General features: G+C 38.7%; 1 protein-coding gene across 1 annotated transcript; it reads right to left on the bottom strand.

The window, feature by feature from the left end:
• Window positions 1-38,181: 38,181 nt before the first annotated feature.
• On the bottom strand, window positions 38,182-51,641 carry IGSF1 (immunoglobulin superfamily member 1; the record flags this gene model as incomplete). Its single annotated transcript, XM_081125747.1, is given in 23 exon segments — window positions 38,182-38,474; window positions 38,478-38,577; window positions 38,732-38,855; window positions 39,240-39,518; window positions 39,636-39,923; window positions 40,116-40,403; window positions 40,595-40,882; window positions 41,681-41,968; window positions 42,616-42,894; window positions 43,191-43,481; window positions 43,855-43,887; window positions 43,983-44,053; window positions 45,923-46,043; window positions 46,376-46,570; window positions 46,573-46,647; window positions 47,536-47,587; window positions 47,591-47,790; window positions 47,793-47,828; window positions 48,046-48,330; window positions 50,208-50,495; window positions 50,707-50,758; window positions 50,762-50,988; window positions 51,572-51,641. Coding segments are annotated over 23 exon segments (3,963 nt in total). The 3' UTR covers window positions 38,182-38,441.
• Between the last annotated feature and the right edge of the window lie 20,448 nt (window positions 51,642-72,089).

Below are 72,089 nucleotides of genomic sequence, written 5' to 3'. Positions count from 1 at the left end.
GTTATTCTCTGACTGGCCTATATCCAAAGAAACCCAAAACACTACTTTGAAAGAATATATGCACCCCTATGTTCATAGCAGTGTTATTTACAATAGCCAGTATCTGGAAGTAGCCCAAGTGCTCATCAGTAGATGAGTGGATAAGAAAAGCTGTGGAACATTTACACGATGGAGTACTACTCAGCCATAAAAAAGAAGGGTTTTAGCCTAATTGTACCAAGTATTTACTGATTAAAAGCCATGACAAGTTATTTTTTAAGTAGATGGGGAATAAATAAACAAATAGATATGTAATAATTTATTTGTGGACTTAAATTCCTTATATGTCCTTGCTTGGATTTAATATTGTAGAACTATTCACCTTGACTCAAGCTATGCTAACCTTTGTTCTTCAGGTTTGTTGCTATTGGACATGACAGTGCCTGGGGAAGTGTGTGTCCTGCTAGCAGTTGGCAGAGTCATTGCTATAAAGGGAAGAAAGTATCTCATTTTGTTAGATGCTTTTATTACTGATGGCATCACAATAATACTTTCCTCAGGTTTCTTGCCTTGGGAACACCTAATGGGAAGATGCCTTTGATACTTCAGTAACTAAAACTCCTTTAATGGAATCCATGATGGATCTGCCTTGTTTTGTTCTATAGTGAAAAATGTTATAAGGAGGTTGCAGTATATATTTTGTTGGTAACAATGCCTTAAGCTATTAAGGCCATTTGTTATTTTCTGAAAGCAAGAGTGATAATGCTCTAATAAAATTCACCCCGCTGAGGATAGCTCTAAGTTCTTCTTTACAAAATGTTCCATAGCTCTTGTGGGTCTGCCTCCCTTCTTATATCTTTATAAGATGGCAAGGGGGAAGAGAACTTTTAGGGCTTGGGACTTAAACTCTGTCTGAATCACAAATGAGTCATGAGTAAGAAATAGCTTAATGCAAACTGTGCCCCCTCTTTATAGTCCCCTTTGCTGGCCCTTGCTTCCCTATTTGCTTCTCCCTGTCTCCAGAGTCCAGACTACCTGGACCACTGTTTCTGGCATCTCCCTCAAGACCTTTTCCTTTACTCTATTGCTACTCCCTATCCAAGATTCAGGCATTAAAGTTCCCCTTAACCGAATTTCTCTCCAAATTGAAAATGCAAATGTGCCTGCTTTATTGTCTGTATATTAAGCTTCTACAAGAGGCTTTGTGCTAGGTACAATGCTCTGTATGGGGCAGTACAGGATGGTGGGGTGGCAGAGCAGAATGGCCTCTGAATGCCCATGGGTCAGCAGCTGGAGTGCTCTGCATTATTTAGGCCTGTGATTGGGATGAGAAGAGTAGAAGGGGTGGATGGGGACAGAAGCAGAGAGAAGTACTGTGGGCTCCATCATGAAAACAGAGTGAGTTGAACTGGAGAGTTTAAAGCCATCGCAGGAAGAGGAAGCTGTGATTTACATCTCACCACAAGTCTCTGAGCACAAAACTATTCACAATTCTACTGTTATAATGATTTCAGTTACCAGTAATGGGAGAAAAGTGTAAAAGAAGGTGGCAAGTAAGAAAGGTTGTGGGTTCCCCATCTCCTTTCCAGACCATTTCCAAGAAGCCAAAAATGGCTTCCTCAGGTACAATGCAGTTTGATGTTACACACAGGGACCTGAGGCCTGTTGCACATTAGTGGAACTCTCTGAAAACTTTGTGTCCAAATAGTTTCACGTATAATACTAATTCAAGATATTTATTTCTCTGGTTTCTATGTTTAAAAAGCCACTGAACATTGGACAATATAAAAGTTTCAACTTTGACATCTGTGAATGAAACTCACTCTAGAGGGCTGAAATTTTATAATCACTATCTGACTGGACTTAAAAACAGAGGTTTTTGTTATATTCCCTATACTGTGATCTCCATCTCTGTGAAACATTGGGGGGACCACTCTGTAAAGCACATGATTTTCTAACCACTGTGCTGTACACCTGAAATTAACACAGCATAATTTTGAAATTAAACTGTAACTGAAAACACACACACAAAAACACAGAGGTTTTTGAAGGGGCAGGCAGGGGTGGTGGCAATATGCAATACATGCATCAACAACTGGCTTATTTTAATGGAATATAAAAGCTATTTCCAGCTGAAATTCTCAGAAACACTATAGGAAATTAGTATAACTGATTGATGTGATCTCATCTAATAGAAATGGGAGTTGAAGCTTTATTCCTCTAGAACAGGTGATTAGAGGCAAATGAGGGTCAGGTTCCCATGGCAACCATTTGGCTATCTCAGACCTGAAGGAGGTCTCTGAGGGGAAAGCTTTGAGAAGGAATATGAGTTTTCAAAGGGAAGAGATAGTAGGCCTTGGTTTTTAGGGACATGCTGAAGTCCTTAGGGAATTAAGGTGATGTGGAGGTACCTCTAGTTTTGTTCTTTGAGTGCTGCAGAAAGATCTTAGATACTATTTCAGTCTCTTGGTGTCTGAGGATCACTCTTACATGTGGTTACTCCTCTCAGTCCAACCTCTTTTGAGGTCATAACTGAAAAGAAGCAAGTTATCTCTGGCCATTCCTGCAAGCCTACACAGGGTCATGGTGGGTGTGGGTATCAGGTAAATCCATCATGCCCAGACCCTTCCTTTGTCCACACAGATCTGCCCTCTCCTCCTTGAACTCATAACCAACCATTCTATCCCAGGAATGGGACTGGGAAAATCTTTGGGGTGGATGAGGGAGGTGTGGCAGGATATCATACTTCCTTTTGTGAAGAGGTGTGACTGAAAGCTTCCTGCTGACACCCTTTTATTAGATTAAGGTTCTATTTTATGGCAGTAACCAGGGCATAGGGGTATAAGCCAAAGCCAAGGGACACTTCTTTTAATTCATACTGTTGGGACGTAACCAGCTTCCCTTGATCTCTCCTAAACTACTCTCAACCTGTCTCTGCTGCTTTCCTCCTTCCTCCTCTCATAAGTAATGTATCACAAGGTCTTCTGTTTTTTCCTCAGCTATTTTCACTTCTACATGGTTCCAACCCCTGCTCCTACCCATCCCTCTTTTCTTCCCACACATACTCCCAAGGCCTTTGCTGACATCTTTTTGCCTGCCCCTGGAATCTCAGAAGCCCTAAGGGATTCCTAATCTAGGACAACAATATCACTGAAAGACAAGGACAGGGGATAGGATGTAACATTTTCTAAATCCCCACTATGTGCCTTCGTGTACACTGACTCACTGTATCTGCAAAATAGCCCAGCAGAGTAGATTTTAGTAATCATTCCCATTCTGCAGATGATGAAACTGAGGCTCAAGATTCAAGTGACTTCCAGAAGGGATTAGAGCTTGTAAATGCAAAATCAGGATTCGTATTCCATCCCGGTATCTCACTCCAAATCTGGTTCTTTTTCTACTTTCTTAGGAGAATGTGGGGGCTTAAGGTCTACATGTTTCCAAGAGAAGATATTATTGTTGGCTCCTGAAGGCTACTGGAACATGGGAGGGGGATATCTGGAGACTCATTCTGTTTGACTGTTACAATTCTAGGGGCCTTGTAGCAGTGCTTAACCTTGAGGCCTGTAATCTGTTTTCACTAAGGGTGATGGCAAATATTTAATTCTCTTTCTCCCACAGGAGAATATCCTGTTTTCAACATAGGCCTTGGAGGATGTGAGTCAGGAGTTCTTTTCACTCTGGCTTCTTGATTTCCATTTACTCATTTATTCCTTCATTTGTGCATTCATTCATTCATTCATTCATTTATTCATTCATTTGTTCAACTTCATTGAGTATGTCTTAGGTGCCAGACACTGTACAAAGAATTGAGAATCAATGATGAAGTGATAGTCTGTGCTTTTTTGTAGTTTATGGTTCAGAGGATTCAGAGACTTCAGTAGATAATAGCAGTATGATATAAGAATAGTGATACAACTAGGGAGCAATTTTTAGTGTGAAATCTTTGACGAGAGTAGGAGGATGAGGCCAGTTGTAAGGGTTTATCTTTGTAGGAATCAACCTTTTTTGGCTCCCAGGTACCCCCTCCCCTTACCTTCACCTGGTTCCTATTAATAAATGTTCAAAGTCACTATTTCATTTTAAAAGTACGGTTATTTTTGTGGGGTGGGATGATTCAAATGATGTTTTTCATTTGAATCATCAATTGGTGTCTTTTAAAAAACATAATGGCTAAATGCTCTTTCCCATTGAAATTCTGGGAAATATACTAGGAAATTAACCCACACCTGACTAATGCTATCCCCTCTAACAGAAGTATTTCCATACAAATATATTCAATCAGCCTAGAGAGCTTAGGCTGCGTTGGTACATAAAGAAGTAAGTGGGATGCAATTTTTATTAACCCGCTTTGTAAGTAAATGTCCCTGTATTAGAACATTATCCTTTAGTGCCGTCCTCTATTCAACTCTCTTCCTGTGTCTTTCTCCCTAGGGGTGAGTGCCCATGTGCACAGCAGTGACCTTCTCTCTAATCTTCCTCTTTGAAAGCTTGTTGTTTTCTCTTGTTTTTCATGGAGCAGACCTGATATAGAAATTCACATTGTGGTGCACAAGAATGAAAACAACTTAATGTTGTACCTTTCATAAGGTATTTGCATTTTTTTTCTCTCAGAGCACACTATTTTATTTTAAACTTTTTTTCTTTATTGTTGAAAGTAGTATAGATGTCCCCTCTTTCCCTCTCCATTAATCTCCTCCACCTGGCATGCCCCCTCCCCCCCAGGCCTTCTCCACACTATTGTCTGTGTCCATAGGTCATGTATATATGCATCTAAGGTTCTTTGATTAATCTCTCCCTCTCCCACTCCCCACCCCTACCTTCCCTCTGAAATTCATCCTATTGCTCCATAGTTCTATATCTCTGTATCCTATCTTGTTCATCAGTTTATTTTGTTCATTAGATTCCACAAATGAATGAGATCCTGTGCTACTTATCTTTCTCTAACTGGCTTACTTCACTTAGCACAATCCTCTTCAGGTCCATATTTGCATTTTAATGAAGATTGGTCACTTGATTTAGAGACATAAGTCTGTCTTTTAAATTTTTCATGCCTTTGTCAGGTATGTGATTGTCTGGCCACCATGCTGTACATCCTGAAACTAATACAAAATGATATTGAATATAAACTGCAATTGAAAAATAAAATATAAAGTTCTTAAAAATTGTTCATACCCATAATTTATTTTTTATAAACTCATTCACAAGTCCCCATATCCAAGGTTCTTAAGACTTAAAATTCTAATCAGAAAATTTCAGGCACTAGTAAACTTGACCCATGGGGAAATATTTTGGAGTAGAGGTGGCTCTTTATCTTCATTATCAAGTCCCAACTTTGGCACAGGAGTTTGGAGTGACATCTGTAATTTCTCCCACTTCTGGAAGTACTTTTGGCTCAGTCCATCTCTTATGTCTTTTCAGTCAGCCATTGAATACTTCTAGTCCATGAAAGTGGAGCTGAGTTCTGAAGGTGGGACTCCATTGTCTTTGGGGTCTGAAAATGGGTAAGATATTGTTATGGTGCTGTTGGACAACTGACCTGGTTCTAGATGGTTGTTAGGACAAGAATCAGCCTCTCCTCATGCACGAGTTCTATGGGAAGTTAAGTTCACATGTCAGCTCACATGTGCATGTGACCACATGTGTTCTTATACATACTTCAGGATAAAATGGCTGTGGAGGATTGCTGAAAAATGGTAATGATAATAATGGCTTTCCATGCTTTAGACACTGCGTGAAAGGAGTTATATATACTCAGAACTTCCAAATGTGGTGGGTAGTATTATTGCCATTTACAAGATAAAGAAACTGAAATTTAAATATGTTAAATAATTTTTAAGATCATACAGTAAATATTAAAGACAGGGTTTAAACTTTAGTCTTGATCCAGAACCTGTGCTTTTAACCACTGTACTTTACTGCCTTTCCATGGGAGTGGTAGATGGATTTGGTTGAGCATTCCAAAGTGGAGGGAGATAGAAGTTTGAATAATATCCTAGGGGTAAAAATGGACAAAATGTGCTCCAAGGATCTTAAGTACCCCAGTCCAGTGTGATTAGAGGCAAAAATTCTTGTAGGGTAGTAGAGGAAAAAAATCCTGCAGTGGTTGTCTTGAGCAATGTTGTAGAGCATCCAGAATGTTGATGCAAAGAATGTATCATTTATTCTTCATACTACTTCAATTATTAAAGACCAAGTTGCAGGAGCTAAAGAAGTTTTCCAAAAGTATAAATGAAAATATTTTCAAAATTGTGCAGAGGACTTTGGGTATAAATCAAACACCAAAGCCCGAACAGAAACATATTTAATAAAAGTAATCATTCAGCACCATGAGGCATTAGATGAGGCCTATTGTAAATTGTTTTCCCTCTGCACGTCACAGAGAAAACATCCAGTATTGTGATTACCAAGGTAATTTGTCCTAAGGTTAATAAGTGGTAAGAGAAAATGATGTTTTGTTGTGTTCCATTCTACAGGGGCCAAAAGGTTCTGTTTGACATTTACAAAGAAGGTACTGGTCTAATAATCCCCAAATGACAATCCTGGTAACATCACAAAATGACTTATATTGTTGGATGGAACAAGCAGAACTCCAGATAATAATGGAGATGACTACCTATGTGTCACTTCCTGGATTCAGAAACCAGGGTCCTGGATTCCAGTTCCAGTTCTGCCACTAATAACCATGTGGTCTTGAGACAGCCACTCAGTTTCTGTTGAGCTCAGTTTTCTCACTTATAAAATGTGGAAGTGGCAGTAAAGTCCCTGACTATCCTCCTTGCCACTTTTGTATGTTTATTTTTTAAATGTATTTTTAAAATTTCACAGGTAGTATGTGGGTCTTTTCTCATTGTAGAAATGTTAAACAATATCAAAGTCCCCCTTCAACACTGTACTTACTTCATATCTCTTCCAAGATAGAAATTATATTTGTAATTTAATCTTTTAGAACTATATATATATAGTTTTGTGGGAGTTACTGGAAAATAAATGGTACTGAACTGCATGTGTTGTTCTGCAAGTTGATTGTTTTTGTTCAACATATCTTGGGGATATTTTCATATCAGTACATATAAAACTATCTTATTTTTTATAACTGCCTTGTAGTGTGTGCATGTCATCATTTGTTTAGCTATTTTTCCACTGATAAATATATAGGTTGTTTATGAATGATTAGTTACAATTATGCAATGGACAAACTTAGACATCTCCTTGTACACATATGAAAGTATTTCCTTAACATATGTTCTGTGATGTAGAATTGCTAGGCCTAAAAATTTCACACTCATTAGAATACTGACAAATCGCTCTCTAAACTAATTTATACACATAGTAGCAGTTCCATTGCAATTTTATCAACACTTTTTCATTTGCCATTCTTATGGGTGAAAATGGCATCTTTAGTTACTTGTAAGTTTGAACTGTTTTTCCTATGCTAATTGTTCATTTGCATTTATATTTTATATTTTTGGTAAGTTGCTCACTCATATCACTTCCCCATTTATTCTAATGGATTGTTTATATTTTTGGTATTGATATGGAAGATAACTGTTTATATTAATATAAATCCATATGTCTATAACTGTAAAATCATACCTGAGTTGTAATTATGTAATTATAGCTTAGAATCTCACATTTTATCTCTGCTTATGGTGAATATTTTTGTATAGAAGTTAAAAATTCTTGATCCTGTTAAATTTATCAATTTTGTCCTTTATTAAAAAGATCATACACCATGATCAAGTGGGATTGATTCCTGGAATGCAAAGTTGGTACAATATCCACAAATCAATTACCATGAAACACCACATAAAAAATAAGAATAAAAATCACAGATCATATCAATAGATTCAGAAAAAGCATTCATCAAAATGCAGCACCATTGCTCAGCCAACGTGACTCAGCAGTTGAGCATCCACCTATGATCCAGAAGATCACGATTCAATTCCCAGTCAAGGCATATGTTGGGTTTTGGGCTCAACTCTAGTAGGGGGCAGGTGATCAATGACTCCCTCATCATTGATGTTTCTATCTCTATCTCTCTCTCTCCCTCTCCCTTCCTTTCTCTGAAATCAATAAAGACATATTTTTTAAAATGCAGCACCATTTAGTATAAAACTCTCAGTAAAGAAATATGTCTCAATATCATAAAGGCCATATATGACAAACATACAGCTAACATCATACTCAATGGGGAAAATCTAAAAGCATTTCTCATAAGATAAGGAACAAGACAGGGATGTCCATCTTTACAACTCTTATTCAACATAGTACTGGAAATCTTAGCCACAACAATCAGACAAGAAGAAATAAAAGGCATTCACCTGTAATATTTTAAACAAAACTAAAATTTAAAAATTAAAAATAATAATAATAAAAGGCATTCAGATTGGAAAGAAAGAAGTAAAACTGTCATCATTTGCAGATGGCATGATACCGTATATAGAGGACCCTAAAGATTCCACCTGAAAACTACTAGAATTGATAAATAAACCCAGTAAAGTAGCAGGATACAAAATAAATATTCAGAAATCATTTGAATTTGTATACACCAATAATGGACTATCAGAAAAGGAAACAAAGAAAACAACTCCATTTACAATTGCATAAAAAAAATGCTGCCCTACCTGGTTTGGCTCAGTAGTTAGAGCATCAGCCCATGGACTGAAGAGTCCTGGGTTAGATTCCAGCCAAGAGCATGTACCTCAGTTGCAGGCTCAATCCCTGGTCCCACAGTATATGCAAAAGCCAATCGATTGATGTGTCTCTCTAACATTGCTGTTTCTCTCTCTCTCTCCCCTCCACTCTTCCACTCTCTCTGAAAAGCAATGGAAAAAATATCCTTGGGCAAGGATTAAAAAAATACCTAGCCCAGCTGGGCATGGCTCAGTGGTTGAGGGTTGACCTTGGGTCCAGGAGATCAGGGTTTGATTCCCAGTCAGGGCACATGCCTGGGTTGAGGGCTGCAGCCAATCAATGACTCTCTCATCACTGATGTTTCTATCTCTGTCTCTTCCTCTCCCTTCCTCTCTCTGAAGTCAATATATATTTTAAAAAAATAAATTAAAAAAAATAAAACCCTAGGAATAAATTTAACCAAGGAGGTAAAAGATCTGTACTCAGAAAATTATAAGACGCTGATGAAAGAAACTGAAGAAGATACAAATAAAGCATACACTGTACTCATGGATAGGAAGAACTAACATTTATAAAATGTTCATGCTACCCACAGCAATCTATAGATTCAACACAATTCTTATCAAAATGCCAATGGCATATTTCACAGAACTAGAAAAAATAATCCAAAAATTTATATGGAACCACAAGAAGCCCCGAATAGTCACATCAATCTTGAGACAGAAAAACAAAGTTGGAGGTATCATGCTACCTGATATGAAACTATACTATAAGGTCACAGTAATAAAAACAGTGTGGTACTTGCATAAAGAAACTCAAAAAACTAATTCAAAATAATATATGCACCCTTATGTTCATTGCAGTATTATTTACAATAGCCAAGATTTGGAAGCTGCCCAAGCGTCCATCAGTAGATGCATGGATAAAAACATAATAGAGTACTACTCAACCATAAAAAAGAAAGAAATCTTACCCTTTGCAACAGCATGAATGGACCTGGAGAGCATTATGCTAAGTGAAATAAGCCAGTCAGAGGAAGACAAATACCATATGATTTCACTCATATATGGAATCTAATGAACAAAGCAAAGTGACAAGGAAAATAGAGACTCATAGATAGAGAGCAGGCTGACAGCTGTCAGAGGTGGGGTGGAGCAATTGAACAAAAAAGGAAAGAAAGGAAAAAACTCATTAACATGGACAACAGTGTGGTGATCGACTGGGTAGGAGTTTGGGGGAGATGGAGGAGACTAAAAGGAAGGTAAATGGTGATGGAAGGACACTTGACTTGGGGTGGTGAACACACAATGCAGTGTACAGATGAAGTGTGGTAGAACTGTGCACTTAAAACCTGTATAATTTTGTTAATCAGACATATATATCAATGGAACAGAATAGAGAGCCCAGAAATAGACCCACACCTCTTTGGTCAATTAATATTTTTGACAAAAGAGGCAGGAACATACAATGGGGTAGAGATGGTCTGTTCAATAAATGTTGCTAGGAAAACTGGACAGATACATGCAAAAAATGAAGCTATTCCACCTTCTTACACTATATACAAGAATATACTCTATACTGTACACCTAAAACTAACACAAAATAATAATGAATATAATCTGTAATTGAAAAAGTTCAAATTTAAAAAAAAATAATAAATTCAAAATGTATTAAAGATTTATTTATTTATTTTAAATTTATCTTTATTGTTGAAAGTATTACAGATGTCCCCCTTTTCCCCCTCTCAATTGGATTAAAGATTTAGATGTAATATTTGAAATCATATATCTCTTAGAAGAAAACCATAGGTAGTAAAATCTTAGACATTTCTTTTAGCAATATTTTTTCTGATATATCTCTTCAGGCAAGAGAAACAAAAAAATATAAACAAATGGGACTACATCAATCTATAAAGTTTTTGCATAGTGAAGCAAACCATCAACAAAACAAAAATACAACCTATTGATGGAGAGAAGATAATTGCCAATGACATATGGGATAAAGAATTAATAATCTGAAATTTATAAAGAACTCATACAACTCAACACCAAGTAAACAAACAATTCAATTCAAAAAATGGGAGAAGAACTGAATATATACTTTTAAAAAATGGACAAATGGCTAATAGACATATGCAAAGATGCTCAATGTCGCTAATCATCAGAGAAATGCAAATTAAAACTTCCATGAGATATCACCTCAATCTGTCAGAATGCTTATCATCAATAAATAAACAAACAACAAGTGTTGGCAAGGATGTGGAGAAAAAGGAACCCTCATGCACTGTTGGGAATGCAGACTGGTGCAGACACTATGGAAAACAGAATGGAGGGTCTCAAAAGATTAAAAATGGAACTCCCTTATGACCCAGCAATTCTACTTCTGGGTATTTATCTGAAGAAATCCAAAACAATAATTTGAAAGAAAAACTGCATTCCTATGTTCATTGCAGCATTATTTACAATAACCAAGATATGGAAGCAACTCAAATATCCATAGAAGAGTGGATAAAAAAGTGGTGCTACAGACCCTGGCTGGGTAGCTCAGTTGGTTAAAGCATCCTCCCAATATCCCAAGGTTGCAGGTTTGATCCCTGGTCAGGGCACATTTAAGAATCAACCAAGGAATACATAAATAAGTGGAACAACAAATCTCTCTCTCTCCCTCTCACCTGCTCTCTCTTTTTCACCTGCTCTCTCTCTCTGAAAATCAATCAATAATTTTTTTTAAAGTGGTGGCTCATATATGCAATGGAATATTAGTAGGCCTTACAAAAGAATGAAATCTTACTGTTTGCAAAAATATAGATGAACCTAGAGGGTATTTTTCTCAGTGAAATAAGTTAGTCAGAGGGAGACAAATAGCATATGATTTCACTTACATGTGGAATCTAAAGAACAAAATTAATGAACAAACAAAATTGAAACAGACACTTAGACACAGGGACCTGGCTGGTGATTGCCAGAAGGGAGTGGGGCTTGAGGACTAGGGGAAAGAGGTGAAGGGATTAAGAATTACAAATTGGTAGGTAAGGAAGTCACGGGAATGTAAAGTACAGCATAGGGAATATAGTCAATAATATTGTAATAACTATGCATGGTGCCAGGTGAGTACTGGGTATATCAGAGGGAACAGTTTGTAAAGTATATGATTGTCTAAACACTATGCTCTAAACCAGAAACCAATACAAAATAATACTAAAAAAAGATTTTATTTTGGTGTTAATATTTAATTTTTTTATGTTAAAGTTCTCTTGATGTTGAATTTATTTGGAATTATTTAGATGTTCATTGTACTATTCTTTAAATTTTTCTGTATTGAAAATATAAACTTGAAAAAAATTAAAGAAGTATCATGTCTCCCTGAAGAAATGCTGATTCCAGAGCCAGGAGAAGGAAAGTACAACATGTGCTTTTTGTACCTTAAAAGGAGGTGCTAAAAGAAGACAAAACATATCAAAAGGATGTATTTTGGATTTTACTGTCCAAATCTTCAATTTTTTCATCCTCAAAATAAATAATGAATCATTGAATATAATAAGAAATCATGGGTCTGTATTGATATAAATAAGTCATCACTTTGATGAGAAGGAAGATGTTTACATAGTTTTAAAATACCTCTTCCACATTGTCCTTTCTTTACAAAATATGTATTAATAAGGGAAAAAAGTAAGTTCCCACTAGAAAAGTCTGGCAGATACCATCTTAGTCAAGTGGTCAATATTAACATCATCATTGGTCTGATAAAAATTATATACCAGCTAAGAGGATTCTGAGAAGATTGCAGCATTATTTCTGTGACATTCCTGCCAAAGACTATTAACCAGACCCTAATGATGGAGAAAAAATAGACAAAGTGAAATTGACACAAAATAACTGTCCTTTAATTTTCAAGTGCGTCAATGTCATATAAGTTGAAGAAAAGCTGAGGAATTTTTCAAGAGCGAAGGAGATTAAAGAGACATATAATACTTCCAGAATTTTAAAGATAAAGTTCAATGTCTTTGAGATGATTCACAACACCCTGCAAGATCTGGTCCTCTCACATGAAAAGCTTTCTTTCTATCTTAACACTATATTTAATGGGCTGATTCACAATTTTGAATTTGTTGTACTATATACATAAAGTACTAAAAAGAGTGTATGGTTCTTAGTAAGGGCTCTAAGTTTGTTATTTTTGTTGTTATATATAGAAATGGTTTTTACAAATATTATTTAACATCATATTTTCAATTTTTATTTACATAATTTATTTAACATAATTTTCAATAATCCTACTCTTCAACTGAAAAAATATATGCTTACTTTCTTCAAGACAGTTATATGTATAAACAGTCCCCAGAAATTCTTTCTTGATAGAAGTGAAGGAGTCATTCATTTATACATGTTTAAGAGTTTTTAGTTTTACAACAGATTGTGTATGTACCTGTGTCAAACTGCTTTCACTACTGAACAATGCTTTAACTTTTAGAACATGGATGCCAGTGGTTAAATGACCTATAATAAATTATCTCTGTGAAATCAAGACATCATCTTTTAAAATATTTCAGCTATATTTTCTTCTGATATTTTATTTTATTTTTTTTTAAATATATCTTTATTGATTTTAGAGAGAGGAAAGGAGAAGGAGAGAAAGAGATAGAAACATCAATGATGAGAGAGTCATTGATCAAGCTGGCAACCCGGGCATGTGCCCTGACCGGGAATTGAGCCCTGATCGCCTGGATCCCAGGTTGACTCTCAATCGCTGAGCCACGCTCGGCCGGGCTCTTCTGATATTTTAATAGTTTTGCTTTTATATATAGTTCTTTAATATGACTGTAATTTATTTTTGTTTACATTGTGAGGTAGAGATTTCTCTCTGTATTTGTCTCTGTCTCTGTCTTTGTCTCTTTACTTTTGTGTGTGTTTCTACATATATGTTTTCCCAATCACCAAGTGTCCTAATAACATTTATTAAATAGTTCATTCTCTCCCTACTGATTTGAGATGCTTCCTTATAATGTATATACTGAGTTTCCATTTATTTACATGGATCTGATTTAGCACCATATATTATGTTACATTGATCTCTTTGATTATTCTTTTATCAATACTACACTGTCTGAATAACTGAAGATTTTAAAACATATTTTGATATTTGATAGAATCTTCTTTTTCATTTGTTTTCTTTTTCAAAATTTTCTCAGATATTTCTGTATGATTTCTTTTCTGGGTGAATTTTAGAATCAGCTTCAAATTCTGTAGACATTCCTACCTGGATTTTTATTGTAATTGCATTTAATTTATAGACTAATCTGAATAGAAATGACACTTATACAACAGTGATTCAACTCATTAAGGAATATTAGAAATCCGTTTATTCAGTTCTTTTAGACCTTCAGTAAAGTGTTAGAATTTTCTTTATATAGGTATTGAATATGTCTTATTAGAGTTATTCAAGTTTGAATATGTGTTCTTGCATTTCTTCCTAAGTACTTCATTATTTTTCCCTATTGTGAATGAGATATTTTTCCTATTACACTTTCTAATTGGTTGCTTTATTTACTTTTTTAATTCAACACGTATTTGTTGAGTGCCTGAAATGTGCCAGACACTCTATTTAGCCCTAGGGATTAAAAAATAACAAAACAGGCAGGCTGGTATGGCTCAGTTGGTTGAGTGTTGCCCTAGGCACCAGGAGGTCTCTGGTTCCATTTCAGGTCTGGGCACATGCTTGGGTTTCAGGCTCAATCTCCAGTAGGGGGCATGCAGGAGGCAGCCCACTGATGTTCCTCTCTTATCAATGTTTCTATCTTTCTCTCCCTTTCCCTCTTTGAAACAGTAAAAAAAAGTTTTTTAAACCTAGACATTTAGTTTTTGAGTTCTAGAAAGTTTTCATTGATTTATTTGAACTTTTCAAGCTAAAAATATTTTTGTCTCTTCCTAATATCTGTGTTTCTTATTTATTTTTATTGTATCAGTGCATTGACTTTGATCTTTAGTAGAAAGTTGAATAAAAGTAATAATAGTTGGCAACCTCATTTGTTCCTGATTTTTATGGGATTTCTTCTATTTCATTATCAGATGTGATGTTTGCTCTATGCTTGTGGTAGACCCTTTCCACAAGTTATGGATGTTTCATTCTCTTTAAACTTTACCTAAATTTTTCATTAAGAATATGAGTGGGGGAGGAAACAAGATCGCGGCATAGTTAGCAGCTGTACCCATGGCCTCCCAAACCACATCAAAATCACAACTAAAATACAGAACCACCATCACTCAGAACCTCCTGAAATCTGGCAGAACAGAAGCCCTACAGCCAGGGAACTGAAGAAGCATCGAGACCAGGAGGGGGCGCGGAGACGCGGGTGGATTGGGGCTGAATCCCGGAGACGCAGCCTCGGGCCCACACCTGGTGCCGCGGTTTAAACCCTTGAGGGACATCTCAGCGGCGGAGGTTTCCCGGAGGAGTGAGGGGTCCCAGCCTCACAGCAGGCCCCCAACCCAGGGCTCCAGGGCCAGGAAGAGAAGTCCCCACACTTCCAGCTGTGAAACCAGCGGGGACTGTCTCTGAGGGTCACAGAAGCTGCGGGAGCCCCAGCAGCTCCTCTTAAAGGGCCCACACACGGATTCAACTCAGACGCGCTCCCTCTGAGCCCAGCGCCGGGCTGCAGCTTGAAAGGAACCTGGGACATTGGGGAGGAACTAACCTGCCTGAAATCTGGGCGAGAGGTGGAGGGGCAGCTTTCTCCTAGGCAGCAGGGCTGGCAGAGGCCATGGTTCCTTTGGCGAGTTCTCCCAGCACAGCCGGCAGGCAGGCACCATATTTGAATGGCCAGCACCTGACTCACACCTTTGGCCCTGCCCTGGTGATTCTCAGAGGCCCCGCCCCTCCCCACCTGCAGCTCATCCAGGCCATTTCCAGTGGCTTTTCTATGCAAGTATCCTCTCCAGCCTTATGCTTAGGACTTTCTGAAAATCTCTCAAACAAGCAGCAGTGGGCCCTATACAAATTGATAAGGGGTCCCAGGCCTGACATTAGTGGCAGCCTGCATTGGTTCATAGCTTGGCCTCTCCTGGACAACGCAAAGCCCAGCACAAGCAGCAGCCAACTATGGTTTGCTGTGTAGCTCATGCTGGGTGGCCCTGGGCAAGGCATTGGCAGAGGCTGACTTTGCACCTCCCCGGAGGCCCCAGAGATAGTGCACCTGGTGGTCAGACTCAACCACGCTGGATTACAACCCTACCACATCCACAAGTGACACTCAAGGGGAGCACTTGATGAACACCAAAGCTCCACTGAAGTAAATCCTGATCCATAGGGGTGTCTCCAGCACAGCAGCTCTCTGGCTGTAGTTGCAGCTGGTCCTCACAGCTTATTGGCCTGGGGGTCAATTCCTCTCAGTGATGCCAACAGCAACCAAGGCTCAACTACAACAGGACAGTGCACACAGCCCACACAGGGGTGCACCTAGAAGGCCCAGCTCAGGTGACTGGGGAGGCTGAGCCACTGGACCCTACAGGACACCTACTACACAAAGCCACTCTACCAATTCCAGGAGACATAGCAGCTCTACCTAATACATAGAAACAAACACCGGGAAGCAGCCAAAATATGGAGGCAAAGAAACATGTCACAAAGGAAAGAACAGAAGAAATCTCTAGAAGAGGAACTAAATGAAATAGATCCAAGCAAGCTAATAGATACAGAGTTCAGAATTTTGTTTATAAGGATGTTTAAGCAGACTATTAGGGAAATAACTGAGAAAATCAATAACGTAATAAAGTACAAATTTGAAATGAAGGCTACAGGAATTGAAATGAAGAATAATTTACATGGAATCAACAGTACAGTAGAGGAAACTGAGAATCAAATCAGCAATTTGGAACATGAAGAAACAAAAAACACCCAACCAGAAGAGTAAAAAGAAAAAGAATCCAGAAATATGAAAATAGTATAAGGAGCCTCTGGGACAACTTCAAGAGGCCCAACATTTGTATTATTGGGGTGCCAGAAGGGGAAGAAAGAGCCCGAGAAGTTGAAAACCTATTTGAAAAAATAATTTCAGAAAACTTCCCCTACCTGGGGAAAGAAATAGACTTACAAGTCCAGGAAGCACAGAGGGTCCCAAACAAGAGGAACCCAAAGAGGCTCACAGCAAGACACATCATAATTAAAATGCCAAAGGTTAAAGATAAAGAGAGAATCTTAAAAGCAGCAAGAGAAAAGCAGTTAGTTACCTAGAAGGGAGCACCCATACGACTGTCAGCTGATTTCTCAACAGAAACTTTGCAGGCCAGAAGGGAGTGGCAAGAAATATTCAAAGTGATGAAAAACATGGAACTACAACCAAGATTGCTTTACCCAGCAAAGCTATCATTTAGAATTGAAGGTCAAATAAAGAGCTTCACAGATAAGAAAAAGCTAAAGGAGTTTATCACCACCAGACCAGCACTACAGGAAATGTTGAAGGGTCTTCTTTAAGAAGCTAATGAACAAAAGAATCGAACTAAATAGATCCAGAGACATTGACGCAGGCAACAGACGATCATATTTCAGAGGAAAGATGGAAGGGGGGTGGAGGGTGGCAAGAGGTTAACCAAAGAAGTTATATGCATATATGCATAACCCATGGACACAGTCAATAATGGGGTGAAGGCCTGGGGAGGGGGTGGGAGTGAGGTGGAGGGGGTCAATTGGGGGGGAAAATGGGACACCTATAATACTTTCAACAATAAAGATAAATTAAAAAAACATGAGTGTTACAGCCAAGTAATATTCCATTGTTTAAATGTACCACAGCTTTTTTATCCACTCATTTATGATGGACACTTAGGTTCTCAAACAAGAATCACCATTTAAAATGCATGTACTACTCAACTGTAAAAAAGAAGAAAATCTTACCTTTTGTGACAGCAACCTGGAGTGTATTATGTATTCTAAGTGAAATAAGCCAGTGAGAAGAAAACAAATACCATATGTTTTCACTTATATGTGGAGTCTAATGAGCAAAATAAACAAACTAAGTAGACTCATAGATACAGAAAACAGACTGACAGGTGTCAGAGGGGAGGGTGGTTTGGGGGGCTGGGTGCAAAAGGTGAAGGGATTATGCAGTACGAATTGGTAGTTGCAGAATTGCCACAGAGATGCAGTTTGTAACATGGGAAATATACTCAATAATTTTGAGATAACTGGGTATGAGGAGAGGTGGGTGCTTGGAGCAGTAGAGGGACTACTCTGTAGAGGGCATTGTTTTCCAGCCACTTTGCAGTATATCTGAAACTGGTGCAGAATGGTATTGAATGTAAACTGCGGCTGAAAAATAAAATAAAATATTTAAAAAGAATATGGCTTTTAAATAGGTCTATGTGAAGTGGTAAGGTATGTTCCCAAAAATTCAGCTGAATCTTAAGTTTCATGGGATCACTCCAACATATGAATTTTTGTTCATTTAGTGATTACATTCACACTGAAACAGCCTGGTTTTAAGAAGTAATTTTAAAAATATATTTTTATTTTTCAACTACAGTTGATATTCAATATTATATTATTTTCAGATGTATGGCATAGTGTTTAGACATTTATATAATTTACAAGGTGACCTCCCCCACCTCTGTTGAAGTTTTGGTTCAGGGTAACTGTCATCAGTTTGGCTCAAATAAACTTATAAAAGTTCTTACTGGTTTGGACGTTTCTTACATTGACATCTGCAATCACTTTTAAAATGTGCTGATTCGAGATACAGTGCAGAATGTATGAAATTATTTGACAACTTTGTAGGCTGATTGTCTTTACAGAATGTTGACTGAAGAGGCCTGTATTGAGAGCTTTGGAACTGCCATATGTCCCAGTGATCCCACTTCCAGGGATATATCCTAAGAATCCCAAAACATCAATCAGAATGAATATATGCACCCCTATGTTCATAGCAGCACTATTTACAATAGCCAAGGTCTGGAAATAGCCCAAGTGCCCATCAACAGATGAGTGGATAAAAAAGCTGTGGGACATTTACCACATGGAATACTATGCAGCTGTAAAAAAGGATCTCTTACCCTTTGAGACAACATGGAGGGACCTGGAGAGTATTATGTTAAATGAAATAAGCCAGGCAGAGAAAAACAAGTATCAGATGACCTCACTTATATGTGGAATCTAAAGAACTTAATAAACTGATGAACAAAATATATTCAGTCACATGGAAGCATGGATCAGACTGATGAATCTCAGAGGGAAGGCAGAGGGTGGGTGGGTTGGGAGAGATTAACCAAAGAACTTATAATCATATATTCATAACCCATGGACACAGACAATAGTGAGGTGAAAGCCTGGGGATGGTAGTGGAAAGGGGCAATGAGGACAAAAAGGGGACATCTGTAATACTTTCAACAATAAAGATAATTGTTTTGAAAAGAAAGGGGTCGTTTTAAAATTCAAACTTTTAAACATCCAAAGTTTAAAAATTCAACTTGTTCCACAGATGTGATTTTCAATTCATGATCATACATGGTTTCAGTGCATTAAGTATGTTAAGGCAAGAACTTTTAATGGGGTTAGGTCATATTGAGAGTGGTACTGGTCAGGCAGTTTGGTGCAGATAGGGAAAAGGTGTTTTGAAGTGTCAGAGTGTCTTCATTAAAGACAAAAGGAAAGGTTATCTGCAGCTGCAAATTTCAGATTCACTATAAAATACATGCCTGATTTGTTCTTATCTAATAAAACTGAGAGTGCTTGGTACCTTAAACATAAAACAACTTAATAAATTTGATCTATAGTGTTCCAAATGCTTAGGTACTGTAAGGCTTCAATGATGCATTTTTCATTGAATGACTAATTAAATATAATTGTCTATACTAGAACGTCTAAGTTCTTATTCTAATTTCTTTAAATAAGAAATAAAGAACTTATTTAATGACTCATTAATGTTGGAGAAACAGGGGGTATAATTTTATTGTGGTTCCTATGAGTGGGTGAAGATGGATGGTTTGAATCCCTAATGGCCTTGAACCAACAGGGCTCTTCCAAGACCCATTAATTCCTCCCAGATACCTTTGCCCCATTTTGAAAGGCTAGACAACCCCCGCACTAACTTCGTCTAACTTTTACAATGGGTGTTTAAGTCTCTGCCTTTATGTAAGGGCCAGACTGAGCCAGAAAAAAAGAGACCTAGGTCAGAGTCTGACCTTGTATTTCTGTCAGGCTTGCAGAGTTATCCTAGCAAGGGAAAGGATAGACCAGGAGCAGGGCCAGGGTAGCAAGTGTTACATGTGAGTGTGTGTAGCGGGGCAGGAGGGAGGGGGTTAAGGAGCAAGCACCTGCTTGAGTTGGTGTGAAAAGAACTCTATGACAGAGGCCTCTTATCCCAAAATATATGCCTCATCTGCATGTTCCTTTTATCTGAGATTCTAACATTAGTTAGTCATTCAGTCCTTTAAGAAGTCTTCTTTTAACATGCAAATAACTCCCGAAAGGTATAAATTATTCATATCTCACCAGTCCTTTCAAACTCTGGAATTAGACAGGCCCATATCCAAATTGTCATTTGTCTTAGCTGTTTTCTTAGGTATTAACTTAGTCACAGTTTGCTCATCTGTTAAATGGGGATAATAATCTCTACCTCAAAGGTTGATATATTAAATGAGAAGAGCAAATGTGGAAGTAGGAAAATGCCTGACATGCAAGAGCTGTGTCCTCATTTCATTTGTATGACTCAACTTAGCGGGAAGGTGCAAAGGTAGGGCATAGGAATGTACTTCAAAGTATCTAGAGGAGTGAGGCTCAACCAGGCGGAGCAAGATACAGAAAGGCCAACCCTGACTAAAAATTATATATCCAGTTCAGGGATCTCTGTGAACCTGGGACCTGAAGATAATAAGCAGCAGCAACAGTATAAGCCTGCTGTTAAGTAGCACAATGGTTCAGAAGAGGGCTTCTTGGCTCCACCTTGGTTCTCAGCCAGTGGAGGAGAATTCTGCTTATCAGTTGTATGATATTGGTTAAGTCACTAATTTCATTGAGCCTCAATTTCCTCCTCTGTAAAATTGAGAATATAATAGCCCCTATTAAGTATTATAGTTAGGCTTAAATAAGCTATTATTCATACAGTGGTTGGCAAAAAACAAATGCTCAGTAAATGTAACTTGTCATTAATATAATCAGTATCTTCATTATTATGATTATTATTTTAAATATCTATTGCACATATTTATTTTACAGGATCTACAAAAATATTTATGTTTTTCTTTATAAATGTTATTTAAATTTAATTTCTGGAGTATTCTGGTTCATCACTTAACATTATTACTGTGATTAACTTAACATAATCACTTGTGATTATTACCTAACATTTTTCATCATCATCATTATTATTATTATTATTATTATTATTATTCACCAGGGCTACTAAATTACTTGGAAGTTCCAAAGCACTCGGTCCTGGGATCAGATTTCAGATGAATTTGGAGAAAACTGAAGATTCTTTCTAGTGATATCCTATTTTTAGGGTCTTTTTAGGTCTGGTTAACTCTTACCCCAAGGGTCCAGTGCCCTGTTTCCCTTTCTATTCTTTGCCCTTTCATGAACTGTGTTCTCAGAGTTTCTGTAAGGAAGACTTCAACACTAATTCATGCTAAAATATAAATGGGTATTAGCTCAAATGCTGCACCTTCCTTTGAATTTACACTTTTAATAAGGGCTTAATTTCAGAGTCCATTAGCTATTTAATTCCCTTCAAACTCCAGGGATGGATTAGCAATAAACAAGTAGCTCATGTACAGACTTTATGGTCAATTTTTCATACAAACTAGGAAATGAAAAACAGCTTGTGATGAAATAATCTTAGACTGACATGACCAGGGCACGTGAGGAATGACCCAGGCCCAAAGAGAGAGATTCTAATAAACCAGGAAAATGACTTTCTTAACCCCCATTGCTCATTGACGTCAACCCCAAAAGCATAGGCCCAGGTGCTGAGCAAGCTTGCAAGTCATACCAATTTAAGATCCTTGATATTTGTTTTTCTTTTCAGCCAAATAAAATGGGGAAGAGGGAATTTGACAATATGCATTTAGAAACCCCAAATCAGAACAATACAGAGGTTCATCTTGACCTTTTGCTTTTGCCATTTCCTTTCTCAAAGCACTTTTAATTAGGTGGATGTTAAATTTGCAGTCAACAGAGGATAAAAAGTCACTTCAGGCACCAGAATCAACTACTAGACTCTTTAAAGGAAAATATAATATTCATGTGCTCTTTCAAGATAAAATTCTCAAAATCACTCCAGAGTAATTAGCCTTTAACTGACTGATGTAACCTTTAATCCAAGAGACCCCTACAGATATGTCCAAGAGTCTAGAGCAGCAATTTTCAACCAGTGTGCCACGGCACACTGGCGTGCTGCAAGAGTTTAAAACATGCAGTACCTGACTACCTAGTCAGGGGCACTGACCTCTTTTGTCTTAGATTGTCAAAAAATGACAACAGTCAACGCAACAATAACAGTCCAGTGTGAATAAATCAAAATTATACCTATTGTTTTTCTCAGATCAGCAAAAAATATAATATATATTTTGGTGTGCTGCAGAATTTTAGTAATTAGTTTATTCATGCCATGAGATAAAAAAGTTTGAAAATTGCTGATCTAGAGAGTTTAGATTGATGAAGTTCATGGAGAGGTAGGTGGGATGATGCACTTTGTAATTAAGCAGCTTGGTACATTAAAGTGCCATTGTTAGAACATAAGTTTTAAGTGCTCCCCCATTCCTCAGAGTTCCCTTCCCTACCTTCTGATGGCCTTTACTTATTTCTGGCCTTTCTCTCAAATAAACTGCGATTGAAAAAAAAAAATTAAACCTTGTTTTCATAATTTTTTGTTTTCATTGAATCAGGCAACAAAAATTCACACTGTGTTGTAAACGAATAAAGAACTCCAGCTCAACAAGACATTTGCATTTTAATAAAAGACATAAAGTCCTAAGGATAGAATTTCAGGCACTAATAATTATGGAGTAGTGGGCTTCTTGGCCAGATGGAGCTTTATTATGTTTTCTTTTACCATGTTTCTGTAATATTTAATTAGGCACTAGTCACATCTATGTGGCTCTTTTAACCATTTAGTTTGGATAAAAGGTTATAGACACCAAGCAGTAGCTGATGAGAAGAGGCTCCCACTAGGTTAGTGGTAGCTAGCAAAATGCGGCACATTTAGGCTACTAACTCTCTTCAAGCAGGCTTTGTTCACCAACAGAGGAAATTGAAACAGTATCTGGCAATTATCCAACATGTATCCAGCAAATGCTATCATCTGCTAGGCACAGTGTTAGATACTGGGTTACAATTAATAAGGTAGGGTTCTTTTCTTGGAAGAGCTCAGATTCTAATGAGAGAGACAAATAAGCATTAAAAAACACAAAGTGGGCAGCTGGCTAGCTATTTGAATAAATCATTGGGATCCCTACTTGACCCCTTACACCAAAATAAATTCCAGATTGTTCAAAAAGTTATATATTTAAAAAAGGAAAAAAACACAAGGTACTAGATGAAAATGTGGGTGATTGCTTTTATAATCTTGCAGTGAAGGAGGCCTTTCTAACTAAGCATGCTACAAAACAATATACTGTAAAAGAAAAGATTGATATATTTAATTACATCAATATTATCATTTTTATATGGCAATAGCAAGTAAACAAGTCAAAAGGCAAATGACAAACTAAGAAAAAATATTACACACATAAAGAATTTTTAAAATCCTATTTATTTTACTTTATTTTTATTAGAAATTTTTAATGTTGACACTTGCAGATGTCCCCAATTTTAACCCCTTTTGCCCACTTCCACTTACCCCTGCCTCCCTCTCCCTTGTCTTTCACCACAACATTGACTGTGTCCATGGGGTGTGCATATATGTTCTTTAGCAAACCCCTTCACCTTCCAGTCACCCCTAACCCCCTACCCTCTGAAATTTGTTAGTCTGTTCCATAAATCCATGCTTCTGGTTCCATTTTGTTCATCAGTTTATCTTGTTCATTAAATTCCATGTATGAGTGAGATCATATGGTACTTGTCTTTCTCTGACTGGCTTATTTTGCTTAGCATAGTACTCTCCAGGTCCATCCATCATGTTGTCACAAAGGGTAAGAGGTTTTTTGTTTGTTTGTTTGTTTGTTTTTGTTTGTTTGTTTTTTACAGCTGCATAGTATTCCATGGTATAAATGTCCCACAGCTTTTTTTTATCCACTCATCTACTGATGGGCACTTAGGCTGTTTCCAGACCTTGGTTATTGTAAATAATGCTGCTATGAACACAGGAGTGCATATATTCTTTCTGATTGGTGCTGCAGAATTCTTAAGATATGTTTCCCGGAGTGGGATCACTGGGTCAAAAAATCAGTTCCATTTTTAATTTTTTGAGGAAATTCCATACTATTTTCCACAGTGGCTGCACCAGTCTGCATTCCCACCAACAGTGCACTAAGGTTCCTTTTTCTCCACACCCTCATCAGCACTTGTTTGTTGATTTATTGATGGTAGACATTCTGACAGGTGTGAGGTGACACTTTATTGTAGTTTTAAAATGTTTATTGAATTTATTAGGGTGACATTGGTTAATAAAATTATATAGGTTTCAGGTATACAATTCCATAATACATCATCTGTATATTTTACTGTGTGTTTATCACCCCAAGTCAAGTCTCCTTCCATCACCATGTATCCCCTATACCCTCTTCCACCTCCCCCACCTCCTTTCCCTCTTGTAATCACCATACTATTGTCTGTGTCTATGAGTTTTTTCTTTGCTTAATCCCTTCATCTTTTTAACTCAGCCCTCCAAACGCCCTTCCCCTCTGACAATTGTCAGTCTGTTCTCTGTATCTATGAGCCTGTTTCTGTTTTGTTTTTTAGCTTATTTTAAAATATACATACTACATGCTTTTACAATTCATGAAGGGAAAAGACCCCATAAAAATGGATAAAATTTTTAACATAAAAATAAACATAAATGTATGATGAATCAAATGTTCTACTCAAATTTGCTAATGATTATTTATAGACAAATGAAAACAATGAGATTTAACTTCTTCTACCACCCTTAAAGCATGATAAAGTTTTATAAAACCCAATGCTTTTGAGGGTATAAAGACACAGTAACTCTCATTCACAATCAATTGGAGTATAACTTGGAGGTACACTTTTGGAGGGCGATTTGCATATTTGTTGATTGTAAAAGGCCATATACCTTAAACCAACAATTCTACTTCTAAGACTTTATCTTAATGGCATATTCATATAAAGAAATATATACTTGCAATGACAAGAAACCAAAACAACAGAAAAAAGAGACAGTCTCATCAATAGGTAAGGGAATCATGATACATTTATCTTTTGAATACTATATAACACATTAGAACAAATATATATTCTGATATATATTTCCAAGATATATAGAGTGAAAAAAGCAAGGTGTTGAGTAGTATGATCTTGTGTGTGTGAAAACAAAGCATGTACAGATATTGTTGTATATGCATCAAACATTTCTTGAAAAATACATAAGAAACTGTTAACAGAGATTACCTCTGGAGATTAAGACTGTGATGGAAGGGATATAGAATTATTATGTTTTTCACTTCATAATCTTCTGTCTTATTTGTACATTTTTATCATGTACATTTATTATCACTACTATTGTTCCTTATTTAACAAATACTGTTCTATATGCCAACAATTATTATAATATATATAATATGCATATACCATAAGTAAAATTATATAGACAGATAGAAACCCAAATAAAAATGCAAGTTGTTCTAACAGCACAAGGGACAGTCACCTAAACCAGACTATAGACATAATGTGTGTGGTGATGGGTGGGTTAGGGGAGAGGCTTATTGGAAGGACATGACATCTGTACTGATTTTGTTTGACAATTAAGAATTATGTAAAAAAGAGAGATGTAGGTGCTATTCCAGTTAGAGGGAACATTAATATATTAGAAGTTGTTGATTTGAGTTAGAATGTGATTGGAGGTGCTAGCATGGAGAGTGGAGGCAATTGAAGCTGGAGACAGAAATAGAGACTAGATATTATGAAGAGCTTTGCCTGTCATGTTAACTGCATTAGACTAAAGTCTCAGAGACTTGTTGTCTTGGAAATAATGAACTAAAAGATTCACACTGTGGTGTAAATGAATCAAAACAGGTATTTGTGTTTTAATAAAGAACAAAATGTTCCAGAGGTCCAATTTCAAGCATTAATAATTAAGGAGGAGGAATCTCCAGATGCTCCTGAATTCACACATTTATGAGATTACACACCTGGTTATCTGGGTACCAGACTGTTCTACTCAATGTGGGACCTGCCACCCTACTAGAGGTGGGGGTGGATTCTATTTTCCAGAAACCCCTTTGTCCAGGACTGGTAATAAGAGGCTAGGGGAGAAAGGATGGCTCCCATGGTAACTAGTCAGTTGTGCTCAGAACACTGTGGACATTAGTTGCTGAGAAGAATTCAAAGGCAAACGTGTCTTAACCAGCTAGGTCAGCTAGTTGTCCTCCATTTTACAAGATATAGGGGAAAATGCACAGGATTTAGAGTAAGATCTGGATTTTCATGCTAGTTTTTCCTCTTGCTAGCCCTGTGACTATGGACAAGTTATTTAATCTTTCTGAGATGCAAAAGGGTTGTATAAAACAGGCTGATGAATTTCAGAGGGAAGGGGGGGGTTGGAAAAGATTAACCATAGGACTTATATGCATATATGCATAACCCATGGACACAGACAATAGTGAGGTGAAAGCTTGGGTGGGGGTGAGAGAGGGGTTGAGAGGGTCAATGGGGAATAAAAAGGGGGACATCTGTAATACTTTCAACAATAAAGGTAAATTAAAAAAATAAAAATCAATTGAAAAAATATCCTTGGGTGAAGATTAACAAACAAACAAACAAACAAACAAACAAACATAAATAAATAAATAAATAAATAAATAAATAAAACTAGTACATATAAAGTACTTAGCACTGACATGTAGGGAATATTGATAAGTGTTAGCTTTTATAATTATAATTATTCTCTCTCCTACATAAGCACACTAAGAATTACCATGATCTTTGTCACATTAATTATAATTATCATTATCCATTCTTACCCATGAATTTTTCTAGAATTTTTGTGTTCTTCACAAAGCCACCAAATATTATTATTATTGTTGTTTTTATTTTTATCATTCCTTCTTCCCTATGAGTCTATCACTGATTATTGTTCTTGTTATCATTGTTATTATGGCTGTCACTGATGCTATTATTTGCTCTTCTCCATGAGACCTCCTAGGATTACTTACACTCCTCACCCTGTCTCTACTTTATGTCTTCTCCAGGCCCCACCACTGGAGGGAGCAGCAGAGCTGACACACCACTCCTTGTGCATCTTTCCAGACATGTCCAGCTTGCTTTTAGCAATAGAGAAGGCTCAAGAAGGTGGGAGTGAAAGGATTTCCTTTCTCTGCTTCCCATGCTACCCAACCCTTCCCTGCTTGCCAGAGTCATATAGGGTCTCCTATAATTTTGGGGTCTGATTTCTCTCTGTCTTTCCTCTTTGGTAGAATGATTGGAATAAGTAAGCTGAACCAGTACGTTTTCCCAGAAAGCAGAAAAGGATCTAGAAGTAAAAAGAAGGTGAAAGAGCCTCTTTGATGTGGATGGAATCTATGAACACAGTTCCAGAAATTCACAGACCCAGGAGGTATGAGCACAAACTAATGAGAGCAACTTCTTTTTACTGAGCTCTTACACTGTGCTAGGCACATTATGTCCTTACCGCACTCATGTGAATTGGGTACTCTTATCATTCTGCTACCGATGAGGGAACTGAGGCTGGGAGAAATTAAGGGAATTGTCCAAAGTAACAGAGCTGATAAACAGCAGTGCTAGCATGTAATCCCAGGCTTGTCTGACTCCTGGGCCAGGAACTATCATCTCGCCATCAGACTGAAGTTTAAAGAAAAAGTAAAATAAATATTTGAAGTTGAGCAAGCCTGGGGCAGAGACAGCGCAAGGTTATTTCTATTCACTTTTAAGAGATTTGTTATAATTTTCTCTAGTATTTTTCTTTTAAAGTATTCAGATTTTGAAGCCTTCAAATTTTTGTTTGCACTTAGTATACCTTTTAAACTTCACAAGCTGTTTTATCTATAGTTTCCAAGAGAAAAGTCTGTAGAAAATACTTAAAGCTATTATTTATTGATCATTTACCTACTGCATGCTAGGCATTTGATGTACATACATCATAGCTTGTCCTCATAACAACCTTCAGAATTGGGTACTATTATTATTCACTTCCATTTGACATAAAGAGAGACTGAGGCTCAGGGAGTTTCAATGGGCATGCAAGGACATGCAGTTGGTAGTGACAAAATGGGGGGTTCAAATACTGGGCTTGCTTGCTCCAGAGCTCATGCTCTTCATCATATAATAAAATGAACTGTTTGTGCACCGTACCAGTTCGCCTCCACCTAGAAAGGGTTTGTGGCTTGCTTTTGGACAAACAAAGAGAAATAAAAGTGTCATTGTGGATTAACCTTGGGAAGATGAGTGGATGCCGTCTAACAGAGAGCACAGAACAATGCTGAGGGTTCATGGAAGAATAAGTGAATGGTGAACTGTTGCCAGACTAAGAAGTCTCCCCAAAACTTTGTATTAACAAGTCACTCAGTCTGGAGGTGTTTCCTTTAGAAGGGTGACCCCTGTACCACTGATGGCACACCGATTGGCATCTGGAACTAAGATGAGCTACAAGGAGTGATTTTTTTTCTTTGTCTAGAAGGCTTAGAATGAAATGTTGGAAGAAGTGTATGAGGTTTGAAGAAGCTGAGGAGTAGAGACAAGCTCAGTTCTGAAAGAGAGGAAAGTAAATAAAATCTCATCTCTTCTTTGTCTTCTAGAGGTTCTCTAGGAAAAGATGAATCACTAAAAAGTCTTCAGACAGAGTTCTTGCTGAAAAGCACTCAAGAACCACAGACCTCCCTAGCCAGCCTTCCCTTTTAAGATTCTCTAATATATGCCCAGTGCATAAAGAGAAGGGATTTGTTTAAAGTTGATTCTTTTTAATGTTGCAAAATTTACATAAATATAATAATGGTGATACTATTAGCAGTCCTCAAAGTAGCCCTTTTCCATGTTGCCCCAATGATTGTCAGGTCTGGCACCAGCAAGAATTTTTGCCTAGGGAGGATTCTTTCCTAGAACTTTTTTGAGACCTGCCACCATCTAGTCTGTTCTTTGTTCCACTTTGAGCCTGGCCTCATTTGGCTGTTCTCCCTCTGGTATGCCCATAGCTGGAGTGCCAACCAAGCCATTGCCCTTCACACACCCCACCCACAGACCGATATGATTTTTCCCTTTGCTTGGCTGCCAGGGAGAGGATTTATATCAGGATTGCTCAACTAAGAAATGCCCAGCTCCCAAATGCTTTTTATGAGGCCAACATCATCCTAATCCCAAAACCATATAAAGATAGTACAAAGAAAGAAAATTACAAGCCAATATCCCCGGTGAATATACATGCTAAAATCCTCAACAAAATGCTAACAAACCAGATCCAGCAATACATTAAAAAGATCATACACCATGACCAAGTGGGATTTATTCCAGGGATGCAAGGCTGGTATAACATCCGGAAATCAATAAATGTGATACATCACATAAACAAAATGATCATATTAATAGATGCAGAAAAAGCATTCAACAAAATCCAAACCCATTTCTGGTAAAAACTCCCAGCAAAGTGGGAATATAGGGATCATACTTCAATATAATAAAGGCCATATATGACAAACCTACAACCAACATCATACTCAATGATCAAAAACTAAAACCATTTCCATTAAAAACAGGAACAAGACAGAGATGTCCACTTTCACCACTCTTATTCAACAAAGTAATGGAAGTCCTTACCACAGCCATCAGACAGAAAGAAAACAAAAGGTATCTAAATTAGAAAGGAGGAAGTAAAACTGTCATTATTTGCAGATGACATGATATTGTACATAGAAAACCCTAAAGACTCCATCAAAGTTCTACTAATTTGATAAATGAATTCGGTAAGGTAGCTGGGTACAAAATTAACATTTGGAAATTGGTGGCATTCTTATACACTAACAATGAACTTTCGGAAAGAAAAACTAAAAAAAAATACCATTTACCATTGCAACTAAAAAAATAAAATGCCTTGGAATAAACTTAACCAAGGATGTAAAAGACTTGTACTTGGAAAACTATAGGACATTGAAAAAAGAAATAGAGGGCGATATAAACAAGTGGAAGAATATACCACGTTCATGGATTGGAAAAGTTAATATCATTAAAATGTCCATACTACCCAAAGCAATTTATAGATTCAATGCAATTCTTATTAAAATGCCAACAGCATATTTCACAGATCTAGAACAAACATTTCAAAAATTTATATGGAACGAAAAAAGACCCTGAATAGCTGCAGCCATCTTGAGAAAAAAGAACAGAGTGGGAGGGATCACTTTACCGGATATCAAACTGTACTACAAAGCCATTGTAATCAAAGCAGCTTGGTATTGGTACAACAACAGGCATATAGACCAATGAAACAGAACAGAGACCCCAGAAATAGACCCAAGACATTATGGTCAGTTAATATTTGACAAGGGAGGCAAGAGCATACAGTGGAGAAAAGACAGTCTCTTCAATAAATGGTGCAGGGAAAATTGGACAGGTATATGCAAAAAAATGAAACTAGACCACCAATTTTCACCATACACAAAAATAAACTCAAAATGGATAAAAGATTTAAATGTAAGTTTTGAAACTATAAAAATCCTGGAAGAAAACATAGGCAGTAAAATCCCAGACATCTCTCCTAGTGGACTTTTCACTGTTACATCTCCTAGGGCAAGAGAAACAAAGGAAAAAAATGAACAAATGGGGCTACATCAAACTAAAAAGCTTCTGCACAGCAAAAGGAAACAGCCTCAAAATACAAAGGAACCCCACGGTCTGGGAAAACATATTTGCCAAGGATGTATCTGATAAGGGGCTAATTTCCAAAGTGTACAAAGAACTCATACTACTCAGCAATAGGAGGACAAACAACCCAATTAAGAAATGGACAAAGGACCTGAATAGACACTTCTCTAAAGAGGACATACAGATGGCCAAGAGACAGAAGAAAATCCTCAACTTTGCTAATCATCAGAGAGATGCAAATTAAAAACACAATGAGGTATCATTTCACACCTGTCAGAATGGCTGCCATCAACAAATCAAAAATGACATGTGCTGCCGGAGACATGGAGAAAGGGGAATCTTCGTACACTGCTGGTGGGAATGCAGACTGGTGCAACCACTTTGGAAAACAGTATGGAGGTTCCTCAAAAAATTCAAAATGGAGCTGCCTTTTGACCCAGTGATCCCACTTCTAGAAATATAGCCTAAGAATCTTGAAACACTAATCAGAAAGAACATATGCACCCCTATGTTCATAGCAGCTCAATTTACAATAGCTAAGATTCTGAAACAGCCCAAGTACCCATCAACAGATGAGTGGATAAAAAAGCTGTGGGACATTTACACCATGGAATACTATGCATCTGTAAAGAAGAAGGATCTCGTACCCTTTGGGACAGTATGGAAGGACCTGGAGAATATTATGCTAAGCGAAATAAAACAGGCAGAGAAAGACAAACATCACATGATCTCACTTACATGTGGAATCTAAAGAACTTAATGAACTGATGAACAGAATAGATTCAATGGCATGGAAGCATGGATCAGGCTGACAAATCTCAGAGGAAAGGAGGAGGGGGAGAGATTAACCAAAGAATTTATATGCATATACGCACAATCCAAGGACACGGACAATGGTGTGGTAAGGGACTGGGGAGGGTGGTGGGGCTGGGTGGAGTGGGTCATTGGGGAGAAAAAGGGACATCTGTAATATTTTGAACAAAAAAAAAAAAAGAAAGAAAGAAAGAAAGAAAGAAAGAAAGAAAGAAAGAAAGAAAGAAAGAAAGAAAGAAAGAAATACCCAGCTCTGTAAAATTCCAATCCTTGCTCTCTGTCCAGTTTTATTCTTTTGTAGTGTTGATCCTTAACCTTTATATTGGAGAATCTTCATGGAAAGTCTGTCTTTGAATGATTTGTCTTTAAGTCTTAGGTTTAATATTCTGCATATCAAATTCTTTTAGTTGCTTGACCTACCTCACCTCTTCTGTCATTGACCCACTATCAATAAAGACAGGGTTTACTTATTCAATAAAGAAAAGAATAAAGCATATTCTTTTTTTTATATGTGTGTACTCTGATCAAAAGAGAGATGTTTACTATAAGTGGAGTCCTCTATGGATGTCTGAGCCAAACCACAACCTGACCATTTCTATAGTACTTTCTAAATTATTGTACAAGTGGTAGTGTTTTATAAAATAACCCACTAAGGAAAAGTAAGTTTTAATTGCTACAAAACTATTTCTAACCTAACCTTCCTCCCACACATACCACCTTTCTGGTTCCTTAATTATGGTAGTAGGCAGCATTAGGAAAGCAAAAGTAACCATAAAATCACCAACATTGAACTATACTATCTTAGAATACTCTTAATTAACAACATCTTAGTAAAAAAGAGGGCCTTTATGCATGGGTCTATAATAGGCAGGTGGGAACCTGCATTTCAGCAGTCACATAAGTCAGGAGATAAATTTTGAGTTCTTCTGATGACTATTAGCCAAATGATTAAAGATAAATAATTTTAAAAGAGTGCTCTCAACTTTGGATATTCACTAGAATAATATGAGAAGCTTTAGAAATACTCATTTCCAGGTCCCAACCACAGAGATTCTTATTTATTTAATGTGGGAACATTCAGGTCATGGGGATATTTAAAAGTTCTTCAGGTGATTCTAGTGTGTGGCCAGGGCCTAGAATGATTAATCTAGAGTCTTGCTATACCCACATCATCTGGGAATTTGTAAGAAATGCTTAAATTCAGGCCGTGCCCTAAATCTATTCAATCAGGATCTGAATTTTAACAGGATCCACTAGTGATTCATATGTACATTAAAGTTTGAAAAGCAATTCTTTAGAAGAAGTGTAAGCTCTTGTAAAGCATCTCCTGAAAAGAACACTTTTGCATCATCAACCAATCTGCCCATTGACATACTGGGTTTTCTAAAATATGGTATATAAACCCGACAAGCTTCATTGCAGAAGGTTTCTACATAAGTCTAACAAAGATGAATTCTCCCACTTCAGAAAAAGGAGAAAAAGTGGTAGGCAAGTTAAGATTTAGCATTGTTTCTTTCTGGTCTGCATTATAAGCTTGGATAACTCCATTGCTAGTCTTCAAAGACTTATGGATAAGGAGAGAGATGCCCAAAGACTAAATAAAACAATGATCCACCCCTCCCCCGAAAGCAAGGAGAATTTACAAATGCTAATCTGTTGAGTTTGACATTGATCCTCCCCAAACTTCTAAGATGGATTATTAAGAAGATGATTTATCAGCTCCTGGGAAGGTACTTATTAATGATTAGGAACCAGCATGGGTTCATTAAGAGCAAGCCATGCCAGACTAAGCATATTTCCTTTTGGATGGAGCTTACAAGAGGAAACTGAAAAAATAACTTACTTGAGCTTCAGTTAGTATTTTAACAAACACTTCTGTGATGTCTTTTCACACTGGATGAAGAAACAAGATAAGCTGATAGTATGGACAATGGAATGTTTAACTCATTAAATGATCAAGTTTCTTCTGCAGGCCTCTACTGACCTGCCACCACTAGCCATGTGGTTTCCTTTTCAGGGATTTCCCCAGAATGGGAATCATTTCATCATATTAGCTCCCTTTTTAAGGAGGGAGTTGAAAAATTTGGTCTACAACAGAATAGAATGGCATGGAGTTCTGGAAAGGAAGGGGAGAGATCAAGACTAAGTTTGGGGACATGAACAAGTCTTCCTTCTTAAAGAAATACTTCCTTCTTAAACTGACCTAGAGATCAGTTTCCACTGATAAAGAAGGGAAATGGAAAAGAAGAGAGAGGTCGAACTGGATTTCAACAGGAGAGCCACATATTTAGCATTGGGCAGTGGACAGCAAGTTAGACCTCTGAGGCACCTCTTTACCTAGAGAGTGCAAGGTCAGGCTCTCAGAATAGCCTGAGACAGCATAGCTTAGTGGTTATAGACACGAATTCTGGAACCAGACTGCCTGGGTCCAAATCTTGTCTCTAAAGCTTGCTGGCTGTTTCACTTAGGCAGGTTGCTTAATCTCTATGGGACTCTGTTTCCTTCTTTGTGAGAAATGTGAATGATGATAGTATCTACCTCATAGATTTATTGTAAAGATTTAAGATGCTTAAAATGTAAAACTAGAATAGAGCCTAAAAATTACTAAGTGAATAAGAGTGTCAGTACCATAAAATAAAAAATAGGGTGCAAAGGTGGTCAATTTAGTAAATATTTATTGCACATCTTCCATTTCCAGAAACTGTGTTATTCAACGTTTAATATGGTAGAATTTAGCTTTTGAATCAAGCAATATTGGATGCTAATTTCAGCTCTGCCTTTGGCTCTGAGCTGTGTGGCCTAAGGCATGTTACCTAACCTCTCTGAACCTCTGTTTCTTCATGTGTAAAATGGTAATAATAATAGCATGGGACCACACAGGATTGTTGTTTGGAATAAATGAAGCAGTTCCTATATGTGTGGCATGTAGAATGGGTCTCACTAAGTGCTAATATATTACTTATGTAACCTGGAGCTTATATGATGAAATAAATGTCAAATCAAGTCTTAAATCAATTGCAAAATAACACATCACATGCACAAATGAAAAACAAGAAAGGATTGAACTGGCAAGAGCTTGGGTGCAAAAGAGCTATGGGTTTTGGTTGACCACAAGTTTCCTAGCAGCCAACAATGTGATTTGGCTACCCAAGGACTAAAGTAATTTTAGATGGCATTAATAGAAATGGTGAGTTGAGATCCCAGAAAATGATTATTTTACTCTCTGTTGGTCAGATCACTTCTGACATACAGGCCTGCATTTTGCTTACATATTTCTGGATGTACAATGACAAACTCATTGACAAACTGTCCAGAAGTGGTGACTTGGGTTGAGGCATTGAAAAACCCTTCCTTGAGGACAAGATTAAAATACCCGCGGAGTAGGAGGGACACTAAGGCAATATTTAAAACAGTTCTTTCTACTAATGAAAATGTTTACCGAACACACCCTACATCTAATCTGTCAGTAAATCCTGTTGGTTTTTTCCTCAGATTATATCAATAATCTAACCATTTCTTATCATCTCTCTGTTACTGTGATTACCTAACTCACCCTCTTTTGCCTGATTATTTCAATAGCCTCTTAACAGATCTCTGCTTCCATTCTTGCTGCTTAGTCTATTACACAGAAGATGGGATGGACCTACTTAAGTGTTAGTCTAATCATGTCACTCCAGTGGCTTCCTACTTCATTCAGAGCATAAGTCAAAATCCTTACAAAAACTTATGAAAGTCTTGGTTGACCTGGCTCCCATTATCTCTCTGACCATATCCCCTTCTACTCTTGCCTTTGCTTAGCCTGTTCCAGTCACTGTAGTCTAGTCACAGTTCCTCAAAACAGCCAGGCATTCTCCTGTTTCAGGGCTGTTGCATTTGCTTTTCTCTCTTACTAGAACCCCGCTTTGCCTCCATATCTGTATGGCTTACTCCTCACGTCCTTCATCATCATAAGTCAAATGTTACCTTCTCAGTGAGGTATTCTCCGGTCACCCTTTTTAAATTGCAACAGTCTCCCTACAAAACTCACACTGTTGTATCTCTTTTCTTTGCTTTATTTTTCACCACATCATTTATCATTGTTTAATATTCTATATAATTATTCTATATAATAACAGGTATATAAAATATATAAAAGAACTGTACTGATTGAATCTGGCAGGAGTTGGGTAGGAATGAACTCTGCCTTTTCTGAAACCCGGATAATTAAGAGTTAATTATATAAAGGTAGATTTGCAAATGAATTTTGGCCCAACGCTGGAAGAACCATTGAATGAGGTATTCTGAACTCAGAGAGAAGAACTCATGTTTTCCAAACATTGTAAAACTATTTTGTGTAAGAAGTAGGTTTCATCTGGGTTGCAGCTTGAATCAGAACTAGAGCCAGTGGGTATGAAAGGAATACAAAGAGACAACTATGAGATCAATCAAACCATTTGAAAGTCTCATGAAGTGGTGTACTCTTTATCCCTGGAGGTGTACAGAAAGAGGTTAACCACCTCCCTGTCAGCTCTGCTGTAAATGAGATTCTGTAATGGGTTGTGGATTGGACCACACCACCTAGACAATCTATAACTCTGAGAAGTTGTGGCCAAAGGTATGTGAGCTTAAGGAACAGGGGGAATTAATTTTTTTTAGAACTGGGGAGAGGATCTTTGGCCTTTGTTCCTGGAGTCCCAGAAACAAATTTTCCTCTCAAAGGTCCATTCCACCCTAATTGATATTCCATTTTCCAGAAATTACCTAATGCTGGGCTGATGATTACAGACCAGCCAAAGGTGAAGGGACTGATTCCCATGGCAACCAGGTTGAAAAAAACATACCGTGTGGAGCACTGTCAGCAACAAGCTAAGTTTGTATTATAAATAGATATTTAATTCATTGAGAGTTTGTAATGACTTTCACATTATAAATAGATATTTAATTCATTGAGATGGTTCTTACAGTGAGTAGGAAAGTTAAATCCAAAACCACTCTTTGTCTTTAAATACTTCACAGTTAATTGACAACTATTTTTCCCCTTCTAAAACAAGTAGAACTTGGTTTTTTAAGTGAAAGAATGGTATATGTGTTTTAAGAAAACCAACTAACAGTCCAGTGTCACAATATTTTTCACTAATTGTTTTTCTCTGAAAGGTTTATTTAAAAAATTCTGGTTGTATGAGTATCTCTGTTTGAATGTTTTTGACATAGGACACCCCATGTTTAATGTCTGAATTTCACAAGAATCTTTTTCTGTCATTTTCACCTCATATTCTCCCTGCTTTTCTAACCCAGAGGTTCCTCTAAATTCCAGTCCGTGGCCCTCTGCTCTTTGCTTCCCTTTTCTCTTTTCCCCAATGAACAGCTAAAACAATCAAGTGATCACTTTCTAACTTGTACAGCCCCAAAGTGTACACTTTGGAATACCCAATGATTGGGAAACAGAATCAGATCTGATCGAAGGACTTTTATCCTAAAACTAAGGACCAAGGACAAGCCTCCTTCTAGTGTTTAAAATGTACAGTTTGATTGAGGGTTAGGGCTTGAGAGTTTGAAGGCAGAGAGTGGGTTCAACAGAAAGCAACAAGCAGGTTTTGCTAAATTCAAGTGTAAAAGTATTTTTGAAATGCAAATTTTAAGAACACACTGAAAAATTAGTATAAGCCACTAACAGAATCTCATCAAATGGAAATCATAGTGAGACTTTGTACTTCTACATTCCAAAGAGCTTAATATAAATTAGTCTATAGTACTCAGAGTGTTTCATTCTGAAAGGATCTTTCTGTAAGAAAGATGCATTTCTTTCCATTAAGTTGCTGGGTAAATAAGCTTCCTAATGTAAGAATATAGGCTTTCTAAAATTTGTAACCAGGGATAAATAACTCACTGTGTACATTGCTTTATTAAACAGTGTTAGCTTAGAATTAACCAGTATTGGGAGATGAGGAATTTTAGGGTCAGATTTGAAGAGGTCAGGACCTCCTCTAGGACCCATAGTTTAATTCTTCTGAAGTTTTGAACAGCTTCAAGGAACCAGGTAAGTTCCTTTTCCCAGTCCAAACTCCTAATGTGTACTGAATTCCCATCCATGAGGCAAGTGACATACTGATCCAGGGAGGAAGATCAAGGGCTTAAAATGTCAGCCAGCCTCTATTTGAAGTCCTGGGAAGGGACGCTGGTAGATCTTCTGCTCCAAACCAACCACCTCAACTGCTTACTCACCTCATGATATCTCACCACCAGAGGCCCATTCCTATGGTAAAACAAGGCTCTCTTTAGGGAGGGGCAAGTATTCAGCTTTATCAATTGTACACATTTAAGAATAAGTTAATGTACACCCTGTGATTGTGAGGTAAGGCCTACAAAGCACACTTTGCCAATTTCAATGTTCTGCAGAGGGATGATCCTGATGTTTGCGTACTACGGACCTAGAAGTAACATGGTGAAGAGGATTTACCTTCAGTGTTTGCCCTCCTCAGGCTCAACATGGAGAGAACTTTTGCCATCCACTTATTCATTCATCTATTAATTCAATAATGAAATGGAATTACAATAGGACATTCCTTTCAGACATCATGTCTCAAACCAAGTTGGTAAGTACTATTTTGGAGCCTTCCCTCCTCCCCACCCCATCCTCAAGCTCCTTTCTCTATACTAGCAGCCCCATGCTCTCTTATTCTGCCTTGGAGGTAAGTTTCAATACACCATTTCTGCTAAGTTGTAAGTGAACAACAGACCAATGAAAAATCACTGTCATAGTTTTTGCAGTTAAATACTAAATAGTCTCTTTATTCAGAAGAATACATGTTTAATAGAATTACATGCACTAGTAAATTAGTACAGTGAGGAGTTACAGGGATGGGGAATCTCTACAGGAAACATCTCACCCTATATCTACAGTTGAGAGTAGAGCTCTCAACTCCCAAAATCCGCTTGACCCAGCTCAGGTGATTAGTGGCCAAGGAATAGGAGATGGGGTTGATTCCCAGGGTAATCAGTCATATTTGCAGGTCTCTGAGAATAAAAGAGAGAGGAAGGGAAAACTTTTGTAAAGGAGATTATTATATTAGGACTGGCAGGTCCATTGAGGTTCCCTAAGAGATTGATGATGAAGAGTTGGAATTGGTGCCCAGTTCTCCTTCTTGGTTACACTCTTCAAGGGCTATGGTCTGGTCCCTTCTATCTCTCTCCAAGTCTCTGTGTAAAGAAAAATATATGACTAAATGAGTATCCAGAACCATCAACCTGAAAACAGGTTGCATTGTGGGGCTCAGATGCTAGAAACACATTCAGAGCATTGTTTTTCCATCAGTCCTGGTTTCACAGAAGGAGGCTGTTATGAGGTATTTACCTGGTTTGGAGTCGAGGCCATTTCCTCCACTCTATGGCTAGCACCACCCCCAAAGCTACAACCACCACCACAATCAGGGTACTTCGGACAATGTTCCCCACGGTGCACTCCTGAGCAGCAAGACCTATGATGATGAAAGAGGAGAAACCAAGGCCATAGAGGTTAATACAGGTATGTCCCACTTGATCTCTCATTGCTTCCTCATCTGGCCTCCTCCAGGCTTTATTTGGGAGCCATGTATTGAGATTGTAGGGAGGGTGATCAGAGACAGTGCTTATGCTGAGGCAGAAGCAGCCTTCCTTTTGGGTAGTGAGGAAGAGGCCTTGAAAATATCCTGCTCATGATCTTTGAGCAGATCTGAGGTCCCACTCCTTACCATCCTGAAAGAAATATCACCACACTTGTCTCTGACTCCAACCCCCCTTCCATATTTGGGTTATCTCCATGGGGACTATCTCTGGGATCCCAGGTGTTTTATGCCAGGACCATGGAGGGATTATCCACTCACCTGCTGCACCCACCAGCTCCAGGGGATCACTAGGCTCTGACCAGATATCAGGGTGGGCCTGGAGGCGGTAGCTGCAGCTGTAGTTTCCAATGCCTTTTCCTTCTATGTTGCTAATGACAAAGTCTCCATCCTCTGAGAACTGCTGAGGTGCTTCTTCTCCATCACGTTCCAGGACAAATTCAACACCTGGCATGGGTCCTCGGCACTGAAGGGTGATGTCCTTCCCTAGCTTGAACACAGCACTGGGCCAGGCTGACAAGGAGGGTTTAGGGGGCTTATCTGCAATCAATCAGGACACAGAGTTAGAAGAAGTGGCCCAAGCCCTTTACCCCCTTAAGCCAAACTACTAAAAACACTATAAAATCTAGACTCTTACTGAAGTCTCCAGGACCTTACCAGTCACCCAGATGTGCAGGGGGTCACTGTGATTAGAAGCTGCAAGGGGAGCAGAGTCTAAATAATAGACACAGCTATAGATCCCAGAATCTTCACTTCTAACTGCTGGCATCCAGAAGTCAGCCTTGTATCCACTTGGCCGCTGTTTCTCTAGGGGTTCTTGAGAACCCTCCTTCAACAGGACAAATGTTGAGTCTGGCAGTTCCCCTTGACACTGAAGAGTCATATTTTCTCCAGGGGCCACCATGGGACTAGGCTGGGCTAATAGGCTGGGTTTGGGGAGCAAACCTAGAAAACATTAACTCCTGGTCAGAGAGAAGGGGTCACTTGCCAGTACATTTCCCTTGGAGACTCTGTTCAGTAAAGAAGAAAGACTATTGCTTGCCTCTCCTTGAAGTCTTTGAAAACCATCTGAACCATGTCCCAGTCTATTCCCTCCTTTCTACAACCCCTGACCACTCCAGAGCATCTTCCCCTTACCTGTGACTATGAGTTCCAGGGTGTTACTAGGCTGTATCTTGATAGGGCTGGCCCAGTCAGGGTGGTAGCAGCAGGTGTAATGTCCTATGTTAGCACCAGATATATTGGTGATGGGGAATGCCCCATCATTACTGGTGGATACCCAGAGCTGCACTGAAGTGGCTTCTTTTCCTTTGTGCAGAATGTACCCTACTCCATCAACTGGCCCTTGGCACCAGAGAGTAACATCCTGCCCAATGGGAACCACAGAACTGGGCTCAGCAAATAACCATGGTTTGGGGAATGTGTCTAGGAAGAGACCAAACATGTAAAGCGGTGAGTATGCAAACTTAGCACTTGCTGAATTAACCCTTTATCTTTCTCCTTCTGGCCACAATAGATCCCCTCCATGGCCTAGACTAGCCTTCCAAGAAGAATTACCCTCCCTAATCCCTACAGCCATTGTCTCTGTCCCAGCTCCATGTTTTGTCTGTCCTTACCTGTCACCCAGATCCTAACAGGCTTGCTGAGATATGATCCCCGGTTTGACATGGTCGTCTCATAGTAGACACAGCTGTAGTTCCCAGAGTCCTCTGCTCCAATAGTGTGGAGAAGAAAGTCAGTTGAGTTCTCTGAGGTACTCTGAAACTGTAAAGGAACCTGGGTTCCCTCATGCAAAAGGGCAAACCTCATGCCTTGGAAAGCCCCTTGGCAGTGCAGGATCATATTCTTCCCAGGAAGCACCACAGGACCTGGCTTTGCCAGGAGAGTGGGTTTGGGGTAGAATTCTGAAATTAAACAAACCACAACATGAGAGAAGCTTGTCCCTTACATTCTGTAAATTGCTTTTTTACTGCTATTATAAGAAACAATATGTTTACTGTAGAAAATTAGAAAATACATCAAAAAAACAAATGAAGATAATATAATTCTACCACTCAATGATAATCATTCTTTATACATGTTTATATATTTATTTTTAATTATTTTTTTCTATACATGCCCATGTCATTGTGGTTATAACTATTTGCATAATTAGGATCCTACTATATGCATGGTTGTGTGCATGGTTGTGTAGTTAGTATTTCTCACTTAACTATATTATAAATATTTTCCTATGATGTTACACAGCCTTTGAAAACTATAATTTCTAATGGCTGCATAATATGCAGCTGACATTTCAAGGTCTTAGCCCTTTCTCTGAGGGCCAACCAGCCCATCAATCTCTGATAGCCCAGGTAAAGAAAAAGTGGACACTGAACTTAAAGCTCAAGGCCAAGCAATAAAATGATCTCAGAAATAGGGCAACATGAACTTGGTTCTAGGGATCTGACACTCCCATCTGCCTCACATCTTTCTCCAGAAATTAATTACTTGCCTCCTTCCTCTCCTTTGTCTCTTATTCTTGTATTGATAATAATATCAGCAGCTGCCTTACATGGACTGTTTACCATGTGCCAGTCCCTGTCTTAAGCACTTTCTTGGTGACTTTTAGAAGGAGCATTTATTCCTCTCCCCCTGACAGGCCTTCTACCCACTGTCCCAGGGTCAGTAACCCTCTCCGCCTTCATTTCCCCACTTCTGACCTGTAACCACGAGCTCCACAGGGTCGCTGGGCTCAGACCAGATAGCAGAATCATAATAGCGGCAGCTGTAATTCCCTCCATCACCGATGCCCATTGAAGTTATCAGAAACTGAGCTGTACTGGCTCCTGGGCTTGTCCAAGACTTGTCACTGGATGCTATTTCACTTCCATCTTTGTAAAGAATAAAGCTCATATGCTCATGGGGGGTAGAGCAATTGAAAGTCACTCGGGCACCAAGAGTGACCATTGGGCTGTCCCATGTGTTAAAGAAGGGCTTCGGGTACATTTCTAGAAGATGAAAACAACAAAACAGAACACAAAACCAACTTAGGGGGGAAAAAGGAAGAAAAATAGCTCATATAGCTAGTATTGGTTCCAGGACACTGTTTTATTTTTGTAGTATTGCATTCATAATTAGATGCATTTAAAAATGCGCTCAAAGTCACTTTGCAGATGAACTTCTCACAGGGCCCCCTCATCCCCACCCCTCACCTCCTGTAGCTGAATATTCATTGCCATCAGGGCAGAAAATGGAGGCTAGCTAAAAGAGTGAATTGTCATTGGGGTTCTATTGATTCCCTGAGACTCAGTTTGCCCACTTTGACAAGAAGGGGAAATAGTGCCTGCTCTACAAGGTACCATTCCCCCTTCTTGTCCAAATATTCCTTGAATATTTGTTCTCTAGCTAAATAAAATAATTGATATGAAAATAATTAGAAAAATTAAATCACCCTCTACAAACCCCAGCTATTAATAACGATTACTGCTATTAATATCGTGCAGCCAGAGGCCCTGGCACTCCCTGCGCCACGCCTGCCTGGCTCTAAGATTGGATACAGGCTCCTAGGACGGGCAACAAATTTGCTGCCGGGAGAGGAGTGTTTGACCCAGAGTTTTGCCTTCCCCCCCCCCACACACACCCTTTTCAGCTCTACCTTTTATAATAAGCTCCAGGGGCTCGCTGGGCTCAGACCACTTGAAGGGGTGCATTTCAGTGTGAGTGCTGCAGCTATAATTGCCTTCGTCTTTATCCTCCATTCTTCGGATTGTAAAGAAGGCTTCTCTCCCAGCTGCACCAAGTTGCTGGACAGGTTCCTGCAATCCCTCCTTATACAGAGCAAACCCCATGCCTGCCAGCCATCCTTTGCACCGGATTTGCAGTTCCTGGCCCCGGATTGGGGGGGGCGCAGAAATGACAGGTTTGGGGAGGATGTCTAGAAAACAAAATGGAGTGGAAGGAGTCCAAAGTTTGAAGGTGCCCAGATGGGACACTTGCAATCAATTTGTCAGTAAAAAAGAAAGCAATTTTGGACTGGTCTCTGGCTCTTTCTGTCAGTCTCCTCTCACTCTCTTACCCATCCCCAACCTTATTTCAGTGTCCCTCCTCTCCTATGTGCAGCACAAGCCCCTTGGCTCTTAATCTTTGTGCATTCCCTCATACTCAGCAACGGTGTTGGAGTCCCAGAGGCTCCTGGGGATTACTCCAGAAGGGTCCTTGGACATTTCTTACCTGTCCCCACCAGCTCAAGTGGCTCACTGGGCTCCGACACAGCCATCTCTTCCCATGAATGGCAGTGGTAACTCCCGGTATGACTCTGGGTCAGGGCACCAAGGGGGAAAGCAGCCCGGACCTGCTTTGAGGCTGGACGAGTTGCAATCCACCCAGTCCCGTCCTTCAGCAGCACAAACTCCTTAGTTGAGCCAGAAGGGCTTCTGCACCAGAGGGTTAAGTTCTTCCACGGAGCGAGAGGGAAGTTGGTCTCTGCCCATAGCTCAGGCTTAGGGGTTGGCATGATTATTTCTAGAAACAGCAAAGTTAATGAAACCATTCTCCCTCCTCCTCCCCCTTTCCTTACCCTTGAACCCCCTACTCAGATCACACTGCCCACCTCTCCTTTCAACTCAAATCCAAACTCTTTCCTTCCTTCAGAAGGGGCAGGGAAATGGAGAAGCTGATGTCTCGGATGAGACTCAGAAGTGCAGAAAGTTGGAGGAAATTTTGCAGGCACAAAAGCAGAGTTGGAGGCTGAATTTTGCCAGCAACTTTAGAGAGTGCTCCTTTCTGGCTGCCCTTCCCTTCCAATCAGTCACTCCCTGTCCACTGACACTGACACTATGTAGTTATTTCGGATCTCTAGGGAGGAATGTCCCAGTCTGGAGCAGGAAAAACTCACCAGTCTCTTCTGTCAATACCCCATTGCACAGTCCTGCAAAAGAAATTGCTGCCAGGACTCTGCCCCCTCCCACACGGGACTTTACCCTGGTCTTCTGCCCAGGCCCCTATCCCACCCCCTGTACTCACCACAGCAGAGAAGGGTTGTGATTATGAACAGCATGGTGACCCCTTGAGCTGCTCCCAGCAACCAGGCTTCTCTAGCTAGACCAGAAAAGAGATGAGAGGAGTTGCTGGGATTAGGGGGAGGGCGGAGAGAAGGGGGCGGCAATTTATGTCATTGGCTTACTCGCCATCCAATAAGGATTGGACATAGCCAGGATAATGGGAAATAATCTTTTCTGACATCATGGCTTTTCTTTTTGAGGGCTTCACCGCCTACAAACCTCTTGCTCTTTCATGACCCACGTGCCCCCCCTCCCCAGCCTATATCAGATGTCAGCTCCCCATGGCCCCTGATTAGGCTGTTGCTGGAATTGAGATGTCAGATGTGAAAATGCTTTTGTAACTCTAGCTCTCAGAACCCCTGGAGCTCAGTGTGATCGGCAGCTCTGGATGGTGGGTGAGTGAGTGGAGGGAGAAATCTTCGGTGTTTCACCTTTTTCATGCTTAACTTTGGAAGCAGTTTTTATTATGACAGTAGTGGTTCTCAAACTGACCGGCCTCACCTGCCCTTCTTATGGAAGGGTTGCCTAAGCAGCCTCGGTGAATTACCAGAGGATTGTTGGTGCTGAGCTAAGCTTGTCAGAGTGGGATCTCTCTGCCCCATTCTCCCCCATATTATGACTAGAAATATGCAGCAGTTTGGGGTTATTGGTCCTGTAAAATTAGATATTAAGCCAAAATCTATTTGAAAAATTTTACTTAGAAAACACTAACCCTCCTTCCTGGTCAGGAAAACCTGCTTTTCAAGCTGCCTTTTCTGAAATCTGCTTTCTAAACTCATTCTTTGATACACTAGTCCTGGGCTGAAGTAAGGTTCTTGAAGCTACATTTTTTTCAACCTCCTGGTTTGGAAGTTAGCCCAATGAATGTGAGACTCAGGATAGATTCTGAGGAGAACCAGAACTTGTTCCCCACTGAAACTTTGAAAACTCAAAGGGTGGTGGTTTTTGCAAAAGGCTTAGGTGGCTCCCTTCTTGTTACTGAAGCACTCTGTCCTTCAGATACCATTGGAAAACACAGACACACACAATCAGTTATCATCCATTGTGTATTGAATACTCCCAGACACACAAAGTTCTATGATCATAATGGTGGTGGTGGGGTACAGCCAGGAGCAGAGGGTGGGGAGATATAAGCAAGGCATTCAGGAGCTGAGGCTCCCACCAGGCCAGGAACTGTCATTTCTCTTCTCATTTCTAAACAGAATAGCCTGAACACAGGCCATAGAGATGGGGAGAGAGGGTGGTGGCATCAAAGATCGAAGGAAATGACAAGAGAACTTGTTTGGCTTGTCATTTTCTGGGTCATAGGAAGCCATCTGATTCCTTGGCCCAATCCATTGTTTCATCAGATGCCCATCCAAGTTAAGATTCTATTCTCAGAATGTTCTGCACAGGTAGTTGGAGGCCAGAGTGGCAGAGAAGTTGGTTTATATGGCAACTAGGATAAACCACAAGACTCTCCCTTGAGAGCTAGGGGTTAAGGGTGAAAAGTTGGGATGGGAATTGGATAACATCCAGGGGGACAGGAGAACATGGCTTCTTGCAAAAGAAAAAGTTGTGACCAAGTTAATATGGGATACATCAATCATCTCTGAGGGGCATGGTGGTATGGGTGGGAGATTTGGGCACTCTCCTAGGGGGAATCGGTGAATGAGGTTCTAATTATTTCTCCCGCCTCTGAAAATTATTTTTCCACCCTCTAGCTTGAGTACTGACCCCTCTGTGAGGTGAAAGAGAAGCAGTTGGAATGAGAAAGTCTAATGTCTTAAACCCGGGGGGGGGGGGGATACAAAAGGTGTACCCCTGTGGCTTGTCTCAACTTAAGCATGACTCATGCCTGAGTCTCTGGAGAGCCTGAACTCAGCTAGATTGAGGAGCAGGGGGTTGAGACAAGGCAGTTACTTGATTCTGAGTCTCTGACATTTCCACCTTATCCAAAGCACTACCAACAACAAAGCGACAAGTTGCATGGTTGAGGACAACCTGATAGCTTCATTCAGAATGTAATTCCAAGTGAGCAAGCCTGTGGCCAGAGAACACAAGCCAGGGCCTTGATGGGGATAGGGACAGGTGAACGCATTCATGTGGGAAGGGAGAGATGGTTATTGACAGTGAAGGTAAGGTGAGAACAAAGTGGTCTTCTTTTTCATGAAGAAAAGGAGCCTTGAAAGTATCCTGCTCTCTGCCTTTGAGTGATTGTGAAACCACCTCAGGGGAAGGGTGCCAATACCCAAGGGCCCTGACTTACAAGCTCCTCACTCCCCTTTCCATATCTATTTGTGCACTGATCTGGGATCCCAGGGTATCATGGTCAAAGCCATAAAAGGGCATCCCTATGAAGAGTTGTCCTTTCACCTGCTGGCCCCATCAGCTTCAGAGGCTCACTGCAATGTGACCAGATGTTAGGGTGTGCCTTTATGTGATACATGCAACTGTAGGTCCTTGTGCCTTTCCCTTCAACATTACTGATAATAAAGTCTCCATTCACTGAGAATGTTTGGAATGTTACTCTTTCTTCCCATTCCAGAGAAAATTTGAGTACTGGGTGATGCACTCAAGGGTGATGGCTCTTTCTAACTTGAATACGGTGCTGGGCCAGGCTGACAGGGAGGGTTTGGAGGGCTTATCTGCAGTTAATCCAGAGACCAGAGTTAGAAGTGACCTTGAACTCAGTACCCTCTTCCCCAAGAAATGTTTTTCAGCTTCCTATTTTGTCTTATCTTCCTTTCTATTTTCACTAGATCAGTGGCTTCAAAATTTGACTGTGAAATTAGCCAGTCAGAGAAAGGCAAGTACCATATGATTTAACTTATATGTGGAATCTAGTGAGCAAAATAAATTAACAAAGAAAATAGAAACAGACTTATAGAGAACAGACTGACTGCTGTCGGAAGGAAGGAGGGTTGGGGGACTGGGTGAAAAAGGTGAAGGAATTAAGCAAAGAAAAAAAATCATCATAGACATAGACAACAGTCTGGTGATTACCAGAGGGTAAGGGGGTTGGGGGAGGTAGAAGAGGGTACAGGGGTGATAAATGGTGATGAAAGAACACTTGACTTGGGGTGGTGAACACACAATACAATATATAGATGATGTATTATAGAGTTGCATACCTGAAACCTTTATAATTTTATTAACCCACGTCATCCTAATAAATTCACCAACAAAAGAAAGACAAACAAAAGCCTACAAAATTTGACCATGCAACAGAACTCCTTAGCCCATTCCTTGGTGCCCACTCCTATCTTTAATCAGGACCTCATATCTATAAGTTTGCCCTGGCATGAAAGAAAATAACGTTTCCAGGGGTTAAAATGAGGCTAGGTCATGCTGAAACATAGGGTTTGAGTAAAAATCCTGGGAGAGAAGGTACCTAAAGTTTTTGAAGAAAAGTCTACACCAAACTCCTAGACTGTTTTTCCTTGGTTCATATCTCCAAGAGAATAAAGATCCACTAACACCTTTTTAGAACATTGTAATGATGATAAAAACAAACAATAGTTGTTAGCACTTGCCTACAACCACAAGCTCCATGGTATTGTGTGATTTCATCCTGATAGAGGTTTCCTAGGAGAAAAGACAGTGGCAGCTATAGATGCCAGCATCACTGTAGGTCACATTGTTGAGGAAGAATGACTCGTCATAATCGATGATGGTAGCATACAAGAGTTGAAGTGGTTTGTCTTCTCCTTTCTTACAGAGTGTAAGCCCCACTCCATCCACTGGTCCTTGACACCACAGGCTCATGTCCTGACCTATCTGGACAAAAAACTGGGCAAAGCAAGTAGCCAGGTCTTGGGGAAAGTGTCTAGGATGAGACCCAAAATATAAAGGGCTAATAGTCTGACATCCTCCTCCTACTACTTGGGGCTTTTTTCCTCTTCTTCCTCCAGTCCACCTTTGGCAAATCCCAGTTCCTTCCCCACTGTTATCCCTGGCTACATGATTAGGTTCTCCAAGGGGCCCAGAGGGAGTTGCGTATCCTTAGTCTCTAATATAGGTCCCATGGCATCCCCCTCTCCTACCAGTTACCCAGATTTTCAGGATATCACTGAGGAGTGAACCTCTGTATGACCCATCATAGTAAAAAGAGAGGTAATGTCCAGCATCATGGGTGTTCAAAGCCCAGAAGAAGAAATATGTCTCATTTTTTATTATCTTTTTGTGGTAAAAAGACTTCTCTAAGTCTTCAAGCTTTATTAGAGCAAAAGTGATTCTATAGATTGGCCCTTGACACCTGAGATTCAGGCTTTCTCCAGGTGCTATGATGGGCCCAGGATAAGCTATAAGAGTTGGTTTGGGATAGAGTCCTAGAAAGGGAAGAGACCCTGAGTTAGAGGTAGGATGATTCCTCCCTATTATTTTTTGTTTTTTCTTTCCTAGTTTCTTTAAACAGGAAGTGATAGCTGAAATTTACCCTTTGCTCCCTCCCCTTCCTTGAATCTCTCCCTGTTCTAGGAGGTAATCAAGGGTAGGTTCACTTATGCCCCTGCCCTCTCACCAGACTCGATCAGCTCCACTGAGCTCTAACTATGCTTCATGGTGTGTTTCAGTGGAATATCTACATCTGTAATTCCCTGTATCTTTAGAACCCTGAAATGACATGTGTAATTTTTCCAACCACTGAGAAACAAACTTTTAAAAAATGACTTTGATTCCATCTTTGTAAAGCATGAATGCAAGTGCAGTATTAAGGATGGATTTTGAACACATGTAAGACCCTATTACTCAACATCAGATTGGAAGAAGCCAATAAGGAGGGATTGGGCAGTAAGTCTACAACCCAAAGAAATCACTGTTAATTGGACCACACCCTTGTTTCCATGTATTGTTCCTCCAAGGAGATCATACTACAAAATAGAGGGCAAACTTTCTTAACATACCACTATTTCTTACCTACCCCAATCTCAGGTAGACTTACCCATCCATTATTGGAAGGATCAGCTCCATCATATGCTCACTGAGCATTTTGGATCATGCCAGTCTAGGGATATGCAAGTAAAGGAGACAACAAGCTCATGGCCAAAGGGGATGCCAGTGAACAGGTAACTGCAGAAGCGTGTGCTAGTAGAATCTTTGCTGAAAGGGCATTCATACAAAAAACATACATACATGCAGTTCAAACAGACAGACCTTTGTTTTTGATCCTTAATAAAAAGCTATACTAATAAAATTAATATCTACCATTTATTGAGAACTTATATACCAGGCACTGTACATATATTATATTTAGGCAAATCCTCACAACAACCCTGTGAGGTAGGCATTATTATTATACCAATTTTGCAAATCAGGAAAGTGGGGCACAGAGAGACACCATATAGTAGATTGGATAGATGCTGTTATCCCATGTTTGAGTGAGGGAAACCATAGCACAGAGAGGTGAAGTCACTTGCTCTAGATCATACAGGGATGCGGTGTCAAAGGTGGAACTAGAAACCAGGATTACTGCTTCTAAATCCAGGGTGCTTTCTGTAGCACCACAGCTTTCCCCAACCCTATGCAGTTTGATGGAGAAACTAAAGCAAATGTGGCCAATTCTGTTTTTAAGGCATCCAAGTCATAGCATGAGGGAGTTGGGGCAAGCGTGTGCGTCTGGAATTTGGACATTTGGGGGAGACTTTTGCTGTGTTTAAAGCTTGTTACTGCTGTACTGGATCTGTATATACATGACTAAAGCAATTTATAAAACCATTTCTAAAATATGCACTATCACTTTTTTTGTCATTTTTGCTTATTTTTTATTGCCAGTACTAACAACTCATTCTATTTTCCACACTAAAAATTAATAATAACAAATAGAATAAAAATACATTAATTTTTAAAAATATCAGTTTATAAGATTGCAGTGGCAGTGCCTGGCACATGTTATGTGCTCAATAAATATAGTTTAATGAATAAATGAATGCACATTATACAACAAGTAGAAAACAAAAATGTGATGAGCTGAAGCTGCTGGACATTTGGCTGGGCTTACTCACTAGCCAAGAGATTGGCTCCCACAGGTCTGCCTGGTAGCATGTGTGATTCTAATTTCCATCTCATTAAAATGTCAAATGACTCTAGCTAATGGACCTTGCAGGGCCTAGGAACTGGCAGAGGAAAGTAAAATCAGAAACCCTATCTCATCCAGCCATGATCCCGGGGACAACAATCATCAGGCCCCAGCAGCCATAGCTACACCCACCTGCCACAATCAGCTTCAGGGGGTTGCTGGGTTCTGACCACAGAGTGGGGAGTATCTGAATATGAGTATGGCAGATGTAAACCATTTTGCTCTCAGGTGTCATGTTGGCAATGGAGAAGATGGCCACTGTCCCAGTTGGGATTTGGTAATCCATGGGCTGGCCATATCCTTCTTTATACAACATGAATACCAAATCCTGCAGCCAGCCATGACAAAGTATGTTAACATTATGTCCAGGAAGAGGAGAGGTCTCAGAGTGGATCCAGAAGATGGGCTTGGGCAGCTGGCCTGGAAGAAGAGAGAGAACTGGTAAAACAAGAATAGTACTTCCAGTGGAACAGACTGGCTGGTTACTTACTAACTGTGAAATGCCTGCATATATGTATGCATGCATTTGAGGTAAATGGATGAATGAATTAAACAAACCCTGCACTGGGAAGGCAAGTTTGAATCCCAGGAGCTGGAGTTTATTCTTGATTATCTATTTATGTCTTCTTACCTGGTGCCTCCAACTCTAAAACTTTACTGGGCTCTGACCAGCCTTTCTCCTTCTAGTAGAAGCTCCTATAGAGACCTGTATTGTACTTAGTAAGGGCACCTATGGGGAATGAAACTGGGAAGGTCTTGTAGGAGGGGCAAATCCAGGTTATCTGTGTTTTATCCTTCATCAGCAGGAACTTGATTGAAATTAGAGAGGGGCTTTTGCACCAAAGCGTGATGTTCTCCCATGGGGTCTGGGGGTAGTTGGTCTGTATCCACAGCTCAGGTTGAGATTGTGTCACTGTCATTCCCAAAGATCACAAAGATGTGAGTACTACAACTCTCCCATAATGTGTCCCCAGTGTCCCTTAAAATTAGTCTTGACCCAGATTCTTCCTTTTTTCTTCGTTTGGGAACAGGAGTATCTGCTCGTGTGGGAGGTGGGATAAGGATCCCAGAATATTTGTTCAAGGAATCCAAGTGAATTGGGAAACAAAGTGCAAGCCTGGCTTCCTTTTCATCTGAGATAAAACTCTTTGCTATTCTGTGGGAAACCAGGTCATGAAGTCAGGGACTCTTATTCCCAACCAGCTCAATCTGGGAATTTTCTTTGGTATCTCAAGGCAGTTTGGTTCAGGGCCATGGAGGCAGGCCGATGTCTTGGAACCTTCAGGAAGGAAGGTACTTGAGGTATCAGTACGCATTTACCTATTGATGTCCTACCCAGATTCAACCCCCAAAAAAGAGATTATGGTAAAGGAAAACCCCCCTCATTGTCCCCACCCACTCACAAATATGAATACTCTCCTCTCCCTCCCCAAGGTGCCTACTCATAAGGACACTATGACAGGGTGACTTGCCCCTCACCCCTTCCTTGTACTCACAAATGCAAAAGAGCAAGAGAGTGAATGTCTGCAGCATGGTGGCCTCCTCCCCTGGCCTGTCCAATGTCATGAGACCTCCGGTGCTCAAGGCTTAAAGGGCTTTGCCCCCAGCAGGTGGTGTGATCTAAAAGCAGAAGTGTTTTTACTCAAAGACTTGTCCTCCTTAAAGTTTAGTTTGGATCACTAAACTGCTGTTGACAACCTTACTACCTTCTCCCTCACAGACATTCAAGGTATTACAAGGTATTACAAGGTCACATGTTACTTCCTCTCCTTGCCTCTTTTCCCCACTTTCCCCTCCAGTCACTCAAGGTCTTTGCTGATATCTAAGATGTCAGATTCATTGAAATGTTTGTTTTTACCTGGGATCTCAAAGGCCCAGAGGTGTGACCTAATCCAGGCCATAGGATGAAGGAAATGGGAGTTGTAGAGAGTCATATACATATATATGTAAACATATACATATATATGTAAATATATACATATATATGTAAATATGTATGTAAATAAATATGTATGTAAATATGTTTGTATATGTGTGTGCATGTATATTACTGAGTCCTCCAACAACATAGCAAAGGAGGCATTCATACCATCCCCATTTTGGTGGCAAAAGAGACGAGATTGAGGCTTAACGAAGATATATAATTTTCCCAAAGTAAAAAAATATTAAATATCAGAGCTGAAATTCAATTCATGTTGAACTCCTGGGCTGTAAGAAGCAGGTGGACAGTCAGAGAGCCAAGAAGGCACAGTTTCTTTTTGCACTGAAGGATGCTCAAATCACCCTCTCTGAACTTTTTTTATCTGTGAAGTGAGGGAATAAAATCTACCTAAGCATTGTAGTTGTGTTGGATCAGAGATAAGATATGTACAGTGCCAGGGACTGTGAACATTTCTTAAAAAGGAGTCTATTTTTCTTCTTCCCGAAGTGTACATCAACCTGGTGTAGGACCCTAAAGATGCTCTTTCCACTTCAGGCCTTTATTTCTACTCCTTTTAGGGTCAGGGTCAAGCCCGGGTTTGGGTGCCACCCTATTGCTTTGTTGCCCTGAGGCTTTTGGCCAGGATTTATTGGGGAAGCCAGGTTCTACTGCCAAAGAAAGGTTCAACCTGGGATTCTGCCCATGAATGTCATCTGAGAAGTCATCCTTGTCACTTGGACCAATAAGCTAGGGTTTTGCATCCTGAGGGTTTGAATGGAATCAGAGAAGCTGGAATGATCAGCATGGCTGATCCCTCTCCTACCACTAAGGAAACTATACCATTTATATTCAGCCCAAATGATGAATTTTATGCCTAAGAAACAGACAGCAGCTGCAAACTTCAGGTTAATTGGCTACACCCATTTTGGCCTTTCACACCCCTTACCCCCAACTTCAACAGTCTAGCCTTTTTACCCTCCTCTTCTACTCCACCTCAAGCACTTTCCCCACCCTTAGACACCTCCGCAGTGCCTTTAAGCATGACATACCCCATACTAGAAATGACTAATGACTCCTCCCATCCCACAACAGCGTAGCTTTGAGGACTCCAGGAATCAAAGGGGTTGGGCTCCGGAGGGTGCCGGGTTCCTGTTCCGCTGAAGGTTTGGGAGGAAGATTGAGAGGATAAAGGGAAGATATCTACAGTGCCCAGAGATTCTCAGCAAGGTAAGGCTGGGATGGTGAGGGAAGAAGAAAAGAAGGGATGAAGAGGGTGGGGGGACATACTGGGGAGCAGTTTGATTAACTGCAATTAATTATAGCAGGAGACTATTTTGGGGTTTTGTTTAGGATCTGATGGCCAGTATTTAATCTTCAGCCACTGGACTATGCGTTCATTTGCAGGTACTTACGGTAGTTGAAGGGCAGTTCGGATTTTGGAGATTCTCCAATGAGCTCCTCCAGATGCAGCAAAGTGCCTGGCGGGGGAGAAGAGCTGTCTAAGGACAGCCTCTCAGGCTCCACGCTCCGCCTCGCTCTCTACCCAGCCTGATCGCTGGCCAGCTCGAACCTTCGCTAACTCTGCCTGACACCTGCAGTTCTCCGACAGCCGGGATTTCTATGCCCCTCCCAGCTCTCAGCCTCTCTCGCGACTCCCTGCAGAGGTTGCTGGAGCCAAATTCAGGCTTCTGCCACCTTACATGTCTCTCACAGTTTCATTGGATCACTGTATTCTGGAGGGGAGAGGGACAGCTCTTAAGACTGCCAAAGCTGTATATTCTTCCTCTCCAGCTCCCCAATGTCTTTAAAGGGATCTCAGATCTTTCTCTGACCATTTAATATTCCACAGCGCATAAACATTGCCTCCATGGTTTAAAGGTTTAAATGCTTACAATGTGCATATGGTCCCTGGGCATCTACTATTTCTAATTTTCATAGCAAGCCTATAAGATGTGTTACTTCCCTCAATTTTACAACTGAGGAAACTGAAGCTCAGAGAGGGTTAAGTAACTTCGACAGCCTTCAAATTCCAGCTTGGGATAAAAACCCAGCCTTCAGAGACATACAAATTTGGATTTCAGTCCAGGTTCCATTATTCAATAGTGAGTTAAACTCTGTGATTCCCAGTTCCCCACCTGTAAAATAAACAAACAAACAAAAAAGCTATTGCAAAAGGCTTCAATGGGATAGTGCATGTAAAACTTATAGCATAGTAAGCTTAATATATGGTAGGTGCTTAATAATTAGTAGCTGCTGCTACTACCACCAAAGATGTAGACAACTGTTAACAAATTTAGTTGACCATGAAAGACTTTTTAAAATGATAATGAATGAATAAGATACTAAGCAAGTTTATTCTTGTGTATGGTGTAAGTTGGGGGTCTAGTTTCATTTTTTGCATGTATCTGTCCAATTTTCCCAACACCATTTATTGAAGAGACTGTCTTTACTCCATTGTATGCCCTTGCCTCCTTTGTCAAAAATTAATTGATCATAAAGGTGTGGGTTGACTTCTGGGGTCTCTGTTCTGTTCCATTGATCTATATGTCTGTTCTTGTGCTACTACTGTTTTGATTACAATGGTTTTGTAGTATACTTTGGAGAAGCTGTGGTACATTTACACAATGGAAGACTATGTGTCTGTAAAAAAGAAAGATCTCTTACCCTTTGCTACAGCATGGATGGATCTGGATACCATTATCCTAAGTGAAATAAGCCAGTCAGAGAAAGACAGATATCACAAGATCTCATTTATATCTGAAAACTAATGAACAAAATAAACTGATGAATTAAATAGGTCCAGAGGCATGGATGAATGGAACAGACTGACAGATCTCAGAGGGGAAGGAGGTGAGGGAGCAGGAAGAGATTAACCAAAGAACATATATGCATATATGCATAGCCAGTGGACACAGACAATAGTGAGGTAAAGGCCTGGGGTGAGGCAAGGGTTGGGTGGAGGGGGAAGTAGGGGAAAAATAAGGGACATCTATACTAATGTCAACAATAAAAAAGTAAACTAAAAAAGAATGGTACTAGGCAAAGCTCCTGATATATATGATGGTGTCAAAGAATAGCATCCAATTGATTCATAGATCAATTAATTGTAAAATATAGTAAATTTTTTCTTTATGTGGATTTTTTGCTTTCATAAAAGATTAAATATTATCTATGTAAAAATGCTGTAATTTAAGAGCAAACCATGTAAAAATAAAGTAACAGCTCTTTTAAAGGCAAATTGAATATCACATTTTCATGCATCAGGTGATATGAATTGTGGCTTCCTGGCACACTCTGTTTCTTCACACAATTACAAACTGCAGATTACTGCATAAAGAATAGAACAGCCATATTAACATAAAACTGTTTTTTGGGGCCAAATTATTTTGATTCTCTAAGCCTCATTTTTCTAATTTGTAAAATGGGGATTATAATTGTATTTACTATCACACAGAGTTTTGTCTAGAGTTGTATGAAAATCCCCCATGTGAAGCAGTACATATTGCCTGGGACACAGCAAGTATCCATTATTCAATAAATGGTGAGTATTTTCTTTGTGCCAAGCATTCTTCTACATGCTGACAATTCAAAGTGGATGGCTGTCTCTGCTCTTAAGGAGCTTGTAGTCTAAGGATAAAGAGTAATAGAGAAGGTGGTGTAGGAGATAGCTAGAGAAGGGGATGCCATGAGAGTCAGAGAATTGCAATAGGAAAGACCAAGGTATGGAGAATTGCAAACAGTTTGCTGTTGTTATGGGCCTGAACTAGGGCAGCAGAAGCAGAGGAGGGGGGAGCAAGTGTACCCAAAATATTTAGGAGGTAAAATTGACTGAACACGATGGTTGAACACAGTAGTGATAGTCAGGATGAAAATATGCATACCAATTTTCAAAACATTTATATAGTAATCACTATGATAGTACTAGACACCATAAATACTAACTCATCGTGTCCCCATAACAACACTATGGGATAGCTATCATTATCAGCTCCATTTTACAGATGAAGAAAGTGAAACATAAAGCCATTAAGCAAATTGACCAATGTCTACACAGCCAGCAAGTGGCAGAGCTAGGATTCACAGAGCTAGAATTCATATCTAGGCAGCCTTTATATACAATCTCAAGTTTTGTTTTGTTTTTACTTAAACCACTTTATTGGTTTTACTTTATATTTTAAAAGGGTCTTATATAGAAAAGATTTCTGAAAAGTTTTATGCTAAGTAACTGAACAACTCCTTAACTAAACAACTTCTTAGCCCCCCTTTTTTTTTTTTAAAAAAAAATAGAGGTATAATTGACATACAACATTATATTTTACATAATGTTTCAGGTGAACAACATAATGACTCAATCTTTGTATATATTGTGAAATGCAGTACCATGTTCTTAACCACTACCCTACGCTGTCTTTGCGTTGGATGCCTGTAATGATAAAAATTTAAAATAGATGTAAAAATAGTAAAAGAGAAAAGACTAATCAAATGCATCGTTAATAATGTAGGAAAAGGTGATGATAGTATTCCCCTACTCTCTGCAAGTCCTTGGGCTGAGACTTTTGTTCTTGAAACAGCAGCCTGGATCTATAGCCCAAAATCCCCTCTAACTGGCCATGGAAGCCTAAAAAGGTCATGGGACTATGTAAGTGAGAATACCACTCACTCTCAACTTTTGCTCTGGGTCCCTATGGAAACTTGAAGGGACTTATTATTCAGACTTCATAGAAGCCTGTCATCCAAACTATAGCTGGCAATTGAGATACTAGAAGCTCCATCTCTAGGCTACCTCTGTGGGTCTTGAACCTTACAGTCTGCCTGCAGCTGGAGAAACAATTTCTGGCCAACCTTCCCAGAGAAAACTTGAGAGGCCAAATATTATAAAGCTGGTGGTAGAGGCCCACAGGATCTGGATCTGGGGCTGTGACATAACTGAAATAGAGTTCTTTTTGTTGGTTCTGCTGGCCTCCCCACATCAGGAATCCACCAGGCTTGTGGCTCCGTGATTCTGAATCTTACACACACACACACACACACACACACACACACACACACACTCCAAGAAGCCAAGAAGACCGGGTTTCTCTCCTTGTTTGAAAGTTGGCTGATATTAACTCTTCTTTCAGGGAATGCTTTGAGAATGACCAGTCTTATTCCTAGTGGCCAGGGCCCCTTTGACTCTCCATCCCCTTACAATGGTGAGATGGACAAGAGTGGGTTGGTATGGGAGCTCTCACTCTCACTGTCCTGGGAAGTGGTGATACCAGAAAATATTACTGAGCCATACCCCTGTGTACTTTCACACCTTGAGCATGGGAGCTAGAAGAGGGTTCCAACTCTTATGGATTGTAAAACAACTGTTAGGCATAGAGTTTATTAAGTACCTACTATAAACATTGAAGTAGGTGATGTGGTGGAGTGTAGAGGTGGGACTAATGTGATTTGTAAGACAGGGTTTCTAAGCTCCAAAGACTCTCAACCTAGACAGAAGAAAAGAGCAATTACCTTACAAAAAAGCTGTAACGGGGACCAAAGGAGTACTAGGAAAGCTTCAAGAAGGTGGAGCTCAAAAGAGGTGAGACACCAAGGACCATGTACAGGCAAGGGGTGGTCTGGAGAGCCTCTTTCTATAACTGAGTCCAGAGTAGGACAATGAGACTTTTTAAAGCTAAATCTGTCTTATAGTTCAAAGAGGAAAAGCACAGGGCAAATCTGGCTACTTCCCAGTGATGTGCTGGAGTTGGCTAGCACTGGCTCAGGAGAGATGAATGTGTCATCTTACCTCAATCCAGCATTCAGTAATATCATGTTGGTAGCTTAAAATTGGTCATGGTTACAGAATTTACACCACTGAATAAGTAAATGCTATAAATCAGGTCCACCCCCCCCCCACCTCAGAGAACTGTTACTTAAACATTTACTAGCAAACCATTTTTTTCCAGTTTTATGTTTTAAGATAGTGATTTTTCACTGGTAAACATGAACTACCAGGAATTCTAATAATTTTCTTACACTCTCAAGAGAGTGATAAACATTGTGGCCCCCTCCCCCTCCCTGTACTTCAATACTGTGGTAAGCCATCTAAAGACTGTCATATCTCTAGTGTATTTGGTGCATTCAAAGGTTGCTAATATGTTTTAGCACCCCTCCCCAATCCCCAGTAAGTCTAAGACAACATCTTCTTCTGCAGTGGAGTAGATATGTGGAACAGACAAATAAGGAACTATGGTGGGACTAGACAAGTAGTGTTCTGGAACAGTGAGGAGGCCAAACCAGATGGATTAGGTTTCAACATAAAGATCTAGTGGAGGTTTGAGCTTTGGATGTGGGAAGTACCTTCCTTTAACAGTGAAAAGGGAAGCTGGGGCCCACCCACAGAGTTTGGGTTTCAACTTATTCTTTGTCAAGCATTTCAATAATTAAGGGCTTGGGGCACTAAGTCACTTTTGGAAGCTATCAATGAGGGTATTTTCAGGACCATGAAAGGAAGCTTTGTAGAATAAATGGAATGCAAGTGATGAACCAAACTGAAATTTATTTAACCAAAACACTCATTGTTAGCTTTAAGGTGTTATGAGCCATAAGCATGAAATTCTGCATGATCAGGCTTCTGGATGCCTGTCACAAAGCAAACCTAGAGTGGGGCTACCTATGTGAATTTAACTTAAGGTTAATGGGCCGATGGAGAAAATGAGGTTTTGTTTTGTTCCAATCTAGCAAGGCCACTGGTTCTGCATGGCCCACATACCATTTACCTGAAAGGTAAACTACTGGCCCACTGTCCCCTTTTCCTGTGTTCAATAAAGTTGATACCCCAGTAGAAAAGGGGTGGTCTCAGCCTCACTTCCTGGGGTGGGCAGGGAGAGAGGCCCTTATGAGCAGTTTAGAGTGGCTCCTATAACACAGGCAAGATGCATTAAAGTCCTTGCGCCAGGAAAGCTTTTTTTCTACTTCAGAGTCTGATTTGCCTTCAGTATATTCAAATTGTAGGCATTTTCATGGGCTTGGGGAGCAGGGAGATGGGAGGGGGAGGAAATATCTTTTGGGAACTTTTAATCACTTGTAAAAGGAAGTATAAAAGTCAACAGTTAAGTTCTTTTATTCCAATGTATTGTGTAATTAACCAATTATATAATTAAAGTTAAATGAGGATGTCTAAACTGCAAAAACAACACAAATTAGAAATTTAAAAACACATCACTGCAATATCACCCACTGATTACAATGTTTCTAATATCAGTTTATAGGAAATCATTTCAATGTACATGCATCTCCTTGAGTTCTACTTGTTTTGTGCTGCAGGATATGGTCAAATTTTCTAAAAGATCCAAGTACCCTTGACAGAGGGTAGGGGAAAATTTTTATCTAAACTGATTTGTTAATTTCATATAATTTATTGCTTTCATAGTCACATTAAAATTAATTTTTCCAATTTTATCTATCATATTACAATGTCTGCCTATTCAACCTGCCCTTAATTATCATCTTGCTATATTCATATCCTCTATTTCATTTATCCCTCCCTCATCCTTTCTCATTTTGTTTTTCACTTTTCCTCTTTTTTCATGTAGGATGGATGGGTGGATAGAAATATATATACACACACTTAATAAAAAATGGGTCAACATTCTATTTTTACTTCATTTTTCACTAGTTACCTGATAAATATGCAATTAATCACAAAATTAAGATCTACATTATATCAAGAAACTTGGCTTTATACATCAATTTAGTCACTTATTTCCAGGAGCACCCTCTCCCTGGGGTACAGCTGTTTGTGGTAAAGACAGTAATTTCGGAGTTTTGCCGACAAATGCCTTGAAGTCATCTCTCATCTTCAAATAGAATAGATTGGCTAAATGGTGTACTTGGGGCTTCAGACCTAGGAACTTGAGTTGGTAGTAGATCTTGTTCCAACTTTGTCTCACTTCCACTTGCTCCAACTTTGTCTCACTATGTCAGGTGTCAACCTTGTTGAAAAGCAGTTCTTTTTTTCTGAGCAACTTACAAGATGACTTTCTTTTTTTTCTTTTCTTATTGTAGCTATCATATTCAAATGTCTGCCTATCCTACCTACCCTTAATTATTAATTATATCTAAAGTTTAAGAACTGTACAATTATGTGCCTGGAACTTTCATTTTGAGAGGTATATTTGAGTGGGTACTTGTAAATTCTCACTGTATGTAAGTTGAGATCTATATTTAGCTCTGGAAAAATTATTTTAGTAATTTCTTTAAAAATTGTTTCAATATTACTCTCATTTCCTACACCTTCAGGGGTACCACAAACACAAATATTTTACATCCTTGATGTGTTTTCAAGAACCATCACCTTTTCTTGTACTGTGAAGAGCTGTTTACTTAGTTTTTATTTTTATTTTTTGAGACTAAAGCTCAATTTGGTCCTCATTTGTACTGATTCTCTCTTCCATGATATTTATTTGGTAATTGTACTTTCTCAGGGTTTCTTTAAATCCTTTGATCTCATTCATCAGTGTCCCATAGTCTTTGATGAGGTTTTTTCTATGTGCTTTTCAAAATGTTCACATGGTCCTGTATCATTTTCAGGGTGGAAGAGATCAGCTCCCACATGTTGGCCCTTTCACTGAGTTCTGCCTGCTCCTCTTCCAGGCCAGCTAAATCTCTTGAAATTCCCAAGATCCTTAGTTTCTCTGTAGCATCACACAACTTATTACTTGCTTCTAAGCTTGTTTTCATTATTTTCTCATTGTCTTTTAAACTTAGGTAGTTTTTGTTTTCCTTTTTCCTCCCTCTGGTAGCTGAAGTTTCTCTTGGTTTCAAGTTTTTTCCAAAGCTCAGCAATTTGGTTCTGCACACAGCTGCTCTCTGTCCTCTCCCTTAGAAGCTCAAGAGATGGGGTCTTTTAATCAAAATTCAATACCTATTGTAAGCTGAAATCCTCAGAAACACTATAGGGAATTAAGGTTTAATTAACTGATGTGCTCTCCTCTAATAGCTTTGGCCGTAAGAACTTCATAGACCTACATGTAAGATAAAGAAATATATAAATGCATAAATAAAAAATAAACACACACATATAAATACATAGTGAAATAAATACCTGAGTACATATATACATAATGTTCAAACACAAAAGTAATACAAATAAAGACATAAATACATAAATAAGGAAATAAGTATGTGTATAAAATGAGCCTTATGTGTTCAGAATATTTAGCTTCTTCCTGGCTGAGGGTATACAGAATATATTTCTGATTAAGCGACTTAGTGTATTAGAATTATAAAGTAGAAAATGAGAAGAATTCATCTAAATGTTTCAGTGTTTTTGTGAAAAGAGATTTTGACTTTGTTTCAGGGGGCTTGAATTTCAGTCCTGGCAGAGCCACTTACTAGCTGTGTAATTGTGTGACATTTGGCAAGCTACTGAAAGTTATTTGAGTCTCCATCTCCTCATCAGTCAAACGAGCATTCAATAACTGTGAGTTAAATCTGAATATAGAACTCTCTGGTAGCCACAGCCCAATCATATTTTGTAAAATATCTCTTTACAGTGATATCTGGGATTTAGATCGGTGATGATGGTGGAGGTGGAGACAGGACAGTGATAGGTAGGGGGAAATTTGACCAGAGTCAAATGGATACTCTCTTGAGTCCCATAACATCACCTTTCTTTTGGAACAACTTCAAAAATATGTATTCAGCTTGATTATGTCCAAACTATTGTAGGAAGTAGTAAGCAAGATGAGAAAGAAACTCTGGCTTCAAGATCATGATCTAGTGGGAGATTTACCGATATTCACAGCTAAGTATAATATGCAGAACATGGTAAGATTTGAAAGCAAGGGTATCAAACAGAGCATTATGGGAACATAAAAGAGTAAAAAGTTAACTATGATTGGCAGCAGTTAGGAGGTTCTTCATTCAAGTTCCCCAGACTCAAGCATCCCTATATGAGGCTTCCTACTCCAAAACATCTGCCTCACCTACCTGATACCTCCCTGACATTCCACCATCTAATTCACTTTTTTAAAATACAGGGCAAAGAAGTGCAAACTATGGCAGCACAAGGTGTGTGGAGAGTGGTTGGAAATGAGGCTAGAGGCATGGGCAGGAACCAGATCATTAATGCCCATGTCTGCCTCATAGTATTTCTTAGTAAAATCTTTTATTTGTGCAATATTGAAAGGCCAGGTTATGATCTAAGTCCATAGGGAGGGTTTCTAACCAAGCAGAAAATGACCTTCTCTAGCTCCTAATGCTCCGTGACGTTATACTATCCTGGGCACAGGTCCTTAGGGACAGGCTCAGAGGCTACTTCTTGAGCTGACAGTCCACCTGTCCCTCTAATTCAGGCGCCTAGTAGTCCAGGTTTCTGTTTCAAAATAAAACAAAAACTGGAGATGGGGTAGTTTGCAATTAGAGTTATGCATATTAAATACCCATATATGAAAAGGTTGGCTCTTTTCTGAGGCTTGGTAATTTTCAAATCAGGGTCTGTCTTTGACTCCAATGTGTGTAAGCAGATCACTTTTAATAGGATTTGGAGAAGGACAGTTTAGTGTGAGAGACGGTGTGTAAGAAATAGAAAATCAAAATTAGGTGGAGTATAATCAAATGCAAAAGCTGATTTCATCTGAATTCTCAGAAGTACTCAAAATCCCTATAGGAAATTAGAATAAACACTTGATGAGATTCACCTAATAAAAATTAGAACAGTTGTTTGGTACCTCTACATTTCAAACAACTGAAAAATAGTCTTAGTGCTCAGAGTGCTTAGGTATTATGAGATCTTAGGCAAATAGTATTTATTCATTTGTGCTTTTATTTAAAAATATTCATTGTTCACCTACTTTATATGGGTAAATACATTTTCTAATGCTTGAATATGAGAAGATATTTTCTTATAACTTTACTGTTACTAAAGATACAGAACTGAATTTTGCTGCTAACTTTGGCAACTGAATTTTTGGTTGTGATTTAGTAGCTTCTGGGATTGGATAGTGTATGAATGACTCTGAAGAGGTTTTTGGATGTTCCTTTCAAATCTCCTTTTCGTGAACCCCTTTATTCAGAATCAAGTGAGCAGGTGAGGGAGGAATGGTAGGAGTGTAAATGAAAGATTAAGGAAATACTTTCATATGTTTAGAAAGGAGTAGAGGAAAAGATTTGGCCACTTGGCATTAAAGATTTTTTTGACTATGTGACCTTTACCTACAGAAGACTTTTTCTTTGTATTTTTAACAAGGTCTCCAGAAATTTAGGATGGCATAATCCAGCAGGGAAATTGCAGTGCCAAGGAAATCTGGACTACAATTGTAGTTAGGCACTATGATGTTAAAAATATATATTAACTAATGGAAATAGTGCTGGACACTAATTAAAGTATCCAAATGACTTGTCATTATTAATAACTTTGTACTTCAACAAGGAGCACTTGCTGTGGAAGTTCTGTGACTATCCTGGGCACAGCATGAGCATGACCATATTTTAAAAATATGTACACCACGAAAAAATCCCACTTGAAATAGCTTTAAGATAGTGCCAAAAAGTTACCAAGTGGAACTTAGCCCAAATTTAAAATGAAGTGGAAATTTGTTCTTATGACTTCAGGAAGTAGTTTCAATTTTATACTTTTTGAAAATATGTGAGACAGACCTAATAACATATGGTTCCTTAAATTTCAAATGGTTACCTCCAATCTTATTCATTTAACCAACCTTTATTGAGTGCCCACTATAAGCAAGGAACCCTCAAATAATTAGTGGAGGAAGATGGATGAAAGATGGAAGGAAGGAAGGGCAAAAGAATGCAAAACCCTCTGCACATATGTTGGCAGCTAAAAGATTAATAAAACATATTTACTGCCCTTCTAATAACTAAAAGTTTAAAAGTGGCGCAAAGACATGTAAACAAAAATATAAGTTCAATGCACTAAAGTTTGATAAGGAAGTGCAGAAAAAATGATTATGGAAGTTCAGTAAAAGGCAATAGTCTTAACATTCTTTCCAGCTGAGGGGATCAGTGAAAGCCTTGTGAACAAGGCCACATTTGAACTGAACTCTGAAATATGGTCAGATTCATCTGGCAGCCATAAACACTAAATGGTTAGTTCTCCAAGAGTAGAGAGGATGACTTACTCATCTGTGTATCTCTTATGCCTAATACAGAAATAACACTAATAATCATTATTATTTCTTACATGCTTACTATTTGCCTGGCACCGTATTAAGCATTTTTCATACTTTGTCACAGTTACCTTCACAACACTCTTGTTGCTTATAACAACAGCAGCAGCAGCAACAACAATATTTGTTGAATGCTCACTATGACCCGGGCTCTGCTTTAACAGTTGTAATTTGCTGTTAGCATCCCTTTCTAACACATAAGAAATCAAGGTTCAGAAAGTTTAAGTAACTTGTCCAAGATCACACATAGTCAGAAGTAGAGTTGCAATTGAATTCAAGTCATCTGATTCCAAAACCTGTGTTATAGTTCAGTACCTGTTACTTGGAAAGGAGTTAGGAATTTTGAATAAATAAGTGAATGAAGATTGAGGGAAGAAGAGAGATATTGTGAAGACAGAAGCCACTAAATCTGTAAACTGGGGAGAAAAGTGGGACACAAAACTGCCGATTTTTTTAAGCATAAGCTAAGAAATGTATTTTCCCCTGTAAATGATAGGGTACCATGTACTGAACTTTTAAAATTTTTTTCTATGAAGCATTTGAGAAATGTTATGATGCATTTTACATGTATGCAGTGATATCCCATGAAGGTTACATAGAAAAGAGACAAAGTGTTCATGCTGTTTTTTGTTGTTGTTTTTTTTCTGGTGGACAGTTATTGGTGATGCTGTTCTTTTTTTTTCATCTCTATATTTTCTACTGTGACAAAAACTTAATGATTTTAAAAAACTTTAAAACGATTGTATAACATTTTAGGGTAGATTTAAAACATAATCAGAATTCCTTGTTATTAGGAAATACACACAAATATTTAGGGATGATGTGGGTATTATACTTTCTTTTTGTTGTTTATTTTTTATTGTTGACAGTATTACAGAAGCAAATTTTATTGATTTAGAGAGAGAGAGAGACAGAGAGAGAGAGACAGAGAGAGACAGAGAGAGATCCATTGTCTCCTGCACACGCCCCAACCGGGAATTAAACCCTCAACCTGGGTTTGTGCCCTGACCGGAAATCGAATCTGCCAACCTTTGGTGTTCTGGACCATGCTCCAACCAACTGAGCTGCACTGATCAAGACTATTTATACTTTTATAAATGTATATATACACATGTGTATAGATAGTATTATACTACAGTAATATATATATATATAATATAGAGAGAGAGCAAACAAATATACTAAAATGTCAAAATTTAGAGAATTTGAGAGAAAAGTATTATCTAGGCATTTTTTTATACTAAACTTGCAGTATTTCTTTAAGTCTAAATTTACATTAAAAGTAGAAAAAATACTGAATAAGTAAAGCAAAAAAGGGAAGAGAAAATGTATGTGTATAGTGTGTGCATAGTTTACAGTTCATATATATGTATATAAAAATTTAAATTTAAAAAAGTAAATAAACACCAGAATCATAAAATTTCTACTCTTCTTATAGCAGTTATTCCTGCTGATTTTCTTCCTTTTGGCACTTCCAACCCATCCTTTCAAAAGTTGCCTTTTGTACCAGAAGAAACCCATGCCTAGTTTGAGCAATTGGCCATGTTACCTACAGTATCTTTTTATGAAATTATTGGGGGTGACATTGGTTCAAAAAAATTATAGGTTTCAAGTGTACAACTCAACAAAACATCATTTGCACACTGCATTGTATGCAAAGTTTCTTTCTGCCCCCCCCCCCCCACTTTGCCCACATCCATTCCACCCCAAATTTCCTCTGGCTATCCACACTGTTGTCTCCCATCCCCCTCTTTTCTGACAGCTGTCAGTCTCTTCCATGTATCCATTCTTCTGGTTCTATTTTGTTCTTCAGTTTATTTTGTTGATTAAATCCCACATATAAGTGAGATCATATGGTATTTTTCTTTGACTGGCTTATTTCACTTAGCATAATAATTTCCAGGGCCATTCATGCTGTTGCAAAAGCTAAGATTTTGTTCTTTTTAATGGCAGAGTAAGATTCCATTGTGCATATGTCCACTATTTTTTATCCATTCATTTATTGATGGGGACTTGGGATGCTTCCATAGCTTGGCTATTGTAAATAAAGGTGCTATGAACATAGGAGTGCATACATTCTTTGGAGTTAGTGTTTTGGGTTTCTCTGGATATATACCCAAAAGAGGAATCACTGGATCATAAAGCAGTTCCATTTTTAATTTTTTGAGGAACCTCCATACTGTTTTCCATGAGGCTGCACCAATCTGCAGGTAGTTTCCTTTGGTGTGCAAAAGGTTTTTAGTCTGATGTAGTCCCATTAAAAAAAAAAATTACCTTTGTTTCCCATGACTAAGGAGATATATCAGCAAAAGAATAAACTCAAAATGGATAAAAGACTTAAATGTAAGTTGTGAAACCATAAAAATCCTAGAAGAAAGCATAGGTAGTAAAATCTCCTTTGAGACAGCATGGAGGGACCTGGAGAGTATTATGCTAAACAAAATAAGCCAGTCATAGAAAGGCACGTGTCACATGATCTCACTTATATGTGGAATCCAAAGAACAAAATAAACTGATGAACAAAATAGATCCAGAGAGCCCGGCCCGGCGTGGTTCAGCGGTTGAGCGTCGACCTAGGATCCAGGCGATCAGGGTTTGATTCCCGGGCAGGGCACATGCCCGGGTTGCGGGCTCGATCAGAGACTCTCTCGTCATTGATGTTTCTGTCTCTCTCTCTCCCTCTCCTTTCCTCTCTCTGAAGTCAATAAAGATATATTTAAAAAAAAGGTCCTGAGACATAGAAGCATGGAACAGACTGGTAAATCTCAGAGGGAAGACAGCGGTCGGTGGGTGGGTGGGTGGGTGGGCGGGAAGAGATTAACTAAAGAATTTGTGTGCATATATGCATAACCCATGGACAGACAATAGTGTGGTGAAGGCCTGGGGCAGGGGGGAGTGCAGGTGCCTGGTGGAAAGGGTCAATGGGGAAAACAATGGGACATCTGTAATACTTTCAACAATAAAGATAAATTTAAAAAATAATAAAAAAGATTAAAAAAATCTCAGCTCTGACAGGGTGTGGCTCAGTGGTTGAGCATTGACCTAGGATCCAGGCGATGGGGGTTTGATTCCCGGTCAGGGCATGTGCCCGGGTTGTGGGCTAGGCAGCCGATCAATGACTCTCTCATCATTGATGTTTCTATCTCTCTCTCTCCCTCTCCTTTCCTCTCTCTGAAATCAATAAAGATATATTAAAATAAATAAATAAATAAATAAATAAATAAATAATAAATATTTCCTTAAAAAAAAATCTCAGACATCTCTTCTACTTACAGTATTATTTTAAAGGCTAACTTCTGTTCAACTTCTTTAAAATCCTCTTGATAGTCAATGCATTTTCACCATTTTTATTAAGCTAACTAGTTGTTTAGTTGAATTTACTTGGATATTTGTTTAAATAGACAGTTGGTATGGGATTTTTGAAAAGTGAGGTGGAGAGAAAAGTTGGACAAATGGGGCAATTAATCCAAATGGTGAGCGTTTACAGATAAACATGGAAACAAAAATACAAACCAAAAAATAAACTAAAAAAGAAGATAGTTATAAAATGTTTGTGAAATTGCTTTTAGTTCTGCTGTCTAATTTCCATTAGGTCAGATCTGATGACTATGATTATTTTTATTATAATTATTTCTCTATGTATAACACCATTGTTCCTTTTCCACAAAGTGCTCATAGATCTATTTTGTTAAGTTACCTTCACAACAATGCTGTTAAGTAGAGCCTATGTACTTGGAGTCAATACTTATTTTCTTAGCCAGCTTAGTATACAGCAATTAACTGCAGAAAAACTAATCTGTTCAGAGGCAATGGTGTCTTTGGACTGAATGTTGATATGTCATATATAATATAACTATTATAATTGATAATGGGCATAACAATTTATAATATGTTTGAACGATGATCCTGAATATTATTCTTAGCAGTTATAAAGGACTAGACATGAAAGGAGCAGAACTGGAATTATACTAATTGAAATATACTAAATATACTAATTGAAAAAGTTTTCTTTGAATTTGTGTTCCCTCAGAGTTCAGGAAAAGAAATAAAAGCTAACAACAACTTGAGTTTTCTCTTAAAATGAGATCATTTTGTGATTTTATAAATCCATCACCTTAAAACTTAATGTCATCTGCTGGAAATCATTTGAATAGAATACATTAACAGAGAGGTTTTTCTAAGACTCATGTTTATCACAAGGTAATAAGCTTAGATTGTGTTCTTTTAATGTAATTTTAATTTTGGTTCTAAACAACTTGTAACTCTTCCAAGGTTAAAAACACAGAAAGTACACATAAACACTAAGTAATATCTAAAATTTTCTGGAATTACATTAACCATCTCATTTATATAACAAATATCTTGTTTATTTGTGACCATCTCAACATTAAGCTAGATAAGTAGATGCAAAAATAAAGGGAGTTTGATTTGTGACTTTGCCCATTGCCCAGATATAGTTGTTTTTGCAGCGTTGCACCATTGTAAGAGTCTGGGGACAGTCTAGACATATGTCACTTTTTTTTCCACCTAAGTCTTAAATAGACAACAAAATGAAGAATTTAAATCTATTATTTGACAACAGGTTAAATTTGATGACATTTACATTTTAAAGATGAATTTTGAAAATCTAAATGCCCTTGAAACCCTAATTATTCTGAAAATTAATTCTGAGAATAAAAACAAAACAAAATAGGACATTTACTTGATTGCAAAATTGATGAGAGTTATTTTTTAAAACTTCTGAAATAATTTTAATAATACATGCATCAAAAATAATTTTTAAATGTTCACAAACTATGGAATATAAATGTGAAATCTTGCATTTGAGTACAAAACAACCAGATGCACAAGCAAAGGATGAGATGTGGCTAAGTAGCAACACACTTAAAAAAAGATTTAGGGGTTTTCAAGGACTGTAATCTAAATATTATTCAGTTGTGTTTTCTGGCTGCACAAAAAATAAATCCATCTTCATCTGTAGTAATGCAAAGATAGAGTTGGAAACAAGGGAGTGATAGTGCAGCCCAGCTCTGTGCTTGGCAGACCTGTACTAGAAGTGTTCAATGAAAACAGCAGGATAAGGGTGGGACATTTGAGTAGCAGCTACAAGCTAAAATGAATCTAAAAGGGAAAGGGCGGGATGCTGAAGAATCTGAAAACTATGCAGGTGAAGGACTGCAGAGAGGCCTGGCTTCATTAGACTGGAAATGAGATTTTTCTGAAGAGAAACAGGAGATCAAAGTTGTCTTTGAATCTGCCTAATCTCCATTATCTCCCCCTCCTACCCTTTCCTCTCTCCTTTCTTTGTCCCTTCTCTCCTCCTCTTTTTCTTTATCTTCCCCTTCCTCCTTAATGTATACTTCCAAGATAGTGGTGTTCCAATTTGGTTCTTTGACTCTGGTCTTACTTCCCTGCATGTCCTAAACAACACACTTCCCTGCAGTACCTTTTCACTTCCTCCTTGTTTTTGTGCTTACCCATTCACAGTCAGCAGGACTGGACCAGAGTAAAGCTCTCACCTTTACATTGTATTTTTAGGAAGGACTTCATGACCCTGGGAAAGGAAACAGAATATGAGTTAATTAGCACAGACTCTTAAGCCAAGGCCTTGTGAAAAAGCGCCTAGATACAAAAGGAGAAATTCTAATAAAGCTATGAAGTGAACTTCTTTAGTCTACCTAATGCTCACTGGCATTAGACATGGGAATCTGAGCATAGATGGTCATGGGTGGGCTGAAAGTGCACCTGTCATACTAATCTAGGATGCTTAAATATCAGGTTCCTATTTAACAAGAAAAAGAGAAGGGAGTTTGTTAATACAAAAGTTTGAACATAGAACACCACCTGAATGATTAAACCTATTTCAGAGGGCTGAAGTACTAATGACTACAATTTGTCAAAACATAAGAGTTTTAATGGGGTACAGGAAGGGCTGGCAGTGGTATGCAGCATAGGAATCAACAACTGCATACTTTAAAGCAAAACATAATAGCTCTATCAAGCTGAAATTCTCAGAATTACTATAGGAAATTAGGTGTAATTGACTGATGTTATCTTATGTAATAGAAATGAGTGCTTAGTGTACTCACAGTTAAAACAAATAAATAAAATGACTGGACAGCAAAAAAAATGCTTATGGTTTATGTAAATTGGCTACATCCTTGATTTTAACATTTTTTAAATACGAATTTTTATGCTAGAAGATATGGGGGTGAAAGAGGAAATGGAAGAAAAAAGAGAAAAAAAGATAATAAGGAAAAGGAAGGACAGATGGAAAAATAGGGAAATAAGTAAAGAAAAGAGAAAGAAGAGGAGAAAATACATACAGAAGTAGAAGAAAAATAAACTTAAATAGGGAAATGCAGAAAACAGAAAGGGAGAGAGAAGGTACAAATATTTAAGTGGCCAAAATGTATTTGTATAAAAATCTTTGAGAAGTGAAAAATCACTGTGTTTTTTCCCCCACATGTGGTCACCAATAAAAATATCCTTATAATAGTGCTAATGAATTAGACTTGGAAGAAGGAGACAGGAGTATAAATCCTGATGGGTTCTTGGTACAACAGCTTTTTCCAGGGCCCATTCATCTCTTGCCAGTCGCTTTTGCTCTGAGTTGAGGGGCTAAGCAAGTACACACCTATTACTTGAATGTTCACAGCAACATTATTTATAGTAGCTCCAAACTATAAACATTCCAAATGCCCATCAATTGGTGAATGGATAAATAAATTTTGCTACATCTAAACCGAAGAATACTACTCAGCAAAAAAGGAAAACAGACTATTGATGCATGTAAACAAAGCAGATGAGACTTAAACATATTTTATGCTAAGTGAAAGAAACCAGACCTAAAAGCTTATATATTGTATTATGCCACTTATATGGCATTCTAGAAAGGGCAAACTACAGGTGTGGAAAACAGATAAGTGGTTGCCAGGGACTGTGGATGGGAGTATGGGATTTTTGTGAAAGGTAATGAAGGGACTTTTGGGGGTGAAGGAAATGTTATTTATTTTGTTTGTGGTGGAGGTTACATGTCTATGCACATTTGTCATAATTCATAGGACTGTATCCTTCTAATTGGTGAATCCTAAATTTTACCTCACTAATGGATGAAAAAACTCCAAAAAAGTTTGTCCAAGGTCAATCTACCAATCAGTGATACTGCCTTTCCTTTTACCCCCTTATACTTCAGGAGAAGAAGTATGTAGGAAGAAGATATTTGGGGGCCCAAAGCAGAGATTTAAACATATTTGCAGAATTTCTTATAGCCTTGTTCATCAAGTTGAAATCCTTCACTCTGGCATTCAAGGTCCTCTATATTCTGACTCCACTCTACTTTTCCAACTTTGACTATCACCGTTCCTATATGTACACTCTTGACTACTATCAGGCAGTTCTGCTCACTTCATGCAATGTGCCCTTCGTGTTTATTCCCCTAGAATACATGTACCATGCTTATTTCAATCTATTTTTCTTTACTGATCCTGATCTCCCTCCATATTCTAGTATTCATTACCCTCATTTATTCAATTATTTATCAAGTGCCTACTATTTTCCAACTAAAGTGTTAACAACTGGATATACATTATCAAGTTGCCTTCACACAGATCACAGGTAATGGAATATGGAGACAAGTAAGCAGGTCATCATTACCCCATGGTATGAAAAGGGTCATATGATAGTGAAAAATAAAGGATCTTTGTACCACAGAGGAAAGGAACTAAATCCATATTTTAGAAGGGAGTGGTTAGGAATGATTTCTCAAAGGAAATAACATCTAAGAGGAGACATTACAAATGCTTTAGTAGTTTCCAGGCACAAGGGGAAAAGTGCTTGTTTCATGCAGGAAGAGCTAGAATGCTGAAAAGTCTGGAAGCAAGCAAAAACATGGAAAAGAAGTTTAAGATTTTAAATGAAGTATTGCAGTAA

This window comes from Miniopterus schreibersii (genome assembly GCF_964146895.1).
Source record: "Miniopterus schreibersii genome assembly, chromosome: X".
Taxonomy (NCBI): domain Eukaryota; kingdom Metazoa; phylum Chordata; class Mammalia; order Chiroptera; family Miniopteridae; genus Miniopterus; species Miniopterus schreibersii.
The sequence above is the reverse complement of the archived record's forward strand: the minus strand, read 5'-3'. Positions and strand labels throughout refer to the sequence as shown.